The following is a 72,089-nucleotide window of genomic DNA, read 5'->3' on the forward strand; positions in this document are numbered from 1 at the left end:
TAGAAACATCTGTTTTGGGAGTGTTGCTTCTACATTACATCATGTCTTGTCACAACACATCTGCAACCAACTACAACAACTTGGAACCACGTTGGCTTCATTTACAGCAGCGTGCGTGAGAAGCAGTTTGATTAAAACAAGCAACATCCCAGCGAGAGGCCCAAACCGACAAAAGTTACATCCTGGACGGCAGTGTTTCCAGGTGTGCGCCGCGTGTTCAGGAGGAAGTAGGTCAAGTTCATATCGCAACATTAAATCCGGAAACAAAAGAGAAGGTAAGAATTTGATTCTGTGCAGCATGATTGCCCTGAGATAAGGCTTTCGCATTGTGCTCCAAGTTCACAAACAGTGCCGGTGAAGAAGTGCCAGACTTGTCCATCTCATTGGATCAGGTGGTAAACTGAAGTTGTTATGTAGGTCAGTCATTGTATGAGCGCTCTCTTCGTCAATATCAGTTGGGAATTTACAAATCTAAAATCCAACAAAGACACAGCAGAGAGTAAGAAACTTCAATGTAAATTATTTGATTAATCCTAAAATCTGATGAAACGGCACAACAGGACTATTAAAAACACATTTGGGTAAATCTGTGACCCGTTAATAAGGTGTAAGTAATGCTTGACTTTTATCAACCTTTAGTGGCAACCAGGGAATGGGAGCAATATCACTTCTGAAGTAGGCTACTGTGTAAAGTGGCTAATAGCTAATATAAATATGGATGAACACCAGCACACCAGCCGATGGCTCAGCTGATTCCCTGGTTGGAGTTCCCAAAAAGAGCGCTCTATTTAAACTATTTAAATCCTGCCACTGCTTCTCTCCCTGCTTACAGCTTTCCACGTATGCACGTGGAAGAGCGTGGAGGACCCAGAACAGAGCCATACCGCCAAATACGAATTGCAGATAAATAAAATCTATTTATTGACAAAGTGGTCCTGACTGAAAATGTCTTTTACATTTTCAAGCGTCTATTACTTTAAGTTTTTGAACTATCTAACACATAAGAATAACCAGTCGTTCTGTCTTTAATGGCTCAAACTAAAAACCAGAAATATGAAAATCGCTTAATTTCTGAGTCAGGATGACGGACCGCAGATCTTGGTTGAATTAGTTATTGCTGGAAGGAAAAGTACAAATAACATCCAAAGAGCTGATGAAGTGCAGATGATAACACACAGAGAAAAAGAGAGGAAAATGAAAATGTGCATCACATTTAATTCCATGCTAATGTTAATCCAATTGTGAAGATTCTGACCTTTTTCCTCCACGCCAGGAGCTGCTGTTCAATCTATGAAACTTGCACTAAATGACACTAATGTGTCATTTAACTATGAATATGCCCTTATATACTATAACTACATATCATATATTTTATGTTCATCTTATCCCAGGAGTCATTTTGTGCTGGAATGTTAATGTAATATATTGTACTCTGACTGGTTTCCCATACTTCCCAGAATGACTTTCGACAGCTCTCCAGAGAATGGGTGTGAACTTTGGTGCTCTCAGTCAATGGTGAGCACGTGAATGCATAAATATAGTGAAGCTATCCAACTTGTTTGTGAACACTGGGGTGTGTCTGTGGTCACGGCTAACATACGATAATCAAAACACAGTTTAACGTGTGGCTGCATTGCATTCTGATGCTTTGAGGTCTACTGGCAACGGATAAATGAAAAGTTTTACCACTGAAACTCTGACCATATTTTTGTACAATCAAACTCAATTGTAGCCGCCTGCCTTCTTGTTGCCTGGTTTTCCATGGAAATAATACAAATACATTTTTTTTTTTTCAGAGTTAGCATCCATTTTTGCTTTCAAACTGAAATGTAGCTCCACCTGTACTGGCCAATAGAGGTTTGTTAAATCAAAACCTGCTCATCTTACGCATTTTCACATAATACTTAATTCTAGTAATGTTATATTAAATTAAATTGTTCTGTAATACCATTTCTTAGGCCTTGCCATGTGAAACTATAGCTAAATGCATCCAACTTACTTTTTTCCATTTCATCTTTTTGTGTTTTTAATGTTATTTGATAAACATGCACTTACCTAACTTTTTTTTTTTTTAGAGGAAAATGTAAAAAGAAAAGAAAGCTATCCTTTTTAACCTGACTCCGCCAGATGGATTGCTTCGCATTTGCTCGGCATATCCATCTGGGAACTTTCCGTTGGAGAACTTTTGGGAAGGGGCGGAATACTTGTTATTTGATTGGATGAACCATCTGTCTATCACCTATGTTGGTGATGGACGGGCCAAATCAACCAATCAGATCCACGAAGCGTATGAAAATACAACCACAAGCCCGCCCCTGCTGCTGCAGGCAAAGCATAGCTCGTAAGCTCAGCATGCAAGCAACATCTCGGTAAAGGAGATTTGCCGTTTGTGTAACGAGAATTTAGGAATAAAAGACACCATTTCAGGTTCCCGGACCATATTCCAAAAGAAGGATCCAAGAGAAAAAAAAGCATTAGCGAGCGGCTAACAGAATTAGGGCTACCGCTGGCTGATAATACTGGTTAGCTGATTGGATAAACCATCGGTCTATCACCACCTAACCCACCTCAAAACCAACGCTGATTGGCCCGGTCGTTTGGCTAACGGCTCCAAATTTTCTCTGCCTCAAGATGCCAGACTGATCTGCGAGTGGAAATCTGGAGCTCGCGAGATCAGGACGGTCTCACGAGGCTATATCCTTTTATTGCCATAAGAAGTACGGCTTTTGTAATTGTATTCTCTCTAAATATAAACCCCCTTGGATAGAAAGAAAAATTTGCACAGTGTGCTGCAGTGAAACGCGGCCCCTCTCACTTCATAAATTGATTAACTGTAATACACTTGGATTGTGCTCTCAGCAGACTTGGACATATTTCATGCGCCGCTGAGGTAATGCGTTCCTGGAAAACCTCCAGCAATGCGGCCATCAGTGTGTGATGATTTTACTGTGTGTGATACAGACAATTACCGTGAAGTTACAGTCGGAATTCTCCTTCACACAAGACAGGTCAAAGGTCACTCGGAGAGCATTCCGGGACAGACAATACGGCTCCCCGGAGGTATGGATGAGCCTGCAGCTTCCCCTGGCTATCTGGTTCGACCTGCCCCCATTACTCTACAGCTTAAACTGACTCACACACAAAAGGAGTTACAGTATTTGGGTCCTGCCCTTTGTGCTTCTTAAGGTTTCCACTAGGCTTGCTGTTCAACTGAGAGCGATAATCTTGGTGCTGCATGAGGTAATATTTATAATTAAGTTGTTACTATAGCACTTTCATTACATGCTAAGTGACAAAGAGCTACATATTTTTTTTTTTTTTTTTTTTTTTTTTTTTTTAAATGGCATGCATCAGTGGTGGAAGAAGATCCTTTACTTCAGTAAAAGTAACAATCCCACCAACAATACCCCACTACAAGTAAAAGTCCTGTCTTAAAATGTAATTTAAGTAAAACTATCATTTGAATAAGTACTCAAAGTTTTACAATTAAAAGTACTCATCATGCAGCAGAACTGTAGTCTGGTGATTTAATATAAAACAATGTATCCTATTTTATAAGCTGATCATATGTTTTTTTGTATGTAATATAAATCTGCAAAGTAACTAGTGGAGTAGAAGCTGCCATATTTCCCTCTGAAGTGTAGTGAAGTAGAAGTAGAAGTATAAAGTAGCATAACTTACTAAACTAGTCAAATACTCACTAACCAAAATACTCATTCTACTACTACAGTAACTAAAATACTCATACGTACCTGTACAATACCTGTACTGAAATGAATAAAAAGGTCTTGAGGTTGTTTTTAAGTGGCAGTACAAGTACAAGTACCTCAGTATTGTACTTAAGTACAGTACTATGTGTTACTTGTAAATGTTAAAAAAGAAAAATTTTACAATTTAAAACGTTGGAAAAAGCAAAAAAAAACTGTGAAAAAAAGGCGTCAAAAACGTCGAAAAGTGTTTTTTTCACGGGAATGCAACACAAGGGTTAAAAGGTCCAGTGTGTAACATGTTTAGTTGTTCATTATCAAAAAAACACCACCATCAATTCCAAGTATTCCTTTTGGCTTGAAATTTTACATTTGCATTTGCATGAACTGCGGTAGACCATACCATAGACATATATATATATATATATATATATATATATATATATATATATATATATATATATATATATATATACACCTTACATGCATTTAACTTAAATTAAACTTAGACCCACAGTTTGTCTTGCGAAAAAATGTAAAAGGAAACCTTCAAGTATATTCAACAGTAAATATTCAACAATGATTAAATTAACAGTGATGTGACATTTTCAAAGGGTTTCAGACTCACTCACGATGCTGAACATGAACTAAATCACATTCTGTAAAAATGCCAAACCAAGAATATCTCCAATATCATTTTTAGATCCTTGCAGCAGGTCTCAACTCTATTCTTAAAATGTAACAACAGTATACAGTATAAGAATGGACCAACAGATCCCCCTGCTTTGGACGGAGACCAGTGAAGGATATTATTTTCCGGTGATGGCTGAGCGTTACTGCGCAGCCTCCAACTGAGCTCGAAGATGTAGATGTGACGTGAACAACCTGTCTGAAAGTTGTAATTCTTCTGGTAGCTGTGCCAAGAGAAATCTCAACCATTCCCAATCTTGCAGAGAAGGAGAGTGTAGGTATATGTAAGGAGATAACATAGGCACAGGCTAATTATTGCTAACTAAACAGCTATTAAACCTAAACAGCTCATGTAATTCAAAACTGCCTGCGAGCTTCTCCTGTACTATACAGTCATTCCTCTACTATGTGACACTATGTGTTAGCCAATTTTTACAAAAACGTCTGCTACGGAGCCATAACATGAGATACAAGGTAATGGAACCTTTTATACATTGTCGTGTTTCTTTAAAAATAAACAATGGACAAATAGAGTCTTTAAACACTTCAGATGTAAAGTTATTCGCTGTCAAAGTGACGTCAAAATGAATGGCAGTCAACGGAATGCTAACGGGAGGTGATCGTTTTGTAGCATCAAAATGGCGCCATAGGAGGTTGGAGTTCTGATGGACGCTATGCAGTTTTGGCCATTTCTTTACTGTTTTCTTGCTGTTTGCTCACAGGTTTCTCTATAGAGCTCCCCCTACAGCTTCGGAATAGCTATTTGGCATCTCTTATGTTTACTTGTGTCTGACTCCTCGCTCGGTTAGTCCGTTTCCTCTTTCTCCGTTCCTCAGACGATGCATTCCTAGCTTTCTGCTTCTTTTTAGCCGGCTCAGCCATGACGATAGTGTGAAAAACTCCACCGCTACCTTGTTAGCCGGTTCCTGAATGGGCGTATGTGTGCAGTGCCGTGAAGCAATTCGTTACATCGCGAGACCCGATATCACGCCATACTTCCTGACGCTGAGGCCGGCGGCTCGCCAGCCGAAAGTTGCAAGGGTGGTTTTTCCGCTGACAGACGCTAGGGGGAAGCGAGACGACCACCATTCAACTCGATAAAAGTCATATAACCATTCCAATGACTCCAAAGCTGTTCAGTTAAAGTAAATTAAGCTACAAAAAAAAACTGCATAGTTCCCCTTTAAACATGTAAAACAGAGAAAGAGAGCCGAATTCCAGTCTGATTTCAGGTTTGGTCAGTTCAGCAGGTTGGTTCAGGATCAGTTGTGCCGGATTCCTGGCATATTCCTCAGACAGTGACCCTCTGAACCAGGTGGCTTCCACTCTGCCCCCGCCCCCTTTTCATTGTAGGAACTATGCCACCTGACAATCATTCGGGTTGTCAGGGTAACCAGGTGGTGAGTTTGTTTTCTAGCATTGGCCGACATATTAAGCTAATGAAATGATGAATATAAACTGTACAATGGAGTATACAAGAAAATAGAAGCAAACTCCACAGTACTTACATAGGACTGTTCAACGCAATATTTTCCTTTAACCAGAACTAATTAATAGTTATACAGACTAATGGGAAATCTGTATAAACTGATAGAGAAGAGATCTATATCTTTTAGTGATGAAGAGGCACAGCCTTAATAAAAACGAGTCTTGGGTTTGAATATTTACTCAAAGTAAAATTTCACATAATTTCAATAAAGAGCTGATCCAGAGTAAACTATTCGGTAACACTTTACTTGAAGGTATCTACATAAGTGTGACATGACACTGTCATAACACATGAACCCTAACCCTAACCCTAACTTGTCATGACACTTACTAAAAGAAGCGTTATGTCATAAACGTTTATGACATGTCATGTCTTACGTAGATACCTTCAAGTAAAGTGTAACCAACTATTCTGTCACTGTGGAGCAAGATACATTCTTTTTAAGCTTAAAGCTAGTTCAGGGTAAATAAATGGGGAACACTGTATGTTAAGAAGTTAAGAATTGTTCACAGCTACTCCTCTTTATTGTATTTGCATGTTGTAGTGTTGCTCTGTTCAAAAGCACTGCAGTATGATTATGATGTAGTTGCTGTAGGAAACGGTGTGAACTAACTCTGTTTATCATCATGTAATCAATCTGGGCTGCAGATGTCTTTTTAAATTCAGATTGCATTTGTCAAGCAAAGGGACTGAAAGTGAATACTGTACTGAATATTTTCTTTTACGAATGGGACCGTGTCCAACCTCAGGGTCAAATCTCAACAACGATCAAAATCTTCCTGTATTTGCTTAGTTTATTAGTGAAAGCAGTGGACGTCATACACTTACAGTATGACATATAACTGACTGTCACTGTTACTTGTAACGCCAGCTTCCTTTATATCAGTTTACGCATTGTCTCTCTGTGGGTTTATAACACCTTTTTTAAAAATGCCCTTTTCAAACCCCATCAGTCAGATAATGTCAAACATGTATTCATGTATTTATTGACTAAAGTCAAAGTGGTTTTTTGTAGTTTCTGAACAGCTCACATTTAAAAAAAAACTACACATATTTAACCCATGAAGTTATTAAATTTGAACAGGAACGAAGGAAACCAATGCTACTGGTGTACAGCCAACGCTCCATATTGAATGTATTAAGCATGAAGTGCCTCTGCCAACATTATGTTCCAGTTTTATAATTTAGGGCGAGTTGTAGAGGTTACTCAAATTTGCTGTGCTGTCGGAGTCAAGGCGTTTTCATGGTGGTACTGTGTGTAGTGCCAAAGTGACAGGATGGAAGGCTGGATAGAAAAATAAATTAAAAGCCGTAGACACTTTTTGTGTATCTACATTTTGTTGCCAATTTAATTCATTCAATTTCACAAACTAGTCTGGGACAACATTTCACCCATCTCTCTCTCAAAAGGGCATTAAATATCTTCAGACAACGATATAATCACCTCAACGTATGATTTTTAAGTTTTTGGTGATTTCTTTTGAAATGTATAATGTAAGAAAAACCTCATTTACACAGCTGATCAGTACAACTAAAAACAAAAAGTATGCATGTCACCTAACCATCTCATTCACATTATAGTTCACACCCACAGGTGGTGTTATCGCTCCAGTATATTACAGTTAAATGACAAGTGTCTGTGGTCACAGCAGGACTTTCTTCCATAAATACCCTCAAAAATGACAATCGGGTACCTATTACCTAGCACAAAAAATAGATCTAAACTCTTAAAACTGTTACATACATTTGAAATAATGTGGACATATTTTTAAAAAAGTGCATTGTCGTAGCTTGTTTTAGCCGTCCGACTGAGGGCTATGCATAGACTGTAAAAAAATAACAATTATAGTCTAGGGGGCTATGCCAAGATCTCACCAGAAAAAAAAACAACCAAACATTTGGTTTAGTCCACTTGTCAGTCAGAATATGTTGAATATTATAACACACCTTAAATATCTTTACTATCTGTCTTTTCAAGTAATTAATGTGTTGAATTATCTCTTACCTTTCCATCATCCAACTCCAACTTCATCTCTAGTCTCCATCACCACTCCTTCACTTCATCAGTGTCACAAACAGCAGCTTCAACGGCAATCGGCTCACTATTTTAGGGTATGGAGGTTTTACACTTTTGTGTAGGTAAAGATGAAATGTCTGTGAGAGGGATAGGCTATGGTAGGCAATCATAATCTACAGTAAAATTTACTATAAATCCAGAAATAAATAGACAGACAGTCTGTTTGCATAGTCTGGAAGTGATCACTAAATCGGAAGTCATTCCGCGGAGGGGAAGGTCTGTAAGATGCCTGGACTCGGGTTTCTAAAGCTGGTCCTGGATATGTGCAGGTGGGCATCATCAGCTCAAACCATGAGAAGAGAAAACAGCCGCTAATCCAATGGGTCACAGCGGAGAGCAGTGGTTACCTGGACGAGAAGAAAGCGGCCAGGTTAGTGGACTCTCTGGATTAAATGGAGGGTAAATCAACAGTATTAACCTCCTCTTTTTTTAAATTTTTTTTCACCCTTGACACTGATTCCAGCACACACGCACACTCACACATACCAGGCCAAAGAGCTGCAAATTACCTTCAACTAAAAGCCTTCTATATTACAGCTGATGCATTTATTTATTTTGATGTAACAATATTAACCATTATTGTTCCTGTTAAATAACAATGTCATGAAATACAATCCATCATAAAACAATACAATATAACAAACGTGACTCTTCTTCTTACACAAAAGATAATTACAAATACAAGGACATGGAATGTTTGGTATTTGAATGTGTTTTTTTTCCTTTCTTTGTTTCACATAATTATAAAGTAGTGATGATGTGGCTGATGCAGCGTTACCTCTCTCTCAGGGGCAGATTTGGGTTACTGAGGAAGGACAGCTGCTGCTCCAGACTGCACACACGAAAGGCCAGGTAGCACGATGACAGGATGAGGAGAATAATTCTGATGACAAACGAGGAGACACACAGATGAATTGAATTACAAAAAAAGTTTCAGGATGGACGGTTATGGCATTAGACTCTGGAGTCCTCTGTCGATGTGGAGGAAGAGAGCTGTAATGCCTTTTGATGAACACTGGGAGGCAACGTTTGACTTTCTGTCAACATATCAGCACTTCACTGTCCTTGTACAACACAGTTTAAATCTGCCTTAAAGGACTAAAGCAGTGTTTGATATGATGCACATGTAACGATGTACATGTAACGGACAAGTAACGATGTAGCGTTTCAAACTTTTGAATGTGTCTACTTTCCAAGCAGCCACTGGTTTCCAGTCATTTCTGCACAGTAAAAATCAATAAGCTAAACAAACTAAGCTAAAAGTATTTTTCATTTTGAATGGCCATTGCATGGTTATTGTATCACCACACAATAATAGCTTTAAAAAGAAAACATGCAGGTGCAACATTTATTTCTCTTTTAATTCACTCAAGAGTTACTAAATATACATGTGTGGCTTGATTACATGAATTGTGTATTCTATTTTGAGCATGAATCTACAAAGATTTTTCCTTGTGATTTATATAGATTATAATCTGAGATATACCAGTGAGAAAATCTGTGCTCGACTCTGGGGTCAGAGGTCATCGTCAGCAATATGACAAATCTTCGGGACAGATAGGGATTTATTGCTCTCTCAAGGACACTAAAGCAGAGCGGCTTAACATCCTCTGGGTGAAGGACAGTCTCCCTGATCACTGTTACCCTCTGCTATGCTGGAGGCCAGGTGGAGTAAGGTTGAGCATGATGCTCACTAAGACAAATTATTTGATGCATTGTAATGAATCTTAATAATCAAGTTAAAGGAACACGCCGACTTATTGGGACTTTAGCCCATTCAACGTATCCCCCAGAGTTAGATAAGTCCATACATACCCTTCTCATCTCCGTGCGTGTCGTAACTCTGTCTGACGCACCCACCGCTAGCCTAGCTTAGCACAGATGTTTACATGTTATGATTTGTATAGTCACAGCGTGGCTTTGCCTTCTGAGAATATAGTTATAGTTATAGAAGATGGCTGTGTCTCATGTGACCTTCTTAATTGTACAAATCACAACATGTACTGTAAATAGGAAACTGTTGGCGTTATTTTGTCACTTATTGGGAGCAGTAGACTAGATGGAGCCAGTTACCTCCAGGATCTGTGCTAAGCTAGGCTAGCGGTGGGTGTGTCAGACAGAGTTACGACACGCACGGAGATGAGAAGGGTATGTATGGACTTATCTAACCCTGGGGGATACGCTGAATGAGCTAAAGTCCCAATAAGTCGGCGTGCTCAGGAGGCAACTTCTCTGTAGGAAAACTACAAACTAAAAATGTTTTAACATCTCTGATCCCGTGTGTTCAGTTTGACTGAGTGAATTGCCCACTATTTATATCTCCATGTTAACGCTCACAGTGTGTGTGTGTGTGTGTGTGTGTGTGTAGCTATGAGTCAGTTGTTGGAGGAGTTGAAGGTGATGTTGTTGGTGTCTTTGTGTCCCTCTGTATACTCACAGCAGGGTGAAGAACTTGAGCAGCTGGTACTCCATCTGGCCCAGCTCTGCCAGTGGCTCTGATAAAAGACCTCGGTCTGTTTGCAGAGCTCGCTCTGTAACACACAATAACAGAAAACCATTAACAGTACTTGGCTTGACTGTACTGCCTGTTTCACTTTAAATAGTGCTTGCCCACCTGTTAGTGTAATGGTGGGACAATATGCACTTTGGAGTTTGAAAAATAATTAAAGGTCCCATATTCTCATTTTCATGTTCAAACTTGTATTTTGGGGTTCTACTAGAACATGTTTACATGCTTTAATGTAAAGAAAAACACATTCTTTTTCTCAAACTGTCTTTCCGAATATACCTGTATGTTTTAGTGGCTGTCTCTTTAAGGCCCCCTCCCGAAAAATCCCAGTCTGCTCCGATTGGTCAGGGTTCATCACATGCACTGTAACTATATGGACTATATGGAAGTCCTGACGGATCATTGAAAGGCACGGTTTCTTAATACGGGCTGTGTGCATTTCTCTGTGGATTGAGTGTTTTGATATTTTCACAGTATTTATATAGCACCTCAATCTGCCTTTTTCATTAATAAAAGACATGACATCTCACTTTTTACAACATGGGACCTTTGGGTAGGCTAAATCTCATTTTTGTGGGGTGCAATTAAATTATATCAATTAACACTGTGTTGTCAGAGATCTCTAAAAATTAAAACCTGTGAAAAGTGATTAATTTAATTTATTAATTTGTACTTTCTATAAGATTATTTGCATTTTGTACTAAAATATAAGAAGACAATTCTTAGAAATTAAGAAATGGTGAAATCTGAAAACCCAGAAAAAACAGTGAACTCTACATTGTCTGAATCATATAAAACCATGAGCTGACTATTATACCCCAACGTCTTTACAATTTAGCTGATACAGTATGTATGCATTCCTTCTTTTTGCACTGCTTCTATATGTGCGTGTGTTTTGTGCTACTCTAATGCATGTGTTAACCCAAGTTATGTTATCTAGTAGACATAAATCTTTTAATTACATTATTTCCCATCTTTCCACTCCTCATGTGAGCTGTAAGGACAATGTACACAAAAGCTCACGCTCATCAAATATCAAATAGAGAACATTAATGTAAGTTAGCAGAAATGATCTGTCAGCATACAACCATTAGACTGTCCTCAGAAGATTTTGACAGCCGACATTGTTTGTGATAATCTCTACATCCGCCCAAAGCTTTTTAATACAAACCCCCACAGGATTTAATCTCCATTTGGAGCTTAATGTGTCGTTACATAAGAGGAATGTTACCTATAAAACTCTTCATGGATTCACACATCATTACTTGGCAGAACTGCGTATTTCCCATGTACACTTTTAGTTTGTATTACATATTGCAGGCTTGCAGTGTTCCTAAGATTAAAGGTGCAGTAGGTAAGATTTGTCTAACTGCGTATCAATCACTGCTCATGCACACACATTCATTCTCGCTTGTGGGGGGGGATGGGCTTAGGAGAACGTTTTGGGCTTTAGCAGAAAGGGGGGAGGGACTGAGAAGTTGTTGATGTTCACATTTTTTTTTTCGATTGTGATGCACGTTTTTCTCCTATCCCAGAATACTGTGTGGACTAGCCAGACCCTCCTCCGCAGCGCTGTGGAGGAAGGTCTGGCAAAGCGAGACTAACCACAAGCAAATCATCATTGTATGGATAGTTTTATCACCTTCCAGCGGCTGTTCCAATTTGAAGGGTGTGTCTACGGCGCTCAGGCTGCTGGGGGAGTTCCCCAGGAGGTCAGGAAGGGAGGATGACACAGACACCACTGAGGGTTTCCTTCTCCACTTTAACACTGATGGGAATTCGTCAACCACTGGGAACTCGTCTGGAACTGGGAACTCATCCTGTGGCACAGAGGAAAGAGTATTAGAAAGATGGTCATCCAACTGCAACAGATAATGGTCTAATCTGAACATCTCAGCTGCCAGCACACTAGTGGTTCATTAATCTAAACCAGAGTTCTCCTATCCTTATAATTCAGTGTTTTTTTTTTTTTTTTTTACATGGATTGTAAGGTCTTGCTTGGTCTGAAACCCCTGGTGAAATCAACGATTTTAAACCTTTAGCTATGTCTATTTTGCTTGTGACCCCTGAAAATAAAGTGATATCTACATATGAACTGCCTTAGTGCGGAGTTGTAAGCCATTCAACCAAAAAAACACATATATATATATATATATATATATATATATATATATATATATATATATATATATATATTTTTTTTTTTATGACTTAGAGGCCAGAAAAATGAAAATGTAAATGTTTTACTTTTTTTCCTTTCTTGAATTTAAACATTTTGTGATATTGTGACCCCTCCCTGAGACTGGGAACCACTGAGCTAAATCAACATCACAAACGTAATGCTATGGATCAGTTAAGAGCATTCACGAGAACAACTGTTGGTCTGCAGACTTACTGCATGCCACAAAAGTTTAATAAAGACAACATTTTGATAATACTTGGCTCTTTGTCAGGTATGTATAAATATGGTTGTCATTTCCATTTTTCAAACATTCTGACCTGACAAAGATCCAAGTAGGATTGAAATGTTGTCTTTATTAAATTTTTGTGGCACAGATTAAGCCATGCCACAAACATTTAACCCTCCTTCAACTATTGGGCTGCCAGGTTGTGAAAAATCTCTTTGGCTGGGGTTTATCCTTTCTATTTGGCAATGAAGCAATTATAAATGATAATTAGTTTATAATAAAAAAAAACACACATAGGGATTTGTTTTAAATAACCATTAATAAATGGTGCCTATCCATTTTAAACCCTATGGAAGCTACAATGTGAAGAGATATTCAGCAAGGGGCAAGAATATCCTTGAAATATTTCTGCATTTAAGTCTTAACATGATTGCAGACTGTAAATATAGATCAGGCATCTTTAGTGTTTGAGAGCAGCAAAGCTCTACGAAACCTTCCATTGAATATGCTGGCAACATGAACAAAAGCCTTTTTTTCTTTGAATACCTTCAGTCTAGATCAGAGCGTGATCAAGTACGAGCATGTTAACAGAACTTAATTATTACTTAATACAAAAGATGTTCTGTCGCACACGCACACAGACAAGGTGACTTCAGAGCACTCTTTGATAGCATCTTGCCAACTCGAGGGGGGGGGTAATTCAGTGCATGACTGCAGCTGCAACAGAATCATCTATTGATACTGTCTGTGTAAGAAAATACGTCAGGCTTCAGGTCAGAGGTAGTTGAAGGTGAGCGCTGCCAGAGGCTTTTTGACCAACATGAAACACAACTAGGAAACATTAAAGTAATCGTAATGCCTGTAGATTAGCAGATGTTGAAGGTTCACCCACTTTGATCTTTACAATTGTATGATTATCAAAGACATGCTGTCACTGACCAGAGATAAGGTTGGCTTCTCCATGAACTGCTTCAAGCTCAGACTCTTCCCATTGACCTGGAGAGGAAAAGGAAATCACCTCTTTAACTGACGTATACAGACGAAGTATGCGTGCGCGAGTGTGTGTGTGTGTGTGTGTGTGTGTGTGTGTGTGTGTGTGTGTCCGTGTCCTCTGACCTGTAGGTGAGTGCAGATCCTACGAAGGACATCATATACACTGTCTCTTGACAGCAGAGATACAAATACATACTAAGGAAGTAAAAAAGAAAAGAAAAACAGTCACTTAAAAATCCCGTTTATATATATATATTATACAATTCTTGTTAAAAATAAAAATGTCCCTTGAAACTATTCTGAATTTGTTACACATAACAGATATGTATGGTACATTTAAGCTCATTTAAACAAAGTGATTCTCTCCAATTTATATTCATACAGTTGTTGAAGAACAACATGGATAAGCTATATAGTCAGCTTTTCATTTCTCACCAACATTAGGATAGATGAGAGATGATATAAACTTTGATGAGCCCTGTTGGGGAAACTGAATAAAGAAATAGATCAAAAAGTCCCAGCCTGCCTTTGCAAATATCATAGACGTGTACATCTGAACCTAGGTCACTTTATCTGAAATATCAGCACTTAAGTTCTTCAGTGCCTTCCCAAAATTAAACTTGCATTATATATTATAACTCTTCACTTATGTTGTTAGAATACAATCAGTGCATTCAGGCATTTAAGGAGGTGCTTAAATAATTGTATTTGCAGCCATACAAAGCATTTAATATTACATTAACATTACTGGGAAAGAGTACAAATTTGCCATGAGTCACAAAAGCTCAAAAGCTTTAATCTAGGCACAAAGAGGATACTTTTGTAATCACATTTTTGTTCTGGTTTATTCTGTCATGAAAAACTATGAATGACAGGTCAGTAACAGCTTAGCTAAATATACATCTGACCTGGATACATATCACTGCTATCTAAAAAGCAATTTTGAATTTATTTATGAGCATTTGAAACACTCTGTTATTGTGTGTATCACTTTGTCAGTTGTTACAGGCACGAGCTGTGAGCTTTCTACCTCATAAACACAAGAACCAACCTCAGTCATCTTTAGCAGTATAGTGGTACTGTACAGAGCCATGTATGTGCCCATGGTTATGTTATGCATACTACACACTCACGCAGACATATATGGTATTTTCCCTTGGACAGTATGAGACATACCATCCATATGCTAAATATCTCACCTGCTTTGAGAAAGGTTGTTGCTTTAATCTGAGCTGCTGTGTGGCTCAGACTCTGCATTTTGGGTTGGGCTATGACTAAAGCTACACTACTTCGTTTTCCTTTTTGAGCGGCGTTTTGAGACAAAAACTATCTCTGTCCACAGTAGAGTTTTAGCTCCAGTTGCAAAAATGATCTTCGTCCATATTAACATGCCTGACAACGCATACCACATTACAATTCGCATACACTGTGCATGAGTGTGCCGGTGTAAACAAGAGGCAGATTGTCTGACATTACTCTGCGGTTGAAAATCATGGATGTAAAAGTTGAAAATACAGAACATAGTTTGGAGAAAGAACAACAATGGTGGAAAATAATACCATGGATTAATTAAGGAGGTGAAACTGTTACTGTACAATGCAACCCTGAAGTTTTCAAACCAAAACAGGGACAGAAGTGTTTCCAAATGTCTCCGTTTTAGGGGCTCGGAAATGGCAAAGTAGTGCGGACGCAAGGTGTAAACATAGCAAAAGACATTTGTTTTTAAACCAACGCGTAGTAGTGTAAATGTAGCCTATATTTTTGTAATATATCACCTCTGAGGGGATATATTTGCAAATTTTTAGTAACCTCAGACTAATTTAATAATAGTGTATTGCACAAATGAAAATGTAAACAACTATTTTATACTGGGGGGTTTTGTTGAGACCAGCTAACATGTAACTTTAAATAAAGAAAGATGAAGATGAAGACAGACATCATCTATTCTCCCATTGTCAGACCTTCCTCCACAGTGTTGCGGAGGAGGGTCTGGCTAGTCCACACAGCATTCCGGCATAGGAGAAAAACATGCTCTTATGGCATTTCTTTAAACCAATCACAATCGTCTTGGGCACCGGACACAGAAACGGTGCCTCTGCAAAATAGCCTTGGGAAGGAACTTGTTTTGGTGGAATGTGTGCACCTAGGGAGGCGAGCTCTGGAATTAAAATGGATGTCAAGTGTGTGATGAGAATTTTACTCCAAAAAAAGATAAATATAATTTGATTGTCGGAGGATAATTCCCGAATCGACAGGAGTTTAGAATGCCAACACAAAGAAAGCGGGAGGGGAGGGACATCTAGCCGAAAATTAGGGACATCCGGCGGAACCGTCGGTGGCACCGGAAAACAATCACATAAATGAAACGTTGTGGACATAGACTAGACATCATCTAAAGACGTCTGCTGAGACATTTTTCATTTATCTGATAATATTACTCTTACCTAATGCACACCTAATATACCTCAGTGTTGACAGTATGCTAACCCAAACCCATTGCATTTATCTGGAGAAAAATCAGCCCCACCACTCTAGTAATAATTAATAATTTGTGTAACGAATAAATGATGGACGAGGTCAAATATACATGTAGTACTGTGGTGTATGTATATATGAGTGTATTGTGGAGTAAATAAATGTCTGAGGAGCATTTAAAACATGTGCTATTTCTGAACTTTGTAACGACTGCCATAACTCTGAGTAGCCGGCTCTTCTGCGTGTGTGTGTGTGCACTGTGACAACAAAAATGTGTGTGCCACTACTAGAAACATGCAGAATATTCTGTTATCCATTTCCTTGTTTTAAGCAAAAAGATCAATGGGGAAAGCAAAAACAACTTGACAAACTTTCCTGACAAAAAAAAGAAAAGAGGTTCACACAGAAGAATCTTAATTCTTCTGCTTCTGTTCATTCTGCCAATACTTTAACTTTTACTTCAAATACCTGCAAAACTAATGGCATTCCCATCAACCTCAGCTGTGCTTTAATTTAGTGCTGATTAACAAATGTTAGCATGTTAACACGCTAGAGTAAGGTGGTGAACCTGGTAAATATGATCTGCTAAACATCATCTTCTTAGCATCCTGACATTAGCATTTAGCTCAAAATACCAATGCGCCTAGGTACCGCGTCACAGAGCCGCAAACATGGCTGCAAACTCTTTTCGATAAATAACTGGCATCAGTTAATTCTTTTTTGAACTCAACACACTAATTTAATTCCCTCAGTTTAGTCATTTGTATCCTCAAATGACCATTTTTGCATTCAAATTTACATTCATATTTTTTATATATATTTTTTTTAATGGTGCCTGGATAGCTCACCCGGTAGAGCGCGAGCCCATAAATAGAAATTTACTTCTCGACGCAGCGACCGCGGGTTCAATTCCAACCTGCGGCCCTTTGCTGCATGTCATTCCCCTTCTCTCTCCTCCTACATGCATTCAGCTGTTCTATAACAATAAAGGCCTAAAAGGCCCCTCTTGTGGAATGCACACTGCGAAATAACCAACTCGGCTAAAATTACATATAGTTTTGTGTATTTATAGGTTGTTATTTTGTTACTTGAAGATACAAAACCTGGTTGTTACCACATGCTAAAGTTAGCTTGCTGGCTATCATCATTCAAGGGCTGTGGGAGCCTGAACAGAAGCTGAAAAGTACATTATGCCTTTGAAAACACCAGTTGATTAAAGGCTGACAGAAAGTTAAGAAGCCTATCTGAGTGTTGCCGTAATGGCGGATAAACCCTTCAATCTCTTGTGCTACCAGGCTGAGACTCCACTCCGCTTCTATCTATAGCACGGTGTTGTTTTCCCATCGCACCTCTCCTGGAAAATACAGCCATGCTGCGCTAATCAGCATAAGACTTTTAAATCACAGCGACTTTCATGGTTAAGTGTTTACCTTCTGGCCGGTGTCCGTGGTTATAGCCAAGCCATTGGGCACAAGGCCCGCTGTTTTGTGCTTCTTCACCAACCTCACGGAAACAACAGGGATAGCCACCTAAAGAAGATGGAAAATAACATTTATAAGGGGGACACTCCTTTGATTTGAGGAGGCAAACCCAAAAGCAAAATGACACGAAAATTATAAGTAAGATTAAAAACACCAGGGTGATTTGAGTAAATGGTGGCAGGAAAAGCAGACATTGAAATAAACTCAGGAAAAGGCCCTGGAGTAAGTCAGTAGTGGACGTGAAACGTGTCTTATTTCAGTCAGAATGTGAAGAATGCAGTCTGAATAAGTAGCTCAGATGTCAGGAGAGGTTTGGTTTCAAGGAAATGAGGGAAAGGAACGATGCACAACATCAAAGAGAAAATCACATAACTGGCGAAGGTTAAAGGTTCAGTAAGTCTACATGTTCTTGGTACATGTTTTCACAGTGTAGACATAAAGAGAGAGAGAGAGAGAGAGAGAGAGAGAGAGAGAGAGAGAGAGAGAGAGAGAGAGAGACATGTTCTATATGGGAGAATTAAGTCTGCCAAACTGAAAATCTGCCCATAATCCTGAATGAATTCAGTCAAGTATATTGTCAAGTTGTCCAATCTGCTCGTCAGATTGTGACAGGGAGACACTTGGTCCATGTTTGTCAGTCAGTTTGGGTTTATTAAGCTGTCTGTCAGTCTTTCGTACCTTAATGTCTTTGCCAAAGAGGTTGGCATAGAAACACAGCCAATTTCTGGAAATATAGAGCCGGCCTTGTAGAAGAATATCTCTGAGAAGAGCACAGGAGTACACTGAGAACAGAAGAGACAAAAACACTTTTTTTTATCTTAAGGCCCTGACATACCATGCAGGCAGACAGCAAAGAACTAGTGGCGACGAAGCACGACTCTAGTGTCGCCTCAGGTCTCCTCAAGGTCTCTTCAAGTCGCCTGCGTCTTTGCCAAAAAGTTGCACTTGAACACACTGCAAAAATTACAGCAAAACTTTTTCTATAACTAACAATTTGTATATCCCGTTTCCCTTTCTGAATGACGAATAGATGACCGCCGCCTGCTGACACGGAGTTATTTCCTCTCACACAGATGCAGAACGTACCTGGCGGTCACGATGTGTTCAATTGTAACTTTTTGGCTAAGACACAAGCAAGGTTGAGACGTGAGGCGACGCCTCAGTCGGCCTTCGTCGCCACTAGTACTACTTCTTCTTGGTGTTTCAGCACCATTACATTGAAGCTTCCTACTGTCTCGCTTGCATTTTGAAAATCATCAATCTCTCCTTGTTCAACACAATGGTTATATTATAATAGGTTGCATTTCACTTCAAAGTTTATGGTTAACCAGGTTGTACAGAAGAGTTCGTACCGTGTTGGAGACGTTCTGAAAATGTTTCTGAGGTTAACCAGATGTCAGAACTGAAGCAAGAAGAATTAAAGCGGGACACAGTGCCAAGACAAGTACTTCAGTTAGCGACAATTCAGTGCAATTTTTTGCTTGTTTGTTATATAGGGCTTTTTGTATGAAAGTATAGATGCTATTGTTGATTAGGCATTACTAGCACAATAAAGCTGCTGATCACTTCTAGTATTTTGTACAATTACTGAAAAATTATTAGATATTTTAATGCACAATCTTGCATATTTTCCACCACAGTCTGAGAAGTCATCCTCTTCGTCTCTCACAAAGTCCGCCATGTTCATCGCCATTCACTGTCTACTGTATCGTCTAGTTTAGTCTTAATCTGCATTGCTATTTGTACTCGCTGTGAATACGTAGGCCACAAGAAGTAATTAGGTTTTGTTTTTGTTGTTGTTGGGGGGTCACTTTTACTCACGACATGCTAACCGGCAACATAGAATTCCATTCACTACGCTAAGCTAAGCTAGCGGAGGCACTGCCGGACAAAGACAATGCATGCACTGAGACAAAAATGCATTTGCCCACCTATATAAATATAGAGGAGACGGTGAATAACCCTATTTCAACAAACGGTGGCGTATTCCTTTAATAAAAGGCAAGAAAGGATTATAAATATAAAAAACAAATACAAAACAGGCAAATTATACACACACATACATACATATATATATATATATATATATATATATATATACACACACACACATATATATATATATATATATATATATATATATATATATATATATATACACACATATATATATATACATATATACTGTATATATATATACACATATATATATATATATATATATATATATACACATACATACATACATACACACATGTACACACATATATATATATACATACACATATATATATATATATATATATATATATATATATATATATATATATATATACATACATATATATATATATATATATATATATATATATATATATATATATATATATATATATATATATATATATATATATATATATATATATATATATATATATATATATATATATATATATATATATATATATATATATATATGAAGCTGCAGCATGACATGTCCAAGAATATTAACAAGTTGATTAATAAAACAGATGTTGCAGTACAAAAGAAGTACCTTTCATGAGGATCTCATCCTTGGGCACACACTGGAACAGTTTGTGGTACTGCGAGTTGTACTTGCTGACAGTCTGTGCAGAGGGACAGGGCAGAGTCATGAGCATCTCCTTAGCAGACCGGTCTGCCTGCACAGCACCACCGGCGCAACCCGCCACTCCGCCACCACCGGCCACTCTGGCTCCACTCGCCGCAGACACCACCCTCTCCCTCAAAGGTCGCGAGCTCTGCACCAGGCTCAGCACGTTGGCACCGTACACACACACACACTCGCGCACATCCAAGGCCTGGAGCAAGCCGCTGCAAGACACACACTGTTCCCCCGGCGCCGGTCAGTACTGGGACGAGATGGAGGAGGACTGTCTACCTCTAGTCTACTTGCACCTACAAACACATACCAGGCTCTAATGTGTACACCTACCTACACACACACACACACACACACACACACATACTACTACAGAGTAGTACAGCAGCAACGCCTCAGTTTACAGCCACTGAGCTCTTTCTCAGAAACTACAAGGCTCTCTTTCTCTGTCTCAAATACACCTCCAGTGACTCTACACTTTGCAGCACCTAGCTGACACCCTCCTTCTGCCTCCTTCACGTACACATGCTCTGCCCTTCCTTATTCGGAGCAGGAAAAAAACAACACACACAGGTACTCCTCCCCCTGCTCACTTTCTTTCTCTGCCTCTCCTTCCCTCTATCTGTCAGATCTTCTGTAGTGACAGTCTGTGACACCTTGAAGTCCTCACTTTTCAGAGAAAATCATACATTTCCCTCCCATCTGAACACACACGAGGTCTCATTCACTCCCCGCTCTCCTTCCCCACAGCTCAAACTCACCTTCAGCTCTAGATATCTCTGCCACCAGATAATCTTTCCCTAGTTTTCAGCCCTGTCCTGTATCTCGTCTATCTTTCCTTCCACTCGCATCAGCTCCGTTTGCTGTTGTCTGCTGCCCCTGTTTTTGTCTTTCTATTAATAGCTCATGCTGGAGCAGCTCCTGTCCTCAGGAATATGGCACTTAACAGTAGGTTACAGTAATGCAGACGGCTCCATCACCACTGGGGGAAAGCCCAGGGTTAATGTTACTGTTAATGTGCAGTATAATCATTTGCTGACTGTATTCATGGTGAACTGTCTGGAGGACATTGGCCAGGATTGCAGCAAGTCTAAGTGATAGTGATTTGATTATATAGCACTGCTGAGCTTGTCAACGAACATATAATTTGTTCTCTGTTCAGTTTTATATGTTAAGTCTAAAATCTTTTAATAATAATTGAGCCTGAGAAATATCACATTGGTTGGGGGTAAGCAGGAAAAATAGGATAATTTCTCACAAATTTATAATGGCAGCATGTTATTTTTTCTTTTTTAGCATGTTAGCATGTCATAATCTTTTATGACTCAGAAAAGATAAATACATGAATACAATATACATCAGATTAGATTTTGTTATATGGATAGAAGCCTTTTGTCAGCTTCTGCATCCAATCGTCAGGACACAGATCTGACTGCAGTACAAAAGTGAGAGAAATGCCTTTGAGTCAAGGAATCATAAAATAAAATCTCCTCAGAGGGAAGATTTTAACAGGGGCTGCTGCTTTTATTATACGTTAAACATATAGGTTAAAATGAATACAACTGGTTGGACGTGTTCCAATCAAAGACACAGTAACAATTAGGATTCTAAGAGAGACCAGACTCACCGAGCCCCGGTAACATTTCTTCACATCTTCATAGGACAGGTCTTCGATCAGCTGAAACCTGTTAGGAAAGGAAAACTACACTTAGAAATAAAGTGACGCTTCATATGCATTTTTACCTCTCAATTATGATAACTCTACTGTACACAAAATAAGCGTATTTTTTCAATGTATTGCAATGGATAAAAAATATATATTAAATATAGCACATTTGAAGGCAAATTAATGCATTATCTGGCCTGAAGACAACATGACAAATGGTTGTTAGAATGTGTGTGTGTGCGTGCGTGCGCGTGTGTATATATGTGTACATTGCATGAAAATCCCAGCTGGGTCAAAGCTACCACATGACAAGTTAATCATCGGTGTGTGTGCATAACTGCAGGGAGACGAAGGCTGTCACAAAACATTGAATAAAAGATAAATATTTAGTTGTTTGAACACAAATAGTCACCTTGCCAGGAGATTAGCTTTTTTATAGTCACAATACATTAACACACACACACACACACACACACACACACACACACACACAGGCATTAAGCTCTCCTCAAGAATAGTAGCAATGCAGCAGATGTCACAGCATGATACTCGTCATATCTCTTGCTAATGCAGACAGAACCACCCAGCAAATAAAATACAGTATAATCAGTCCTTTTAGGAAAATGTCAATGAAATTAACTGCTGTCACAGTGAAGACGCCTTAAAGAAGAAGACATGGATGCAACAATAAATTCTGAAAAGCCAGCTGTTTTTGAGGGATTACTTTGCCGACAGAGACTTCCCTTTCTTCCTGTATCTTGCTGTGAGTGCTAGGTGATTGACAGCGAGCAGAGCACGACGTCAACGCAATGCTGATATGAAAACACTCTGCTCAAGGAGATACTGATAAAACAGAAGCTCTGGCCAAACCAAATTGCAGCTTCATGTTCACTGTGAAGGATTATCTCACTCTGTGGAAGCCATTTTCATACAGTGGCACAGAGAAAGGCTTAAAATGAAGGGAGGAAAGTGAGCCTTGATATCTTCAACCCTCCAGAGTCCAACGGGAACAAGGGGAAGGACACATCGATTAGTCCTCAGGCTTTAAGCCTTTTCTCTTATGCAGTTTGAAAATACGAACAAGAATGTAAGCAGCCGAGGTTATGTTAATAAATAAATAAAGGCCAGGTACATCTTTCTTTATCATACTTATAATCACAGATGGACTGTAGAGACTGTCTTCACACAAAAAAACGCCCCTTTAGTCGTTTGTTCAAGCAGCAATTACGACTCATATTTACGTTTATAGAGGCGTTGACCTCAGTTGCCTCCTGTATTTATCATGGGAGCAAAGCAGGAAGTAAGGTGATAAAGGCGAAGTCCCTCCACCTTCCGGTGGACCCTATGGGACCTTATTTCGGAAAAAATATTTATGGTAGTGAACGGGAAGAGACAAATCATTTTTTGATCCTGTTTGAATTGAGCCATGAATTACACATATGTTTGTCACTTTAAAAGATAATTTTGCAAGTGAAGAAAGTCAGTCAGTTTGTCATAGGTTTGTCATAGTACCATTTAGTTTAGTTTGAAACCGCTCAGTGAACTACATATCTCATCTCACACAATTTGCGTCACCCTGCTTGATGCTTGGCTTGCTCACTAGCTAGCTAGCTTAGCTATTTTCCACAACACATGTAACGTTATCTACCAGATTATTTGAATTATGGTCTCGTTGACTTTAAAATCGTCGATAAAGCAGGGGGTGTTTTAGGGCGTGGCTATGATGTGAAAGTGTGTAACGTAACGTAGAGTGTAAGGGCTCCTCCCTCACTCCTCCTTCTTGTCTAAAATCGTCACATCCGCAACCAGGATGGCTGCGCCTGTAACGGCAAACTCGACGACGGATAGCAGATCTCCGCAAACCAATGGGTGACATCACATATGCTCTGTCGATTAATATTAACAGTCTATGGCCGAGAAGCGAAAGATCGAGTAAGATCTGTTTGCTTGTGTGAGTAACGTTACATCCCAGTACAAAACGCACATGTAACCACCCATAGAAATAAACAATTTCATTCCTATGAACCCGGTACACGTGTCGATGTCTACACGAGCGTACTGCACAGGCGTCATCACTTATGGCTTAATTTCGACCTCACTTGTTCCTCCAGAATAATGTTACATATCTCTCAACGTGGCTGCACTATGATTCAGCAGGGAATTTATAACATCATACCATAACAGCACCACATTTGTATTCTCCTTGAATAGTGTCCTTAACTGTATACAGAAAGGTGGCATTATGTTAAAATACCCCATCCTGTTGCCTTAATAGCAGCAGGACTGTCCTTGTCCCTGCTCTGATGAGAGACTCTCCTCTGGGTAAGAAGATAGCGTAACCTCTGTCCCCAAACAACCCTCCCTGACTCTGCTGCCTCTTTCCATGTCGCTGACTGTGCCACTCATGGTGAAGCACAGTGGAGATGAGAGAGGTAAACTCTGCACCGCCGGGGCATCGGTCATGATGACACTGAGATAATGATGTCGTGGAAATGCTAATTTCTACCTCGGAGTTCACAGTGAAATGACCAGCGCAAAGAGTGGAAAATCATTGTCGTCATCATCAGAAATTGTATTAGTCATCAGTTGTCACGGTGGGGAATCTGTTGTCGCGCAAGCTCGGTCGTCGTCGTGATTTAATCCCTTATAACCTTTAGGACTTCTTGTCTGTTTTAGCCAAAAGTTAAGGGTGAGGAGTCCTCAAAGGGGCTACAAGTGAAAACAGCTACTGAGCTTACATCTCAACAAATCTTCAACCCCATGACAACTGAGCAAACTCCAATCACCCGATGAAAACTGGGAAATAGGGTTTAAACCTGAACCCCCCCCCCCCCTGAACAAGCTAGCATGTGGACCTGAAATTGAGATTGTATTTCACATACAGCTGGTTAACCTACTAGCAGTGAAGATTATAAGCTTCACATTAAAGACACGATTCCAGGTGTGTTGTATTGGACTGTAATATATTATTGTGTCCACCCACTGTGTGTGCACAGAGTACAATGAAATACTGGAGGCTTCATTGTGTCTAGGTGTAATATGACTCTATTTGTCTTCAAGCATTGGGTCATTCATTGTTATGTCCATTATTACTCTACTATATATATATATATATATATATATATATATATATATATATATATATATATATATATATATATATATATATATATATATATATATATATATATATATATGATATCTCCTTCATATAGAGAATCAGAGGGTGAATTAGAGACAGAGATCCACAACACATGCTGGACAAAGACCAAAGCAGGGTTAAAAGTGTCAACAAGCAGAGGGGGTTGACAGATGCTATAGCTGCCTGCTCCTGCTGTGTGTGTGTGTGTGTGTGTGTGTGTGTGTGTGTGTGTGTGTGTGTGTGTGTGTGTGTGTGTGTGTGTGTGTGTGTGTGTGTGTGTGTGTTTGCGTGTGTGTGCGTGCATGTGTGTGCGCTTGTGTAAGAGCAGGATTAAAGCTGTTTACAGCAGTACAGCTGTAATAGCGCTGCCTCCTCTCAAGCTGGATCTACTGCACACCTTACAGAAACTTAAAGTGATGCATTCGCTCACTTTACATGATATATTTATCGGTATGATTGCATGTGACAAAAGAAAATGGATTGATTGAGCTTCAAAACAGCAGTGAGAAAATCCACCACGCACCAATCCAAGAAAGACCCCAAAAATGGTAAAATAGTCTCTTGTGAAAAGTTAAATTATTCTTTATGTTACTGTAACTGTTTCACTAGAACATCATATTGTGAGTTATGTGCTCACAAAAATGTACATGTGCTGTGCATTAAGTATTGTCCAAAATACATGAGATGTATACCTTTAAATGACAAAATTCCAAAATAATTTCAATGGAGTTAACATGACTTTAGAAAACAGGATATCTAATAAGTTATCCATGACCAAACTAAATTACAGCAGGTCATTACCACCTTTCTAACACTGAATTATTTTATGCAGCGTGTCCTAGCTGTGCAAATTCAACTTTTACCTCATTAAAACCACCCTCTTAGACGAGACATTATCTTGTGACCATGTCACATGCAATAGTGCATGTGTGCTGCTCTTCCTGCCTGCTGGTTGCCGCCTAAATATAGGCACCACAGCGGCTCTGCACTCCCAGGTGGAGAGAAGAGAGTGATTATTAAAAAACACGGCCAGCTCTGTGGGGACTAACCGGCTCTACAGTCCTCCCTCTCCCTCTCCATCTGTCTCTAGCTTTGACACAAGATCCAGGTCTTAATCAATACTGCTAGTACATCTAGATGCTAGGTGAGTGTAAGAAGAATATTGCTTCAGGCAATTCCCATCACAGCGTTATGTAGGAGAGCTGTGAATGTGGTGTGTCGAGTAAAGGTTTTTTTTTTTTTTTTTTTTTTAACTAAGGTTATAAACAAGGTCATGCTGGGATAAAGTTGGGAAATGATGGACAGTTGTCCATGAATCTTATTTTTACAGTCTATGCCATAGATACAAGATATAGATACAATTATAGTTATTTATTTTGGACATTATTCAGAGGGTTTGAAATGAATTTGAAAGGAAGGTTCTTGTAAGGGTTTTACACAGCAGCAGCAGCAGCAGCAGCAGCAGCAGCAAAATAAGCTGGTTTTCCAGGCGCCAGGAGGCTCAGTGGACGATGGATCACATCGTGTACATGAAGTAAACCTGTTTGAGTCCTGCACATAAGCTATAAGGAATAATGATCCATAAATTGATCTCAACCATCATTTCAGAAGCTGTAGTTTGGAAATGAAACTTAAACCTGTGTATCAGCTTATACCCGTGCGAGCAAAGCAAAATGTTGCTTTCTGCAAGTGTGTTTGCGTCTGTGTGTGTGCATGTGCGCACGCATGCATGCGCCCATGTCAGTGTATCTCATTGCCCTTGGCTGTGAGACTGACTAGTGAAACTAATTACAAGCTCAAAGAATCCTAAATTGAATCCTAAATTAGAAAGCGAACACCTCCCATCGGTGGCCGGTGTAAGAGTGGACTCCCAGTCAATAATGTAGCTTGAGGAGAAGAAATTGGAACTGAGAGAAGTGACTCACTATGAGACTTCAAAAGTATCTACGAAAAAAAAAGAGGAATAATGTGAGAAGTAAATGGAACGTTCAAATAGTCTCCTGAGTTTAAAATCAAAGTATCTGATTCATAGATCAGAGTGCTCATTTGAAACAAGACTTTACTTTAAAGCAGTTCATACAGATGGGAAAATTAAGTCAGTCAATTATCACATCAATGTAATCGCTAAGGAAATCATACAATGTTTATCTTATCTTTTATCAAAGCATTATCCAAGACAAGTGTTTCATAATACTGATAATTCTGATAATTTCCTAATTGGTGACTCGTAAACAGTAAGTGCAACCCAAACATTGTTAGTGAGGAAATTACAGAAAATTCTAGTGCACACTTTTGTTATGTTGCATGAGGTGTTTGGAGGATCTTGATGGATATTTTAAAGATTTTCCATTTTTAGGAAATGGAACAAGAAAAGGCCACATGTCCGAGGACACTTTGTGTGTTTGTTTTATTTTAAAATGTCATATAAAAATCACTGAAAAAAAACTTAACTGGGCAATAATTTGGATTCTTTTGAACTTTAGAAAGATATGTTTATGTCAAATATCCTGCAAACATTACCCTGGGTATTTAATAGCAATGATTTACAAATACTCATACTAGTATTTATAATATTCTAATATCATAGAGAATACTTTCAAATTCAACAATATTGTATTCATATTCTGTGTCAATCACGTTTTGTTTGTTAGTCTTCAAAAGTGCATCCAATAAGAATGTTTGTATGAATGATGAATCAAATGTGAAAGGGGTTGCTTGATGTGACAGACCCACAGTAAACTATCAGCTATAGCTAGCTTTTTAGCCTATTCCAGCTCATAGTTTTGGTTTTACAACACATTCAGTTGATGCTCGAGTCTAAGCTACTCACAATAACATCCATAGGAAGCCATGTCTAATAAACCTACTGTATGCTACCTGCCCAGCACCAAGTGACAAGCTGGTGAACATAATGGAGCATCAGACAGTCAAAGAGCTAAATGCTAAATGTAAGTTGGTGGAGACCAAAACAGAACTGAAAGGAGAGGGAATATGAGATCAGTTTGCCAAAGTGGGACATGATTCAAAATGAATATTGATATTGCTTTGTGTGTCCTGGATGTCTAAATAGTTGTAATAATATTGTTAGCTAACTCATCAGCCATAACAATGTTATAAGCCAGTGATATGTGGTGGTTGTCAGCTTGTTTTAGCAATTAATGCAGCTTTAAACATTTATGTAAACAAATATTTACAATCTGTAATAATGCATGCGGCAACAGAGGAGTGTTGAGGTGAGTTAGGCGCAGGGAGTGGATAAAAGATTCACACACTGCTTTCTGAGTGCTGCAAGTTTAAGACTGACAAGTGCATAAAGTCCCTCCCATTCACTGAGTCTACTAACACACACTATGCTTCAGAGCTAAATCTCATCCCAGAACAGATTCCCCAGGATTACACCGCTCCTGCCTCAAATCCTTATATAACACACACATTCTGTCTGCACACACACCATTGACATTGTGCATATGAATACTTGCACAAAAATATGTTTAAATGGACTAAAAACATTTAGTATAACTACAGCAATTTACATTATCTTAACACATACGTATATCTTCTCTCCAGGCCTTTTGGGGGGGGAAGAAAAAAAATATCCTTTGTAAATCTCCATGTGCGGTCTCTTTGTGTACATGTATGTGCACGTTTGAACATTGTTTGACATCAAATGCAGCTGAAATAAAAGCACAAAATTAGTGCTGTGAAAATAAATCTCCTGGGGATGTAACCCATGACCATGCACAGGATACAGATGGTGTGTGTGGGGGAAAATACACCAAGTGTTGCAGAGCTGTGTGTGTGTGTTTGTGTGTGTGTGTGTTTTGCCTGAAGTGGCCGTGTGTGTCTTCGTCCTTGGAGTGGTCCAGGTCCTGTGTTGAGAGCAGGCCTGTTTCTTCGCTCTGCTCCGGCTGATCAGTCATGCTCCTGGCCCTAAGTACACAAACACACAGCTCTGTGTTAACAGCAGGCACCTCTCCACTGGAACCTCATGTACACTTGTAAAAAATGATGTTTGTTTTTACCTCCAACTTTGGTTTCAAAGAGAACTCTCTTACCCCAAAAAAAAAGGTTTATGGGGCAAACAAGTGGACTCTGTATTCAAAATCAACAGAGCTGTGATGCAATTTTCAAAGTCTGATTCTGCTGGTTTACATTCAATTAATAATCTCGACTCAGCTAAATAAAGCTGTGTTCTTGGGATTGTGTAAATGGGGCCAGTGTCTGCTCTCGCCCAGATGTCTACAAACAAAAGAGCACCTCAGAGGTTGTGCAGATGGCTGACCTGATGTGCTGCTGCGAGCTGACTCAAACATTTGTTTCAAATACACTTTGAAACTTTTTAGCAACGAATGTCTCTTGAAATGAACTATTACTGATGCCAACAGAAGAAGAAGAAACCAAGGATTTGACCATAAGGTGAGATGTCTTTAAACAAAGATTAACATTTCTTCTTATGGGTAGTGATTAACAATAGAACAAACACACACTAACATGAAAACACTTATACCCCTTTCACGCCGAGTGCTCAACCAGGGTTGATTTTGTGTTTAAAAGACAAGACAAAGCACTTTTTAACCTTCTCTTCCTTCTATACAAACTCATAAAAGCAACTGGAGAAGTAAATTCCCACCAACACCAAAGAGATCCACAAATAATACTTTTTTTCAGGTAGGCAACATGACACATTCACAGAATCCTTCCTGGTTTAAAGGAGATCAACTGAATATGATGCAAAATATCAAGGAAGTGCCACTCAATTAAAGTCCGTAACAAATAAATAAATGTGTGAATAACACAATCAGTCCAACTGACCACCTGCTGCTTCCCCATGATCAGCCCAGAACCTTGTAAACACAACACTATCCGAATGTGAGGAAAGAGCAGCATTCTTCTGCAAACTGAACTCGGCTGCATATGAGTGTAAACCACCATGTGAGGTCACTGGTATTAGAGCTGTCAATCTTCCTCTATAATACTTTTTGAATTTAATTAGTTAATTTTTTAAATATTCAAATTATATTTGAATATTTAATGCTCAAATGCAGCTTGTTATTAATATGTACTACACTTCTTAGGCTTATGCATTGTCAATGGCACTATAAGCATGTGGTTGTTGTAACACGTTCTGTCCAATAGAGGGACTTTAACCTGGCCTCGAACGGGACCTACGTCACGGCGCATTGCATTTCCGACACGCCGCTCTCTGTTTACTGTCATTTCCACCACTAGCACACAGAGACAAACACAAATCAACAGAGAACTCTCTAATGAAACATTAGGCTCGTTCGAGATGAACTGCGCCTCGCCTGTAAAGTAGACGAGAGTAGGCGGCAGCAGCGGGGGGCGGTGACAAAAGTCCGCTCTCAAGTCGGACACAAATCTAACCGGCATGCATTGGGCGGCGATCGCTGGTGATCGATTCTGCGCAGATCTGGCTCATCTCGAACGAGCCTAATATGTAACACGTGTATTGAAGCGGCTCTGTTGTAAAGGCTAACGGTGCTCGGTTAGCACAATGACATCATGTGAGAAAGCACAGCCGAAACGATTTGTCATAAACTAACAAAAGTGTTAGCCACGATGCTAACGGCATTGATAACTAAGCAAAACCGTGCTGTCACTACTATTTTAGTGATTCATAAGTAACCTGTTTGTTGCAGATTGTAACGTTACTGAGAATACAGATATTAGAGGGTTTACTGTCGCAGCTACTCTGACAGCTGTAGGGCAGCTAACATTAACTTTAGCTGTCTCCATGAAGCTCCCAGCTAAGATAACGTTATTAAATTTATAACTCGTGACGCAGTAAGGAAAACAAGAACGAGCTAACTAACGATAACATAAGCATTTTGGCTCGGTGGATGTCGATTTTCAGCCTGTCACTAACGTTACGTGCTCCATGATGTTAAGACCTCACAATGCCTTGTGTTTCTCACTCCCACTAACGTATTAGTCAACAGACGTGACATGACAAAGGCTTTTCGTTTTCACATGCGGGTAGGCCAAGGTGAGAAGAGGGAGATTAGCTAACGTTAGCCAACATATTTATAAATAAAAAAATCACATTCTAATAGTGATTTCGGCATTCGAATAGTATTGATTTTTTTACTATTCGAATTATATTCGACTTTCGGAATTTGTTCCAACAGCCCTAATTGGTATTGCTCCCAGGTTGTGACCCAGCTCGTATCTGAATCGCCATGACCAGGGATCAACCCTTGTTGACTGGCTTGGTTTGAGTTGACAAAAGAAGGGTTGAGAATGGGTCAGATAACCCTGGGCCGTAACAGAGGTATAAGGTACAATTCAACCGACACTTTGAGGGAACCAAATCACAGCTTCATGTTTACTGTGATGGATTATGTAGCTTAGGTTATTTAAAGGGCTTAAGTTGTTTTGCATGCGTTGAAATGGACGGGGCAGCAAATGGCTTGAGTGAAAATAAGCCTTGTAGTCTCCATATGCAATGATACCACAAAAGCAATGGAAATTTGGATCACTCGACTAGTCTAAATAACCTTTTTTTTATCTGACATACCCCCACAGTCCCATGGGTAGAGCTCAAGTATACCCCTTAACACCACCCATCATGTGTTCCACTAAAGCTGGGGCAGGCTGTTTTCTGGAAAAGGCTAAACAAACGCCTGGAGCTAGTGCTACTTTCATTGGAAAAGAGTTGGCAATATAGCAGTTTTCGTTGCAAACTTGTGGGCCTGTAAAGCCGTTTGAGATGACATACTGTGATTCAAGTTCATGTTTATGAATAAAACAGGTGTCTGTACCGGAAAAAGCATTTCAGAGATGGAGATAAACTGTTGCTAATATTTTAGCCTTCTGCTAACCGCAGCCATGAGCTTTCACCACAGCCGTGAGCCTTTGGCTACGGTTAGCAGAAGGCTAAACTATTGGAGAGATGGAGAGAAAATGTTCATTAACTTTATCTATTAATGTTCACTATTCATTACTTTTAGCTAACTACTGTGTTCACTTGATAACCATTTTTCACAATGTGGTGTTTATGTTTAACAACTGTCTCATATTGATGTAAGTAGCCTACTTTGTAGTCTGGTAGCTTACTAGTTATTGTAAATACACCAAAATCAGCATCAAACCAATGTGTAATCCCATGTTGAACACAAAAATGTAGATATTTTTTTTAATCAAATCCTAATTTATTTTTAGTAGTGCAATCTTCCAGGTACCCCCCTGGAAACTACCATTGGGGTACATATGCACCCATGGTTGGGAATCACTGATCTAGATGATAACTTGGAAGATAAAAGCTGGTATTATCCTTCAAAAGCTTTGCGGTTTTGTCCTAAAACAGCACAAAACCTTTAAACAATCTATTATGTTTCTTCCTCTCATCTGCACATCATCACTCACCTGCCCCCGCCCATGCCATATTTTCCTCTGGGAGAGAGGGAGTCGTTAGCACCTGCCTTTGTATAATTAAAGGTGCTGATGGAAATAGGCTCCTGCATGCAGTTTCCAGTGCATTATCTCTAATTGGCCAAAAGCTTAACGTCAGCCATTGACCTGTTCAAACAACAAGGGCTTCCTGGTCCTAGAGGTTTTACATCTGACTGGTAATCTGTGATGGTTGAATGGGAGGCGAAGGGCCTGTTGTAAGCGATAAGGAGAGGGTTTGTGGGGCCTTTTCAACTTAAGCCTGAGGTTAAGGGATTCAGGAAGGGTATATGATCCCAGATGTGGGCCTTAAGGGCAAAATGGAGCCTTGTGGCTCAGTTCACTTAGAAACAATGTTCAAAGGGGATGCTTGTACTACTTGTTACTACTCGTTGGGCTCAGCAATTCTTTACAAAGAAATGGTCTTTTATTAAGTTTCCCCAAATCAGTAGCTGAGGGCATTGAGAATATTTAGGCAAAGATTTTCTAAGAAGATACCAATTTGCACAAAATCATTCAGAGGCATTCTTTCATATTTTTCAAAATAATTCCATAAAGCTGGTTAACTGTTTCAAATTAAAACATTCTTAACAACAGTGAATGTTGGTGAACTAAGTAGGGTTGGATTTACTTTGTAAAAGGTTATTCTTGAGCAGGGGCGTCGGACTGGGGGTAATAAGGGGACTGAGTACCCAGGGCCCTCATGTGAGGAGGGCCCAAAAAGATGCTAGAATTAATAGCTGTGGATGCGGGGAGGGGCCCATAGAAAATGCCTTTCTACAGGGCCCAGAATTTGGAGCTACGCCCCTGTTTGTGAGTATTAAATCGACAATTTCTGAAGTGAAATCTGAAGCCTCAACACCTTTTTTACACAAGTCCTTGTTACACATGGGAATTGACACTAGCATTGCATGTTTCAGAGCATAGATATATAACTGCAAGTCACATACTGTATTTTTACATAACTGCTTCCCCTTTTTGAGATGAATTTCCTGCCTCCCAGACAGCTATTAATTAATTTTCATATGAAAGCCAGCGTGCAGACATGTGAATCATGACATGTTAGTTAGTAGTTAGTCACCTTATATTTAGTTTAGGTGGAGAGAAAACAGAACTTATGACTTTATGACAGCTGAGAATGTTTTGACAAAACCCACTGTGTCTGACAGCACAGGAAACAGACTTTGGATGGCTATTTAGTGTCCCCATTCACAAAATGTTTGCTTGCAGTCCAAAAACCTTATGAAACACATACCAGCACTGGACGCACAGTTATTGTCACCAATTGTTCCAATTTTTGTTTCAGTCACAGTATTAATGGACAAACAACGTCATTTGCAGATCGACCCTATTTGATACAGAATCTGTTAACTTTGCGAATTGTTCAGCACAAAACACTGCTCCCTGATTGGAAATTTCATCTGAATGTTACAAATGTAACCGTGGTTCTCTGAGGGTAGAGATCAGATCCAACCCTATGGCCAGACCTAAACATCAGTATTGGAGGATTCTTCAAAATCCTGGATTACATTCAGTGCCAATGTTTGTTAAAGTCTTGCTAGTTAGACAGTCCTAATAAAATAGAGAATGGCAAGTTAGCTACACATAATCCATTCCGATCATTTAGAAAACCAGGGTGAAAAGAATCCTTTATTTTGCCCTATGATGGGATCTACATTACACTGCAATACATTCATTTGGCAGACACTTTTGTCCAAAGCAATATTTGTTGTTGTTTGTTTAGTTCACAAAATGAGGCATCGGTAATTGCTAGCATAGGGTTTCTAAGTGTAATCTGAACAAGTAAAGGTTAAAATGAGCTGCTGGGCCAGTGGTAAACCCAGATTCCTCAGTATCTGTTTCCTTTTCACGTTGTTTTTGGAATAGTAGGCTCTATGGCAACAAGTGTGCTGTGTGGTAATTTCATCACTCACAAATGAAGGTTAGAGATTGAAGGTTACTAGATTTTGACACAGGATCCTAGCCTGACAAGCCAGACCCACATCAAGATGTTGGGTCTGGGAACTCACCGTTGGCAGGGCTCAATGGGCGGGATAAACGGTTGTCTTTCAAATTCCCTCTGCACTCATAGCCAACCAGAGCAACACTAGTTGATAGATTCAACTTTTGCCGTATCCGGTCGGCAACAAAAAATCTTCCTTTTTTTAAGAATGACTTAAGTGCTTAACTCCAAGTCTTCCAGAGTTGCGGCCAAAGCTGATTCCAAAGAGCACTGTTCGCCAGCAGCAGCCATCTTCTTTGTTTTCAAGTAGCAGGGAATTAACGTCCTTATGTTAAGCCCGCCCACCGACTCTATACACGATGTGATTGGCCTGACCAGAATTTGGTTTTTCCAGCTCGCAAGCCAACGTAGAGTTGCTAGACTGGCTGCAAATTACATTTGCTGCCGCTAGGGTGCATCTAGATTTCTAGGCTAACAGGATCCACCTTAAAGCCAGGATCTAAACATAAGGTATTAAAGGCTCCTATCATGTCAGTTAATGTTGTGTTTAGTGGTGCATATCCCCATATACCACAAACCAATTGCCCCAAAATAAACCTGGAGTTTTTGAGAGCCCTAGGGCTTGTAGGATGGCCAGCTGATACAGGGAGCCACTGTAGCAGTGGAGTGGTGTAGAAAAAACTTACAGCCTTACTCTAAATAAACAGGAATGTTACTTTTCAGCAGCAGGAGCAGCTCATCGAAACATTCCTAACATGCTTCGGACGCGGGTTTTATATTGGCCTTATAGAAACACTGCCTTTTCTCCAAGGCAATACACACGTATTTATGACACACCATGTAAGCACTGTCATTGTTTTACACAACAAACAAGTAAACGATAACTTTACATTAGAAGATGGAGGTCAGTATGTGTTAAAATAGAAATGAACTGTCCTAATGGCCCTTCCAACCTCCCTCCTGCTCTTTCGCTGGATCTTTTTAACATGAACGTTAATTGAAAGGCCGTCACCTCTCCGACCTCTCCTCCCTGTCCTTTTTTTCTGCTGTCACAAGACTTCCTCCAATCCAATAAACTTTAATCTTGTTAGGGTTGCTAGCCACTGGGATTGTTGCTTAAGAATCACTGCACTCTCTCTGCCTCTAGTCGCCCATTTCCATGGAGCCGTGTGCCAATACGTTGTTGTCAGCCAATGGCTTTTCAAAGATTTGCCAAGTACTGCAGGGGTGTTTCTAGGATTTGAGGACATTTGGGGCTTAGCAAGGACCTCTGTCACAGGAGATAAGATCTGGGGGATCCTTCCCTGTCACTTATTTTTGATAAACAAAATGGCGTGGCAGCAGGGGCTGCCAGTAGACAATAACCTGGGGCTGGGCGATATGGAGAAAATCAAATATCACAATATTTTTGACCAAATACCTCAATATCGATACCGCAACGATATTGTAGTGTTGACTATTGGTGCTTTCACAAAATATTTACACAATAAGATTTTTGATAAATAATCATCAGTAATGTGGATATAATGACTAAGTGGGTAAAGGCAAATAATAGAACAGTTACAACAGTCTGGTAAGTTCAGAAAATGACATCACTTTACTGTAATGCAGTCTTTTAAACCAGGAAAAGACAACATTTATGCCATATTACGATATCCAAAATCTAAGACAATATCTAGTCTCATATCACGATATCGATATAATATCGATATATTGCTCAGCTCTACAATAACCATATACATTTTGGTACATACCCTATGTAGGATATTACTACAGGCATTCCTGTAATCTTACGTTGCAACCAGGGTACAAAATTAGCACCATCCACCAGCCAACCAGGAACTTTTGCTGGTTAGATACTTAAGTGGCGGGTAGATTTGCTTAATTTCACTTCACGTTATAGTTATCGTTCTTGGTGTGGATGGCCCTTGAGACTTACATACAGCGTGCATAGAAAATAAAGAGATACAAAATAAATGCAAAAATGGAAAAGAAGACTATGCTTAAGACTTTTTACCAGAGCTATGTCACATCACGTGGCATCATTATGATTGCCAGCTGTCCCTGGACCTTTATTTTATTTTTTTTAACTTAGTGTAGTACATTAGCTTAATTTGGTCTGGAAAAAAAGTCTATGAAACTGCAACAGAAGCAGAGCCTTTGGACTCTGCACTGCTTGAGACCTCCTGAAATAACCTCCCCATTGTGCAAGCCCCTCAAAACAGCCTTTGATGACAGAAGTGTGTTTTTAAGACGGCACAAGGCTCCAAATGTACACACAATAATAACTTTAGCGTGAAGGGAATTTAATGGATTAGTTTTGTAAAGAGCCAATTTTAGTGTTTATATTGTCTCATTAAGAGACCAAACTAAAAGTAATTAGTAACAAAAGTAACAAAAAGTAACCTATAACACTTCTAGTTTAAGTAACATTACAGACTGATGTAGGCCTAGTTTAAACTTACTGTCAAAAAGCAATACTGGACAAAATTCATCACATTTAACTTACATTTTCCACTTTAAATAGCCTGTGACTCATACACATTTTATTTCTGAAATGTATATGCACTATAGCATTTTGCTTTTTGAATAAAGTGCCTGTTATCAAAAGCAGAAACGCTTGTCAAACCTGTCAAGAGAAGCCAGGTTAAAATGTGGAACAGAAGCGATTTTTCGGAATAAAAGCGGGAAATGGTTAATTTATGGAATAAATATATTCTACAGGGCATATATTAATATATGATGACTAATGTGAGTAATGTTAAATCATAATCACGAAATCATAATGAAATGGTTAACAGGAGAAATTTCACACTTCTGGAAGGTAAAAGGAATAATTGGAAAATATCCTATTATACAGCATTCCCTGCGTTTATGACTTTCAGTTATCAACCCAAAGCATGCTAACGTCGCCTATCATCCAGCTATTGGTCACTTGTGCTTTTATTTTTGAAATATTTACCGGAAAGCCCGCTCCTCCGCTCGCTAGCTTAACGTCGCTTAACGGCTCCTACCTGTAGCTTCACAAGCCACTGCGACCTTTTCCGCCGTGTTGCTGCCTTGTAGCTCCACGAAACTCCTCCGGTCTGTTCCCCATTTCTCGGTCAAATCATTTTATGTCCTTTATCCATAAAAATTACTTAAGAACTCCAATTTGGGCACAAAAAAGCCCTTGAAAGATAAAGCCGAGAGTTGAGTCGCGTTGAGTCGCGTAGCTGTGACCTCTTACATGTCCTGTGTGAGGTGGGTTGAGCTTACCTTCAGCCAGTGTGGGCTGGTAGCACTACCAGGGGATTAAACGGCGGCTATTTTCTTCCCACAGACGCCTAGAATAATTTGTTAACGACTTGTCATTAAATACATCTGCGAGACTAACAGAAAAATGACAGCAAGGGCGTCTGTAGTTTATTTTTTATTTTTTTAACGAAGTCCTAAAGGAAATTATTCTCCCATTAGGACTTGTTTTACAAAAGTATTAACAGTGAATGGAAGAAGTACTCAGATCTGTTACTTAAAGGCACAGTTAACCCAGAATCAATTTGTCCTCTTATACCTGTAACGTTAGTGCTGTGTAGTGTTATCAGTCTAGATTGGTTTGGTGTGGTTTAATGTAAAAAAAACAACTAAGTATCAAATAAATGTTTAGTGGAGTAAAAAGTACATTTTACTCTGGAATGTGGAGGAGTAGAAGTAAAAAGTAGCATAAGATGGAAATACTTAAAAACTTATAGTAGTTGAGTAAATTTACTTAATTACATTCGACCACTGACCAAAAGTACTAATTTCAGAATAATTTATATCATATTATTATTGGTTTATAATTATTGATGCATTCATGTGTAAGGGTGGGGCAGGCTACTTTCAACTACTTTCTATACTGCTGGGTAGCTTGTGAATTCCCCGCCAGGGTTCAAAAAAGTCTTATTTTATCTTAACTAATAATAATTGGTTGATTAATTAGTATTATTAATCTGAGTCTGCAAAGTACCTAGTAACTAAAGCTGTAATATAAATTTAGTGAAGTTAAAAGGAGAAGGACAAGTATAAAGTAGCAGAAAATGGAAATACTCAAGTACCTCAAAACTGCACTTAGTAGCCTACATGAGTAAACATGTTACATTCCACCACTGGTGGTATGTATCCATATTTTTTTCAACAGGTCATATACACTTCTAGTCGGGGAATTTGTGAATTATTTATCTCTAAAAGTGTATACAAATAAGAACTTAAAGGTACAATATGTAACATTTCTGCATTAAAATGTCTAAAAACGACCATACCTGTGTTATATATTTTTTTGAGTTGTGTTACACTATCCCAAATGTTTCCACCAAATGTCAAACCCAGAGAAATCTGTTATTTTATTTCTGACACGGGACGTTTCCTTTAGTCGCCTGTCAGTGGCGTCATATAACCTTTCACCCTCTAGTTACTTCTTAACTTCCGTCAAAACACGGGCACCCAGATGATGTGTTTGAAAGTACAGTGTCACAGAAAAAAATACTCGTAACAGTAATACTGCTTTTTCTTGCCACAAGGCATCATTTTGTGATTAATTACATACCACTTTGCAACACAGTTATACAGCAGAGATCTTATTTATGGTGTTAATGGTCAATTTATCCATATGAGTTATCGACTGATGAATGTTGGTGACACAATTAAATGACAAACACATTTTTTTAAACATTTTAAACTGTGTTATGTGGTTTAATTTAAGAGAATGCGTCATATATTTACTGATCATATGTTTAACATGTAAAAGCTTGACCTACCTAACGTTCTAGCTGCAGTCCTCTCTCAACAGTATGAGTACTATGAGTCCGTCCCCTCTCAGTACACAGCTACAAACATTCATGCATTCATAAATCAGTGGAGCCACTTTCCAACCAGTCATGTTAAAGAGAGTTCTGGCTCTCAGGTTAAAAAACAGAGGCACTTTTCAAGAAGGTTGTTATACTCAGTACGAGTTTAAGTATGTACATGCTGCTGGAATAATATTCTGACCCCCCTCCCCGCCCCCTTAAAGAGTATAAACTGTTATGCAACTTCATTTCAATCCAAAATGTTACATACCTGTAAATTATATATTATATTTATAGTTTAGATTAGACACTGTTTTTAACATGTAAATATTATCAGTGTCACATAAAAATGTAAATACACTGTATACCGTACCACCTCGAGTATATGTACTTACCAACCGGTAACATTAACCGTTTCGTGTTTATTTCAGCACCCTTTGCACTCTGTACTATTGTCTTGTTTACAAATTAGAAATTTCTTTGTGTTGTTGTTTTCTATATATATACTTTTTTAAATGTATATTTATAACTGTACATAATAGTCAAATGTTTATGTTTACCTAACCTTTACCTATGTTCAGCTTTGTTGTCCTTGTTTTTAGCTGTATGTCTATTTCTGTGCAAGTACATTGAGAGCAACCAAAGAAGTCAAATTCCCTCAATGTTCACACATACTTGGCCAATAAAGCGGATTCTTTGTTCTAATCATGGGTGAATCATGTCCAAACTGCAGGTGTAACAAACTGCACAAATATTTATGTCAAAGAGAAGAAGTCTGGAAAATCATGATCACATGTCACTGCTGACAAAGAAGAAAAGATGCAAATGCAGCTAGCTGGCATGCTTGCCCCAAAAATGACCAACCGTTGCAATGATTTAATCCCTTCACTTTTTCATTTGTCATTCATCCTGAATGCATGTACCTTATGTACATTATATCACATTCATTTAGTTAGTTCTTCAGAGTGAAATATCTACTTGTAATATTTCATTCTTATATATATATATATATATATATATATATATATATATATATATATATATATATATATATTGTAATATATATTTTAATTTATTCCTCATTTTTTAAATTGTAAGTTTTTCCGCAGAGATATACGCTGAATGTAAAAAAACATATCATGAGGGACATTTCCCTAATGATAAAGTTTCTTTTCCATCCACATCCCGTGTAGCGCAGTTCAAAACTTCCTCTCATTCTCCCCATATCCTCCTCTGTGATTGGTCGAGATGGAACAAGAGCCATTAACTAAGCACCAAATGCTTTTACCTGGATTCACCTTGTCAGTGTAACTCATGACAAGCATGCCAAACATTCAGTGTACTTCCTGTGTGGTGATGACTGACCTGGCTCTGCCGGCTGCTATCCTCTGACCGCAGTTACCATGAGGGTGGCGGAGGTGGGGGAGCTGGTAGTATCTGTCCAGGCCTGGGGCCTCGTCGGCGGGCAGGGCCTTAGGGCTGGCAGCGTAGATAGTGCATCCCATGAACACCTCCTGGAAGTCACCCCCTCAGTGTCCTACAGCAAGCGAAGAGGAGCCGAGGTATCTTTCCTCCGAGCGGCCTGTCCTGATGCCAGCCAGCTGCTCTGCGCAAAAGCCATTGGCTCAGCACATTGCTATCTTAACCCCTCCTTCCCTCTGAATGTCTCCTCCAGCCAGCCTCGTTCTCTCTCTCTACCCTCCTCCCTCCGCCCGAGCTGAGAGCATCAGGGATAATCAGATTCCCCATTTACACTCAACAAAATCATCCCTAGCGTAATCGCTCCCTGTCACTGATGTTGCATTATGCTAATGCACACAGCGCGCCGTCAGTGCAGGAGCATTAGGGGCAGTTAAAAATACCCAAACTGACTGATTGATAGGAGTGAATGCTGCAGCAGATGCAGATACAGTTTCTACAGTGTGTATGTTAACATGATGTACTGAAGGGTGTTGTAGTTGCAGTTTGACGCCTAGTTAAATACAACTAGGTTTTGCAACTACCAGTTGTTTTATTTTTCTATCAATCCAAAGATATTCAATTTAAAATTATGCATAGAGCAGAGCTATTGGCTGAAAGATCCCCCCCAGGAATGTTTCAAGACATTAAAATACTTTCCCCCATCCACACACACATGGTTAAACTCTGATTTAAGGGTACCCCATGCCAAGATATACACTATGCTGCAGCAGCAGGGAAGAAGCAGACTGCAAGCTAGTAAACAAGGATGTAAACTGCCGGATTTTGTTTCAGGATTAAATACCGAATCAAACTGAAACCTTAAAACATCTGAGAAATTGTACAAAGGATGCAGTGAAGTGTTTCCTGAACGGCATGTGTATCAAATCAAATGGCCTATATTGTGTTAAACCAAACCGGCTCAGGTAGCAGTAAAACTCCCCAAAACAGGCTGAATCTGATTCAGCTGAGACCGCTTTAGAGACACTGCTCTCCTGTGGCCAAATGCCACAGTGCAATTTCCTTTTAATGCCATTTTTAATACCTTCTCAATATTTTTTAAAACCAATAAGCCATTGAGTTGCAGATTTGTACGGCAACATGTTGAGATTAATAGACCTTTATCACGGCAGACATGTTGACATGTCATAGTAGGAAAAGCACAGGTGTATCCAAAACCATTAATGGTGGCTGCATTCCACTTAGGAGAGGCCCTGGTATTGTTCATGCTGACTCACTGAAATAGCTTACTGGGACACTTGATGGAATTGAGCCATCGTTAAGGTTATCAATCCAGCTGTGCTTTTCGACAAGTCAACATGTCTACTGTGAAAAAGGTCCATTAAACGTTGGTTTGGACGGTGGCTCTGGTTTGCGGTGGTGTAGGCCCGACGGTAGCAGCAGCACGGAAACTGGAGATTGATAACTGTTCTCCAGTTCTTCCAGATTTATCGCTGGTACATTGCATATTCGACCGAAGAGCGTTAACCCCCCATCCAAGTTATACTGTTTTTTGTTTTTTGTTTTACAAAAGCCTGCCGGTCTTTCCTGTCTACAAGCCTGGCTCTTTAAAGGTCCCATGACATGGTGCTCTTTGGATGCTTTTTTATAGGCCTTAGTGGTCCCCTAATACTGTATCTGAAGTCTCTTTTATATAGACCTTAGTGGTCCCCTAATACTGTATCTGAAGTCTCTTTTATATAGACCTTAGTGGTCCCCTAATACTGTATCTGAAGTCTCTTTTATATAGACCTTAGTGGTCCCCTAATACTGTATCTGAAGTCTCTTTTATATAGACCTTAGTGGTCCCCTAATACTGTATCTGAAGTCTCTTTTATATAGACCTTAGTGGTCCCCTAATACTGTATCTGAAGTCTCTTTTATATAGACCTTAGTGGTCCCCTAATACTGTATCTGAAGTCCCTTTTATATAGACCTTAGTGGAGGGGGGGTGGGGGGGTGTGGCCTTGACCAACTGCCACTTTGCTCGTTTGAAAGCCATGATGTCTCTCTCTCATGGTCGGGCAAAGCAGAGAAAGGGGAGGTAACCTTGCTCCTTATGACCTCATAAGGAGAAGATTCCAGATCGGTCCATCTGAGCTTTCATTTTCTCAAAGGTAGAGCAGGATACCCAGGGCTCGGTTTACACCTATCGCCATTTCTAGCCACTGGGGGACCATAGGCAGGCTGGGGGAACGCACATTAATGTTAAAAAACCTCATAAAGTGACATTTTCATGCCATGGGACCTTTAAACGCCGGGTCCTCTAGCCATTTATTAGAAAACGTGCCCTTGGCCGCGTTTGTGTAGGTAGCCTAGCTGTCCGAGCGGTTAAGCAGCTTGACGTTCAGCGGCCACTAGTCCTCCAGGTCAGCGCGCAAAATGTTTCATCCGCATTCCCGTGAAACGTTTGACGTCGACTTCAGGATCATAGGATATCACCTGACGTGGGATAGGATATAATATCATACAAACTTTACAATATCAATTTAAATAGACATAATAAAACAAATGGACAACTCACAGTTTGCAACAACAAAAAATAATTCAAAAAGTGAATACCTCGTAAAAATGGCGATTAACACCTTTTAATGGCCTTCATTTTTACCAATTTGATTTAGTACCTTTTAATACTTTTTAAAACCCAGCGGGCACCCTGCAGGTTAATGTCCACGACTCACTCATAGATGAACCTGTGCGGAAAACCGTTCATTCTTAATTAAAACTCTTAATTTATACGTAAAATAAAACCGTCTGTAAAATTTTACTTTGAAGGTTAACACCTGCACAAAGAAGTTGCAACTGGCATCGTTTTAACAGCGTTATCTCCATTCCACAGCATCCACAGAGCAGAAGCCATTCAACAGTTCCCAGGACAGATTGTCTCATAAAAAGATTTATTTTTTTCCAGCCCAAATTTACAAAGGCAAGTTACAGAGTATTGTATAAAAAAGAACCATGGCAATGTACACTTTACACAAACTCCTGAAGGGAGGGAGAAAGGAGGTGAGGGTGAAGCGTTCTGAATTTCTCACGCAAAAGAAAAATGAAGACATTGTAAACATCCTTGCAAGCACCAGGGAACTGGTACTCTGGGGGGAGGGGAGAGGGGGGGAGGGGGGGGGTGTGTGTGACAGCAGGTGGGTTTGGGGAAAAAAAAAAAAAAAAGGACAGAACGAGCAAGTGTCTCTGTGTTTTCACAGAAGAATGTTCAACTAGGCACCAATTGAGACAACTGCTGGCCAATAAATATACTCTTCACCATGAAACAAATACAGCCTTGCAAAATAACAAGAGCCGAGCACTTTCCAATATGTTGATAGCAAACATTACTTTTCTGGCTTTTTCATACATTTCAGTATATATGACTTTTCACTGGGCTTTGCTTACTACTGAGATAACATTACTACTCTCAGAGAGAGAACAAATGCACTTGTCACAACCATTGTCTGATAAAAACTATACGTACTGTATGCAGTCTGCTGGTACTAAAACCCACCGACTTTAATGACAACATCACAGCTGCCTAGATTACCCTTACAGATTAAGTACAAGTCAAACACCACCACATTCAGCTTTTTTTTTTCCATGTCAGCCATTCTTCTCTTTAAAATGCGCAAAAAAAAAAAAAAAAAAAAAAAAAGTCAAAAAAAGGACAAACCATCTTGCAAACCTTCCCGTGGGACAAGAAACTGGCAACTTATTTACTGGGAATGTCCGCGAACCTCAAAATGAATTGCTGCAGTTTCACAATCATGAGCAAGCAGTGTCTCAACAAACAGCCAACATCCAACTTCAGAGGGTATTAGACATCACATACAGTATTTAATGAGAACAGAACAAGAAAAACAACAACGATGGGAACATTAAAGTAAATGTTAAATGTGTAAAAACCAGAGTCGATAAAAACTGAACGACATGGTCAATATTCTACTCCGATTAGAATGCATCAGAGGGACGTGAAGACCGTTCGCAACCCGCGACAGCACGGTGTGGCGGAAATCCTTTTAACAAGTCCCAATCCTGAGCCAATTTGTCATTTATGAATGAAACCACTGCAACACAACGCCCAGCTCAGAGCAGAGAATGTGCTCCCCCCACCCACCCACCCCCCCAACACCCATAAACAGAAGACCTCTCAAATCGATGCAAAGAGCATCTGGATAGAATTTCACTTACGACCCCTGAGGCACAAGAGAACTGTAATTTAAAGCCACCATGGCCCTTCTGCTAGAACAGAACCATGTTGACTGTTTTGTTTTTTTTCTGTGGATTTAAAGTGAATTTACAGAGTGGTGCCACCCGTCTGAGATCCAAAAGGCGAGCCTAGAGCAACAGGCTTCTTCTCAGCTGATCTTTGAGCCTGCTTACTTCTGTCACATGTGCGTGATCAAGGTTCCATTTCACTTGTTTCAAACCACGTTAGCTTTTGCTCTCCCTTGTTTTTTTTTTTTTTATTTCAGTTCATTGTCTGCATCCGATTGGCTCGTGTTTGTTCTTGTTAACAGCTGAAAGATTTTTTTTTTGTTTTTGGGATCATGACCTAAACTGCACAGGCAGCAACTGAACAGAGAAAAGCCGGCGTCTGAGGTATCAGACTAATTGGCCCAGTTAAATCCAAAGCTAGCCGCCGGTTGGGAACCCAAGCTAGCTGTCCCGAGGTGAACGTGTGTTACGGTGAAGCCACACAAGCAAGCGAAGCACCCAGAGACATTTCTGCCCCTTTTTGTCAACGAACGACAGCCTGAAAATCAGTCCGCTTTACCGTTTAGTTTTCGCTTAATCTGCCAGTTTAGAGTTGCCACTGAATCACTGAAGAAAAAAAAGATCTGAGATGTGGACAGTGATTCGGAGGTCTGGCTCCAGTCTAATTGCACACTGCATGTTGGGATTAATGCGACCGTAGCTTGATGATTAAAAAAAAAAAAAAAAAAAAAATGAACAAGTGCAGCAAGACAACCAAAGCAGGGGGGAAACAAGCAGCACAGCAAGATGTCTAGGGAAACAACGATCCGAGCACATGATGTTAAACGCTGCGAAGGCTGAAAGCTATTTAATAGTGACAGGTTTTTTTTTTTTAATTAAACAGTTGCGTGCGGGGATAAATATAAACATTTATGCACATAAAAAGTAGGCCAAAAGTCTATATTACAGCAGAAAAAACACAAAAGTTGAGTGAAATTTCACATCTTTTACAGAAAAAAAAAAAAAAAAAAAATCAAAATGCGACGAGCTGGATGAAGCACAATCTTACAGTATAAACCTAAAACCCCCAGCGAGTGGCAAAAATGCAGCGATGGCAACTCTTCCCCCCACCACCACCCCACCCAGCGAATTAACCGCTCGCTAATGTGGCTTCACCGTTTTGAGTGCAACGACAGATGTGACGTTTTCATCGTGAGGAAAACAGGACTCCTACCAGCATCAGACACATTCAAGGATGAACACAACGATACGGAGTACAAGTGAAGTATTAACTGAGAAAAAAAATATGAAAACATGAATAGTGTTTATTCTCCATTGAGGTGTGTGCGGTCCCTTCGCCAAAAAAAAATAAAAAAAAATAAAAAAAAACCACAACGATGTCTTCATCCCTGAAACAAGAACTGAGGGTTCAAAGAGGATGGATATTGACAATGATGATGATGGAAAACGAAAAAAAACAAACAAAGAAAAACTTCAGCCTCAGGCTCTCAAGTCTCTGAAGAAAGCAGCTGTTGCCATATTCCCTCTCCCCCCCACAAAATATAGCCAAACGTGTGTCAAGTTAAGGATGTACTGTTGTTTCACGGCATACGATAAGCCGAAAGACGTAGAGTTGAAATCATTTCAATATGATTCACTTTTTCTTTTCAGTCTTTAATTTAGTTTGACTCCCCCCTTTTCCCCATCAGCCACCCAACTCATCCAAAAAAAAAACAATTTCAATTTCTTTCTGCATGTGACCAAAAAAACAACAACAACAACAACAACAATGCAGTCAAAGAAAGAAAAGAACAACAACAACAAAAAAGCTGTTCTGGCAGTCCAATAGTCTCTTTTTGCATTGTATTTGTTGACAGTGCAAAGACTAGATGATCAGCGGGTTGGTGTTAGCTCTGCGTGGTGAGGCCGAGCGATGGCTTTGAACCTGGCTTATTATCAGTTCTGTTCCAGTCCGAGGACTAATTTGGGGTCATCTACGAGAGGGGGAGAAAAAAAAAAAAAAAAAAAAAAAAAAAAACTCAACGACAATCTGCCTACCCTCGTGGCAGACGAACTAAAAAATATAGATTGAAACACCATTCAACTGATGTGTTAAAAAAAGGTAACGCCCGGGAGACTTTCTTCTCATGTGAGCCAGTCACATGAATCTTTGCAGGGTTGAGGTGTGACGGTCAGGTTTCCCTGCGACAGAAACAAAGGAAAGGCTTGTTTATTACCAGAGGACTTTATCATACACATACAATACACAAACTCAAAGAACAGGGTGTTGTTTATGCGTCTGTGACTCTTCTCTGTGAGGCAGGCAGTGTAGTGACAGAAGTATTTGTACTTTTAGGCTACTTCATTCTTCTGCTTCACTACATTTCAGGGGGAATAATTGTACTTATAACTCCATTACATTTATTTGAGAGCCATATTTACTAGAAAAAAGTATATAGATTAAGATTTTACAATACGATCATCTTAAAAAAAAAAAAAAAAAAAAAATGACGATGCAAACCTATATGAACACAACTGTATGTAAACACTCTGACCAACCGCAACATTAAAACGATGTTTACACATTAATGCATACATAATAATAGTAATACAATAATTTATTTTTGTCCCATTATTTTTTTCTCATTTTAATGCTCTTATCAACGTGGAAAAGTGGATCGGCTTGCTTTGTGCTTTAGTCGCCTGGCTTTGACGAGGGGGGGTGTCTAGCTAGATCCGGTGTGGTGTTGTAGTTTTTCTACCGTTACTAATTGTTGCAACAGCATGTGAAAAAAACTACACAGTTTGCTAGGCCAAAAAGAACGTTGATCTCGCGATAAAAAAAATGTACACCGTAATAACGTGTTTAACTGACAGCACTAACAATAATATAATATATATAGTAATGGAGCACTCTGGAAGAGGCCATTATGCATAATGAGTACTCTTACGGTTGATACTTAAAAGGAACACGCCGACTTATTGGGAATTTAGCTTATTCACCGTAACCCCCAGAGTAAGACAAGTCGATACATACCCTTCTCATCTCCGTGCGTGCTGTAACGCTGTCTGACGGCTCCAGCATTAGCTTAGCCTAGCACAGATCCTGCAGGTAACTGGTTCCAACTAGCCTACTGCTCCCAATTGTGACAAAATAACGCCAACATGTTCCTATTTACATGTTGTGATTTGTATAGTCACAGCGTGTACACAAAACAACGTAACATGAGACACAGCCATCTTCTAACAGTAAACAAACCGGGAACTATATTCTCAGACAGGCTTGCTGCGAGCATATCACTCCGCCCAAGTACTATATTCTTCCGCCTGAGAATATAGTTCCCGGTTTGTTTACAGTTAGAAGACGGCTGTGTCTCATGTTACGTTGTTTTTTGTACACGCTGTGACTCTATAAATCACAACATGTAAATAGGAACATGTTGGCGTTATTTTGTCACTTATTCGGAGCAGTAGGATTACTGGAACCATTCCCCTGCATGTTCTGTGCTGGCCTGATGCCGCTGGAGCCGTCAGACAGCGTTACAGCACGCACAGAGATGAGAAGGGTATGTATCGACTTGTCTAACTCTGGGGGTTACGGTGAATAAGCTAAATTCCCAATGAGTCGGCGTGTTCCTTTAAAAGGTGCAGTAGATAAAACTTATAAAACTAACTTTCTGTCATATTTGCTGAAACTGACCCAATGTTCCAGTAGAACTACATGAAGCAGGTCATTTAAAAAAATAAATAAAAATAAAAAATAAAATCTGTCTCCTCTGGCACCACCTACAGCCTGTAGGGCGATTTGCAGAAACCCATCGCTTCCTGTTCAGATGCACCAATCAGGAACAGAGGGGGTGGGTGTCTAACTGCGTGTCAATCACTGCTCATGCACACGCATTCATTCTCCCTTGTGGGGGGAGGGCCTTAGAAGACCGTTTGGGCTTTAGCAGAAAAGGGGGGGAGGGAGGGACTGAGAAGTAGTCAATGTTTTGGCTAAGTCCTGGATCTTCCCAATCCTACCTACGGCACCTTTAAGGAAGAGTGGAGGACTTTTACTTGTAATGCAGTATTTTTGGTGGTATTTCTAAGTAAAGGTATGAATACTTTCACCACTGGGGGGGCTATTCATTTAATAGACCTGCAGCCTACACTTAGTTGCCAGTTTATTAGGTACACCTAGCTGAACCTAATGCAGTCTAATACAACAATCCTACAACACATCCTACCTTCATCAAGGTTATAATGCATTGATCCAACTTTGTGATTATTTCGGAGGACGTTGTAGTTTGTGGTGCTTTTTAATGATTTTATTTTTTGCACAATACGGACAGGCGTTTCTATTATTTTGTCCTCCCCGTTCACATCAATGAAGGTAGTCTAAATAATAGAATCCACCTCTCTGTTGAGTGCAATACAGTGCAAAAGCACCACAAAACTGCATCCTCCAAAATGACCATAAAGTTGAATCAACAGCCATGCATTTATTTATCAAATGACTCAGTAGTCCTTTCAAAGAGCTGCCACTAGAGGGCAGTGCAGGCTGCTCTGGCTCAGTGTCTTGGAGGGCTGATTCCACATCTCTATTATCAACACTATGATCCATTTGTCCTCAGAGGACCTACTTAGGATGGATGAGCTGAGGGGCTAAACGCTGCGCTGCATATTGTACTAGATTGCCACAGAGTATTGAGGGCTTTGTTTGGCCAGGATCCGTTTGCTTCTTTTTTTTTTTTTTTTTTTTTTTTTTTTTTTTTTTACAGTTTGCCACCTGAGTCTGCAACATTAATGTTGTGAGGAAAGAGTAGTGAGCAGGGTGTTTTTTTTTTTTATCATCTGCCAATACTCATTACCTAAATATTCCAGCTAACTAGAGTTGTGCGTGAAGCACGTAGTCTGCCACCTGCATTTGTCGAGTTCGCAAACGCTGCTATCCGTTTGTGTCTCAGTGGGGTTGTGTTTGGTTTTACGGTCAGCCTTTTGAGTGTCTCTCCAAGTAAGGGGGAGGGTTTGGGGGGGTCTTACCGTTCTCACCTCCGTGGTGGCGGGTAGAGGGAGGGGGTTGCTGCTTGTTGGCTGGCAACAATAGCTGATGAGGAGAGACCTACGGCGAGTCGGAAAATGTATGGCTATCAGTGATATTTCCTATTTAGGTTCTGAATTTAGATTGCTGATTGGTCATTTGAAAAAAACAGTCTGCATTTACTTACAGTAAATATTCTGAATTGTGGGCCTTTTTTTTATTTAAATGTAGGTAACAGGCATTAATATACTATGCATGTATAGTACCTTATTAAGTATGTATATAACATTTAGTGCGGTGAATCTATAATCAAACAGCGAGATAGAACGACTGACTGACCTGTGGCGTAGGACAGGTCGTATTGCCCTGAGAGCAGGGGGTATCCCAGGTGGTGGTGCGAGGGCATGATGCGCTGGGAGGGTGAGGAGCGTGGTCGGTCCATGTCTCTTTCTCTTTCCCTCTCACGCTCCCGCTCCCTTTCCCGATCTCTGTCTCCGCCAGCTCCTCTGTCCTGCTCCCTTTCCCTCTCATGAGGTGGCTTGTCACCCACTGTGGGGGATTTACTCTTGTATTGGCTGGCGTGCTGATGCAGGATATCCAGGGCTTTGGAGTCCGCTGCCGTTTTGGTGACAGTGGGGCTAGCGCGGGATTTGTCACCGCCTTCCTCAGCTCCGGCCATTTTATTACCATATGGAGAAAACGGATAGCCTCCAGGAAGGTACGAACCTAAGAGTGATGAAGAATATTGATGGTTCAAAATGAGGTTAATGTGGAATAAAAACGTGTCAATTGATGATTGACTACTCTTCATTAATGCGTACGTCAATCAAGCTGAATAGTCAACATAATGGATTTCTGGTCACCAACCGGTCCATTTTGACTTCCGGACAATATGTCACAGCATCTACTTAATAAAGTTGTATCCAGGTACTGACGGTTTAACGCAGGGGTGTCAAACTCAACTTCACTAAGGGCCACACTGGAAAAGGAGAATGTATTATTCCATGTCTAAATTAGTCTTCTCACTTACACTTTGGTCCGCATAAAGCCCTAAAAAAGGAAGCAAATACTTCCTTAGAAATCTTAGAATTTAACAAATCAAACAAAACAAAGATTACATTTTAAAAGTTGACTCGCAGCAACCTGTTTCCCAGCTTTCAAAAACTCTCTGCTTCTGTGGGAATTTCTGGGAGTCTCAAAGTCGGCAAATCTACCAAATTCTGCTGCAAGTGTCACGTAGTTGCCGTTTGAAAAACTCTTTTTGTTTTGGTGCACAACTAGGTGGGCCAACATTTATTGTGAACCTAAATTGATATGCGAGCCGGATCAAAACCTGCCAGGGGCCTTGAGTTTGACACATGTGGTTTAACAGAATAGTACCCGCATATTTTCTCTACATGGGATCATTTCTGTTCACACTGTAAATATTGCAATGTGGCAAACCACACTGAGCCCAATGGGGTGTTTTTATTTGATTTACAGAAGTTGGCTTAAGACCAGCATTTTTCTCTGTGTAAGCTATCAACAGTACGGTTGCCTCTTCATCTGGTGGTGAATCACAAGCCATGTTGGTGTGATTAAAAACCTAAGCATTTATTTCTCTCACATTTAGTACACATATTAGGGCTGTTAGAACAAATTCCAAAAGTCAAATATAATTCGAATTGTAAAAAAAGCAATACTATCCAAATGCTGAAATTACTATTCAAATGTGATAAATAGGTTGGCTAACGTTAGCTAATCTTCCTCTTGTCATGTCTGATGAACAATAACTTACAGGAGTGAGAAACACAAGGCATTGTGAGCTAACGTTATGTACCGAGTAACGTTGGTACAGGGGGGAGTGACAGGCTGCGGCAGGGAAATAGTTTTAACATGACTTTAAAATCGACATCCACCGAGCCAAAATGCTTATGTTATCAGTAGTTAGCTCGCTCGTTCTGGTTTCCTAACTGCTATAGTTATAGTAATGTTAGCTTAGCTGGGAGCTTCATGGAGACAGCTAAAGTTAATGTTAGCTGCCCTACAGCTGTCAGAGTTAGCTTCAACTTCATATATTACTGTATATAGCTGTATTCTCAGTAACGTGACAATCTGCAAGAAACAGGTTGCTAATATATCACTAAAATAGTAGTGGCAGCACAGTTTGGCTTAGTCATCAATGCCGTTAGCATCGTGGCTAACACTTTTGTTAGTTTATGACACATCGTTTCGGCTGTGCTTTCTAACATGAGGTCATCGTGCTAAACGAGCAACGTTAGCCTTTACAACAGAGCTTACATGTGTATAGTGGCATTGACAATGCATAAGCCTAAGTAGTGTAGTACATATTTATAACAGGCTGCATTTGAGCATTTAATATGCAAATATTATTTGAATATTTTAAAAAAAAAAATGCAATTTTGAATGGTATTCTAGAGGAAGACTGAGCTCTAACACATATACTATATTATTTGGGTTACATACTGTATACTGTATCAGACCATTTCAGGAATGTGTTTTCCCAACTCCTTCAGTATTTCTGCAACAAAACTTAAGAATGGAAGGATGCCTCTATTTTTTTTTCTAGTATAGGTTATGTATAATTTTCCACATATAATCATCATATTTAGAACCACACAGAACCAGAAAATGACTTGACCTATCTAACTACATTACTCCCATGCAGTGTTTTGCCCCCAAGCGCCATCAAACGATTACAATTATTTCACGCTGCTTTACTATTTTCAAGCATAACTGCAATTTCTAGTGAAACAACACAATCATTGCTGCAAATGGAGTTTTTGTGCAGAAAAGTCAGCCAGTTGTGAATGAAATGATCACAAACACACTCGGAGATCCTACTGAGACTGGTACAACATGGACAATCTAAAACTGTACTTACAAATCCTTAGAGCCATTGTGTTTTCCAAACAAACAAACTATTAAAGCCACATTGACTATGTTGCCTTTCCATCGAATTTAAAAGCCATAGTACACAGGTAGGGTCAACAGCTTAAAACACCATTCTAAATCAGTGCTCATTTTAGTCCGGCATGTGTTTGACCTGAAGAAACCATAGAAACTACTGAGGACTTGTACCAAATGAATAATTAAACCCAATAGCCAAAAGATTACAAACTGGCTGACTTTAGCTTACAAACGTCACCAAATCAAACATAAAAAATGTAAGAATGATTCATATTTACACATATTTGGCGTTAATGAAATGTCATACCTGGGTAATTCGGCATCATAACTGCGGGCATGCCCCTGTATCCAGGGTGATTGGGGTCATAGCCTTGTCCATAGGGGTAACCATGCATGTAGGGCATGTAGCCTTGGTGCTGTGCTAGTGGCGATGAGAACTGCATGTGTGGATTAGAACGAGAGTCTTTGCTCATGACCCGGTGGTCCTCAGAAGTGATTCTGGGATCACTACCCTCTTTGCCGTCCTCCTTGGGCCCGCTTTGACTGTCCTTGGGCCGGGGCCTGTCATCCTTTAATTTACGATCCCGTTCCCGTTCTCTGTCCCTTTCATCTTTCCATCGAGGTTGTTGCTGCTGGTGTTCGTCTTCTGCTTGAGGCTTCTGGCTCTCGGGGTACTGCTGAACACGGGAGACAAGGACAGCGCAAATCAGCATCTACATATCGACATAACGCTCACAACAGATTCACAAGCATGTATTCTAAGACTGTTGTTCTAGATTGGGGTTTACCTGTCTGTACCACATGGCCTGCTCCATCCCTGCTTGACCTCTGGACTCCAGTGCTTGCTTGGAGTCTTCTTTTCCATGGTGGCCCCCTTCAGTCAGCTTCATCTTTAGGCCCTCCGCTTGCTGGGACTTTGGGTCCTCCCCCTTTATGCTTCCAAGGGATTTGGAGGAGGGCTCAGAGGGCGACTCCCTGGATTTGCTTGGGGGCTGCGGCGTCTTTCCGAGGTCCGACTGACTTGGGGCTTTGGAGAGGCTCGGCGGCATCGGGCTCTTTTGTTTCCACTCCTCTTTCATGGAGGCTTCTCGTTCTTTTAGGGCGATGTCTGACTTCTTCTCGGCGCGGTGCTGTTCAGAAGCCATCTGTCGCTGACGCTCCTCGTACTGTTGCCGGTAGGCTGGGTTGGTGTTCATTAAGTGGTTATGGTAGGCTTGATCGGGATGGTATGCATACGGGGGGACATAAGCATACTGGTTGTAGTAAAGAGGTTGCATGTACATGTTGGATCGCTGTTGGATGACTGAGGGTTGCTGCTGCTGTTGCTGCTGCTGTTGTTGTTGCTGTTGTTGTTGTTGCTGCTGTTGTTGTTGTTGTTGTTGTTGTTGTTGTTGTTGTTGTTGTTGTTGCTGCTGTTGTTGCTGCTGCTGCTGTTGTTGTTGCTGCTGCTGCTGCTGCTGCTGCTGTTGTTGCTGCTGTTGCTGTTGTTGCTGTTGTTGCTGTTGTTGTTGTTGCTGCTGCTGCTGTTGTTGTTGTTGTTGTTGCTGCTGCTGCTGCTGCTGCTGCTGCTGCTGCTGCTGCTGCTGCTGCTGGCCAGGAGCAATGATGTCAGGTTTGCGGTCTTCATGAACCTCAACCTTGACTTTTTCCTCAACTTGATCCTGGTCCTCTTCCCTTTTGATCTTAACCTGACCTTCAGCCACTGGCGTTCCTGGATTGGGCCCGCCAGGACTGGGGTTTACGTAATTGGGCGAGTAGTACGTCTCGTAGCCGGGATAGTACGGGGAATCTTTGTTGGGTGTCTGGTTTGGAAAGAGCGCTTTCTTGACACTTTCCCTGATGCCTTGGTCCTCTGTCCTGACTTTCACGCCTTCTATTTTCCCTTCACCATCCTCACCAGCATCTGAAATGTCTGAATAGGCTGGGCTGTTGGTTTTGACTGAGGAGTTGTCCGCGCCATTCTGGTTCACTACGTGAAGTGGCGTGAGAGGCTGTGGCATCCCACTGCCGTCTATCCGACTGGCTACACCAATGGATGGGCTAGGGGCATTGTCAGAAAAGCTGTAAATTTTGTCAGCCTCGGCCTTGATACTGGCCAAACGACTCTGATGAGGATCTGAGGAACCATTGAGGAGTCCTTCCCCCTTGTTGCCTTGATCAGAAGGCTCAGAGTAGGTCAGCTTTCCGTCCTCCTGTTTCCCTCCCTTTCCCGGAGGCTTGGGGCTGTCAGCCTCCTTCCCACCATCTTTTTTCTTCTTGTCTTTCTTTTTCTTGTCTTTGGAGCTACTTGAGGCAGACTCTCCAATGACAGTGGGTTTAGGCTGTGTGCCCTTCATTTGGGGACTCTTGGGAATCCCTTGTATGATTGGGGTAAGCCCCGGGGAACAATTTGGGTTTCCAGGAGGAAAAGGGTACATCTGCTGGGATGCTATCGAGCCAGGGCCAACGGACCGTGGTGACTTCATGTTTTTCTGGGGCATTTTATCAGCCTTTGTGCCAGCCTTTTTAGATTTGTCTGATCCTCTCTTATCATCTATGCCATCATTACTGGCCTCATCAGTAAGGCATGGCCCATCTTCACAGCCGTCTGTCGGAGTACCTCCCACCTCTGGATCTGCCTCAGCAATTTTCTTTTTACTCTGCTTTGAACCAAACTTGCCAGGAGATGGTGAAGGACTCTGTGCATCAAAGTTCCTGCCTTTTGGAGTAATTGAACGTGCTGGAGACAAACATCCTTTCTGAGAGATAGAGGCTCCATTACAGTTCCCTGGTTCAGGGTGGAGAGTTGAGTCCTCTCCATATTCACTCTCTCCATCCATTTCCAACTTGATGTCATCATCATTGTGAGCGCGGGCTTGGTGGTACTTGAGACCATTGATGTGCTTGTACTTTTTGTTGCAGTTAGGGTGTGGGCAGTCAATAAGAACTGGAGAGGGGCAGCTGCGATCGAGGGGAGGGGGAAGTGGCTCAGTCTTAATGGAAGGAATAGGGAGACCTGTTGGTCCCACCCCTCCACTGTTGGAATTTGTACGCATACGTTTGTTGCCTTTGGTGTCCTCGGAGCTGGAATTGGGTTCCATGTCCGAGGCTGGTTTGGTCTTGCGTTTTCCAGCTGAGGAGGGACTGGCCTTGATATCCTCGGTGTTGTTGTTAGGCGGGGTACGGCGCTCTGATGGCGTCTGGCTGCCCCGTCGGCCCTTGCTGTTAGAGGCAGCACGCGTCTTGTTGTTGTTGGTGCCCTTGTTGTCGGAGGAGTTACTGTTCTCGGTGATAGGGGTGTTGCTGTTCGGTCTCATTCGCTTGCCTCGACCACGGCCATTTCTCATCTCTAGATCGCTTGTAGGGGATTCGCAAAACCTGCAGTAGTGGCAAAAATCACGTTTAAAAATTAGTGGTGGTCGATTTCAAAACAAGATGTGTGTAAACTTGATCTTAATACTACAAAGATAAAAGTAAAATTTGTATTTTCTTTACTCCTTTAATATCACACACCTACATTGTCATTGGTGCACTGAACTGTTTTAAGTGTAATGGAGAGTACACCTATGTATTAAGATGTGACAAGTGATATAGTATAGAAATAATGGTTACCTTCATTATTTGCTAGATAACCACACCAAAGAAAAACATTCGACTGTCAAGGTAAAAAAGAAAAAACAGGTCCCTTTTTGGCAACTCTAATGCTCTTGAAAGGCCTTCATAGCTAAGCGTTTGAAGACATTATTGCTAATACTTATGCTGCTGTCTGAATGCTACAACCACAGTCCAGCAGTACACATATATTACATTATTCTCTGTGCTTAAAAACTGGATAAAGAAAGCCACTGAATTTGTCTATAACGTTACATGTGACAACACGGACAGATTTTTTTGAGTTTGGTATACCATACATTGCTACTGTAGAATTAAACCCTCCGAACCTAAGTCTAGGGTTTTGTTTGGATTTTGAAAGGTTATTTTTAAAATGAAGTAATCATATTACAAGCCAAACCCGCATTTTTTTTATGTTGAAATTAAGTGTGTTTATTGCGATATTGTAATATACAATACGTACAATGAGGAATTCAAGTAGATACAAAACACTAGTACAGCTGAACTGGAGTATGTGACAACTTTGCTGTCCACTGAATATGACGTGTAACCCACTCCCCCCCCGCCCATTTCCAACACCTGAGCTAATTGGTATGCATTGCTCCCGGGTTATGACCCTGGTCTTATCTAAATTGTCATCAACCTGTGTTGACTGGCTTGGTTTGAATTGACAAAGAAGGGTTAAACACGGGTCAGATAAACCTGGTCCCCCACCCTGGTCATTGTAGTGAAAGAGGTATAACTAAAGCCACGTGACAACTCAAAAGCATGTATACATCATTTGAAAAGACAGCAGTGAACATTGTAGCTGCTCTGTAATCAAAACATAGAGTCCATTTTAATTCTACGATAGTCATTCAAATACTTAAAATAGCAGTTTGGCCTTATCTCTACGTAACAGTAATGTAATTATCTTTCTGCACAGCACTGAAGGTTAGCAATCTGTGACAAAGAGAGACACCGGGCTGGTATGACTCACAGCTTCCTCTACAAGCCTCTCCAAACAATTTCAACCCCAGCAGGGGATGTGAATACATCCGTAAGTCTGGCAGTGGTAGAGGAATTTAGACTCATTACAAGCCCAAGTTTATATTCAGTCCGTTGAAAGCTTTCTGAATTATTCATGGTGTGTCCCTAATGTAGTCGTGCAGCAAACTACTATTATAAACAGACTATTTTGGTGCAAATACAACTCAGCAACTTACAGTGCAAACTGCACTTAGTGAACATTATTGTGATACACTGTGATACATTAGTGTTCTACAACCCCTCCTTGTTTTTTATTAGCGCTGCTTTAATCTCGATTTTTTTTCTTTTTTCTATTGCACTTAACCATGCATTACAAATATAGATTTATATTAACATTTAGATTTGGTGCAGGTGCTCTGAATCAAAGCAAGTGCACGGCAATGCATTTTACACAACCTGTGTATTTTGCATAACAAAGGCAAATACAGAGAAATTACAAACACCTTAAGCTACCGCGCACATATTATGATCTAAGAAATGGCAGTCTTTGCGATAGAGAATGTTATACAGTGTTGAGGAAAAGCTATTAGTCCAATGATTGGATTGTGCAAGCTGGCTTGTTAGAGTAGCTTTCTATTTCCACTTCTTCAGCCATCAGCCATTTGACAATGAATCTTTTTTCCTCCACACTCCGGATAAAGGCTACAACGTATTTGGAAGGTCCAGCTGCACAAGCATGTTAGTGCATGATGCCGTATATCCTTGAGCTAAATGCTACTACAGCAGATTCATATCACACAGAATATGAAAAGGTTAAGAGGCCAAGTGCAGCTTGGATAGAGAGACTGCATCAACGATTGATGGAACCAGGAGGTTTTTTTTTTTTTCTTTCTACCTTGACATTTACAACTACCATGTGTGACAGTAAATTCTTAATTGCAGACACAATGCAAAATCAGTGCGTGTAGCTTTAGTTTAAAACACCAGACAATGATGTAACATTAATAGAACAAGGGCAGATTAGATGATGCATATTTAAATATCACTATGCCCCTCCCCCCCACACCCTGCTTTCTCCAGTTAAAATAAAAACCAAACAGGGAAGCGTTTCCTACCTGGGGGGAGCCCAGTCATGCCGTGTACAGTCCAACAAGGTGCCCACGTATGTCTTGTTTCTCCAAGTAACATTTACCACCAGCATACCTGTGGGATGAGAAAACAGAGGGCATTATTTTGTGTTAACTGTGACAATAATGCAAATTACACAGAAAAAAAATAAGAGTATGTTTTACAGTGAGATTAATATATTATATACTGCCTGTACTATGCGAGCAAAAAGTGCATCGTTGCTGCTACACCAACGCGTTAATCTTTGCTGAAGGGTGTCGCATGTAAGACAGTATACAAGTCAAAGGACCTTTTTAATCTTCACACAGTAGAGCCGTAGGGCTAAGACTGACGGATATCTTCTAATTGACTCGAACAGACTTGACTGCAGTCAGTATTGTAGAACCTGTATTAAGATACTGGCGGAAGGTCTCACTATGTATGATCACACTGAGGTTATCGGGGAATGCACGCTGAACACCCTTTCCGTTTGAATAAGCCATCTCACAGTGCAGAAGATTTTTTTTTTTTGCAGTCCTCTAGCTCACTTTGCAGCGCAAGAAATGTACTACTTTGGGGAGAATATGGATCTACTATAGCTTCGTAAAAACAAACAAGCTCCTGGGTTAAACCAATTCAACATGAACGGTTCAGTTTGACAGACTGTAACTGAGCGCACAAGAGAAGCTCCTTGACTTCACCGGTATTGCTGCAATCTGTCACACTTAAGACGCTTCTGCGTTGCAATTTGGCTCGTGTGAATTTGGAAGCATGCGGCGTGAGCTACACATTCCGACCTGCAGCGCGATACCTGACCTCCCATTTAAAATCTAAAATTTGTTCCAGAAGATCACATGACTCTATGTAGGTTTCTCCTCAAGAAACCAAACACTGTTTGTCTGGCGACATTAAAATGTATTGTATGTATGCATATTTGTACAAGAGCACTAAACTAAAATCCTGCACTTTATTTTTTTTTATTTATTTTTTTTTTTTTTTTTTTTTTTTACACATTTAACTGCAGTAAACTCATGTTAGTGCAAAAATCGTAGCACAGAGGTAGAGGCAGACGAATACTAATTTGCAATTTATGCATGTAGATTCAAAAGTAAATCATCAACCAAACAGCTTCAGAGGATTAGGAGCAAAGACCGTGCACAAAAACATTCTGAATTTATTGCCCCCACCATCCCCCCCTCACTCCCTGGTGGTGACCTCAGCTTGCCACTTCAGCACTGCAGAGAAACTGGAGGCTGCAGTGAGCCAACTTATCTAATGGCACAGGAATGCTGGCTGGCAGCTTCCGTCCCTCCGAACATTTTATTAGCTTAGGAAACTGCTCTTGCTCACCCCGTTTTCCCTCTCTCCTTCACCCTCATTTCCTCTTTTCAATGGTATAACCATCCCCAGCTTACAATCTTTTTCCCCCTCCCACACACAAGTCACAGTTCAGACCTCATTTTTCTCTTGCTGCCGCTGGCATAAAGCAGCGAGTGTATAAGGCATTTATATATGTTTACAGGAACCTGCTGACACTTGGCCACAAGTCTCTTCCTTCACTCTACGGCCTGAAAACACGAGTGCTCGGTTCAAGGCTAGAGTCAACTGCAAATGTCGTTGAGGAGAGGTTCTCGAGTTCAGAGTTCTGTCACATTAAAAGAACACAGACCTTTTCTAAAAAACGCCTTCAACAGCCCGCCCCCTTTAGCTCTCCAAACACAAAATGGCTCTGGCAGCTGGTTGTGGCAGGATGTAAATCAAGGCAGGGCAAATGAATGAGTCGTCTTTCATGGTGTGCAGGGGTCTTCCCTGCTTTCTCTTGCGAGGGGGGTTTAGAAATTATACCGTGAGTTGTTAAAAGCCTTAATGATTTTAAAGTAGACTCCTCGCTTTCAGTAGCTGTGACAACGAATAGGCATGCATGGAATTTTAGTGTTTATGGTGCCAGTACTAATCCGAGTTTCTTAAAGAGATAGTTCAACATTTTGAGAAATCGCCTTATTTGCTTTTCAGATGAGAATATTTACCTCGCCATACCATTTGGCTGTTGGATACAGATCACTGTCCTGTTGGAACATAAATCTTTGTCTCGGGTTGTACTTCCCCTCAACTACAACTCTCAGGTGTCTGCCGGTTGCAAACAGTTTGCTTCGTAAAATGTGAACGTGGTGAGAAGATGTGCAGTGATCAATCTTATTCAGCATTTACACTCCAAATAAGTTGTTATAATAAAATAATAATAATTTGTGTTATCAACGGCAAAAGGTGAGTAAACACCTTAATCATTAAGCAGCGTATAAAATGTAACTACTACTGTATATTTGGATATTAAACCATGCTGGAAATGTACCAGCACATGGATAGGGCAGCAATGGGAATACACATCCACCATCACTGACAAATAGGCTACAGAAAACATTATAGGCCAATAGCTCAATTTTCACTTCATTAATTTCTTCACTTCTTTATTCGTTGACATGCCTTTTTTCTAGACTCTATGCACATGTTTTTTGTGTGGTGTCCTCCTGGCCCCCCCTCCCGTGTTGAAACCAAAGAGCTCTGTAATCCAGTCAGAGTGGTTCTTGGCTTCTGGGTCACCTCAGATCTCTGCCTCTGCAATACTTTCTGTGAATGCTAATAAAGTAGTTCCTTCAACGTTATGTGGGACATCTCGAGGATATTCAAAGAAGTGGGTATGCTTATTAACTCAAACGGGAATGTTGGTAAAAAACGAGTTTATATGCTGTATAGTTTACAGAAACTGGAAACGATGGACCAAGTTATCATATCATATTCCTCATCTCTGGCTTAAGGGGAAAGGGGTTTTCACTGCTGGCATTACATTTCCAAACCACATAGTTTAATTTTAAAAAGTCTGAGGAAACCACCTGGATTATTCTAAACTAGAAGAAATAATGGCAGAAATTTGTTTTTACATCATTATTGCAATACTGTCAATTCTACTTGACTCTTCATATGGTACTGATTATTTACTGGAGATAATTCTTTCTAGTACAACAACCAGTTCTTCCCTCCTACATACAAAAGTAGACATATTTTCTTATATATAATTGTAACTTGTTCGTCATTAAGCAACTTCTTAATCATTGGGACGATAGGGACTTCTTAAACAATGAACTGATATGTTGATTGCACATCCATTAGGCGGTTTCCATGCAGAATCTACTTTAGACTCACACTGTGGTATTTCACATAATTTACAACACATTGTTTTCACTGGACTACTTAATAAAGTCCCTTGACCGGGGGGTGTTAATTCATGGAATTTCTTGGCAATATCAAAGAACTATTTTCAAGGGTATGCAAAAAAAGATTAAGTTTCAATGCTGAAAGCCATTTAAAATGTATCCGCACACTTTCATCCTTGGAATAATTTTCAAGCTGTCGGGACAAAGATGTCAACGCCTGTCTAAACATGGAAAGCCCTTGACAAAACAACTCAAACTAATTTCCCTGTGGCAGAAAGCAAATTACACAAGAAACTGAGAAGACTTCCCATGCATGATTATTTGTTTACACGCAAGGAAGTTACATTTCAGCGTTTGTGTGAGCCACGATCTCCCGCTTTACTCATTGCATTTGTTTCTGGGGAAGAAACGGACAGATTCTGAGCAATCCCAGTTGCCCACTCACCCACCCCGTGTCAGCCTTATTAGGGTCACTCATGACAGCTGAGTGAAGCCCACATTACGGAGAGGAATTGGCCTGTAATTTTACCAGTCATTTCCTTTCAATGCTGTCGAACAACAAATGGCAGCCTGCCTTATGCACCAAACTCCACCGCGCACTTGTATAGAATTACTTGAACAAGAGGGGACAAATTAAGTCAGGAGTAGGTTTGTCTGCTGCATGGGTGACTTACCACCCCCCCACCCACCCACCCACCCACCTCCCCCTTAACACATTTCATTAGGTTGCAGTGGGGCCAGAATATCAGGTCCTCTGCTGGTGAGGGCCAGTTCACTGGCTGACCTCTGCTCTGCTTAAACTCAACAGGAATTCAGGGGGTTAATGGCATTTTCACTGACTGACCTAGTCAAAATGCCTTTGTTATCTTTGAAAATGGAAGATCACTTCTGTGTAATGACTGGGCTTGACCGTTCCAGCGAATATCACAGTAAAAGGTTTCCATTTGTCTTGTAAATGTGTCTGATTAAACCAAGGCAAGTCATGATTAAAGAAAACGCTCATGTGAACAATTAACAGCACTTGCAATTAACACCTCTTGTACACCTTCAGACACTAAAGTAATTATTGACAGGTGTTACTTTGTATGCTGCTAGAAAACAGCTCTTTTCATATCCCCATTTTCGCTGCACTAAGGCACCACCCATATCAAGGTTGCATGTAGACGAGAAAGTGAGAATAATGAGAAAAATAGTGTCAGTATTCATTACGGAGAGAAGATAAAAGATAGCCGGGTGCTGCCATGAGCAATAACTATAACATTGATAAATGAAGCGTTTGAGCATTCAACTGTCTCCCGCTGTCTGAGCATGTTCCCAACAGTCCATTTTAAGAGAGTTTCTGCACTCGTGGTGCAGAAAACGAAGCCAAGCTTGTCCGTTTAGGTCAGTGTCAGAATACAAAGTCCTAAACCTGACCTTATCCTGGGCAGACAATAATTTAGGACAAAATGTTATGAGTCACTTTTAGCAACGGAGATACTGGTGAAATAGAGAAATGTAGTGCTTGCAGTATTTTAGTATTATGTTAATTTGCAAGTTAAAGTGAAAGTTACATTGCAAAGATAAAATGATTTGTCCATTTATTTGATTAGTTGATCGACGCAAGATTAATCAGCAACTATTTTGATTTCAAATTCAGTTGCCAAAGTTCAGGTTTGATATTTAACTAAATATATCGACTGTTGGTTGTAATGAAACAAATACCAGTTGGTTTCAGTTGAACATGATGTTGCTATAGCAACTCCTACTGGCCAGTTCCACTACATTGTCAAATTTAAAACATTTATTAACAACATAATCTAACAATAACTTATATCTCTAACCTGCCATCTAGTTTCTCTTTTGTAACTACAGTCTTCTAGCCTAAAAATCTTTGAACTCTTGTGAACTCCATGTATATGCTTTAGTGCTGTCACGATTCTCCAAATCCTCGATTCAATTACATTTTCAATTCTAAGGTCACGGTTTTAACATTTTTTTGTTCTTTTTTAAAGCACAGGTTGCTATGCCTTTTTTAGACTAGACGTTTATGCAATATAATACCTTTGTTCGTAATGTACCACACTACATTGTCAAATTTAAAAATTTATTAAGGCATTTAACAATAACTTATAGGCTAACCTGCCATCTAGTTTCTCTTTTGACTACAGTCTTCTAGCCTAAAAAAAACCAAACCCAAATTTAAGTCAGGCCAATCAGGCACTCTCCGTTGACTTAGCTGGAAAAACCAAACCCTAGTCAGGTCGTGTATAGAGTCGGTGGGCGGGCTTATGGCTGCTGCTGCTGGGAACAGCGGTCTTCTGGAAGACTTGGAGTTAAGCTTTTCTTTGAGAAAAGAACAAAGAACGGCACTGAAGTCATTCTTAAAAAAAGGAAGATGTGTTTGGAGTTTTGCTGACCGGATACGGCCAAAGTTTAATCTATCAACTGGCTTTGCTACCTTCTTCGTTGCTCTGCCTGGTTGTAGCGCTATCCTATTGAGTGCAGAGGGAATTTGAAAGACAACCGTTTATCCCGCCCCTTGGATTGAGCCCTGCCAATGGTGAGGTCCCAGACCCAACATCTTGATGTGGGTCTGGCTTGTCAGGATAGCAGTCTTCTTCAGAGAAGATGACATTCAAGTTTCCAACAAAACAAACAAAAAACAATAAAACAGCCATGTCCATAGTCTTCTCTGAACAATTAAGTGTCTTAAACTTTTTCCGAACAATTGAACATATACCACACATATTAACAGCCATGTTAGTCGTGCTGCCAGTGGAAGAACATGGTACATGCACATAGCAGAGCTTGCAAACTGTGGCTTTTTTGTCGACAACGCGAACGTTGTCAACATAACTCCCTGGAAATCCAAAATACTTCCACACCGGCGACTTCAGTGAAAGAGGAGGGGGGTTCAAGTTCTGTCCATGGGTCTCCTGCATCTGCAGATGCCATGCTATCTTTTGACTGGCTGTAGCTAAGTTAGAGAAGGTTGACTGACTCACAGCACTTCAACACAAGTAGTGTCACTGAACCGGGAGAATGAACAGACTCACTCCTGTTTTTTTTTTTTACCTCATTCGTGCTGGCAGCGCTTCGCTCAAGCTGAGTGCGATCGGCGTATGCTCCGTTTTGTGTGTGTGTGTGTGTGTGTGTGTGTGTGTGTGTGTGTGTGTGTGTGTGTGTGTGTGTGTGTAGCTGGTCTTCTTCTGCTACTGTGTGTGTAGTAATCTAGCTCATTAGCGCCTCCACTGGAGTGGTGGAATCAATCAGGAAATGGACTACCTCGAGCAGGCTACACGTGTGTGTTTTTTTCTATGTTGTTTTTTTTCCCGCTTGGCAAGCCGAGTGGACGTGACACGGGGGCGTGGCAGCATCGACGATTCCATTTTTTTATTCAAAATTCAAGATTATAACTTAATTTCGGTGACACCCTTAATATGCTTACTAGATTCATTCCTGGGTTGTACTCCTTAAGGTGCCCTCATGTCGCATGAGGACCAATGTAACTCCCTCGACAGTTTGTATATACTTTCGTAAATCAAGTTCTCTCGTTACCGTTACTGTTCATTTCTGTAATACTTTTGGTCCAACTCTCGGCATCTCATCGCCAACTGTTGTCTTTAACCTTTAAGCTGTGTGCAGTGAGGGCAGAAATGAGAAACTGCGATATATATATATATATATATATATATATATATATATTATTTTCTGACAAACGATTAATCAATTAATCTAGAATATAATTGGCAGATGAATAGGTAATACAATATATACTTTGTTAGTTGCTTAGTGTTTGATTTCAATTCAAACCATGTTTTTTTTTTAGTTTACAGGGTATAATTCCAATTTTGTTTCATATTTATTCCCATTACTATCTACCTACTGTAAGATCACCCAGTCACATGGTCAGTGTTTTGGTTCATTTTGTTAAAAAGAAAATATGTTTAAGGATATATTAAGTACACAGGTTAAAATTAAACGCCAAAATATGGTTTACATTTTGTACTACCTTGTCATTTGCAAGTGTTTTTATCGTTTCAACAGTTAATTGTGAAAATAACTACACCTTATGTCACTTTTCAAAGAAAAAGTATTACAAAGAAAAAAGCCAAGAAATAAAACACTGATACCATAAAAAGTTCACATCTTGGTAATAAAGTAAAAGGTTTGCCAGTGACAAGGAAATGAAACTACAGTATGGTTGATGGTTTTCTTTTGAATCTTAGAGCATTCAAGTGAGCACCGTCTGAAAAGTTCAGGCTGCATTCCGGTTCATAAGAGGTAAAAGTGCAAAGTCACTCTCCCTGACAAGAATAACAGCCTGTGAGAAGGTCAATTCTCTCATACCACTGAGAGGCAAAAGGAAGGGAGCATTAGTATGCTGTCCACACCGGAGTAGAATTATCAGCCGCATGCAGCAGTTTCGCCCCGGTGGGAGTAGACCACAACACAGCAGCCGTGTCGCATCTCTACCTACTTCACGTGCATTTATTACTGTAAATTATTTGTAGTGAGGCAAAGAGCAGTTTCCTTAAATGTCATCTGGGTAAATCTATAATCTCTCTGTCAAAACAAATCCTCTGGTGTTTTTCCTTATAGGAGATGTTGCTCCGATTAAGAGACAGCTCTGCCAAAGGCACATTACTCAAGCTCTTGTTGACGTGTATATAGCAAACATGACATCTTATGACAACCACTGGCAAAGCCCACAATTCCTCCAGGCATATGATTTATGTTTGGAGACCATTTAACTGCTTGCAGTTTTGAGCCAATATGAACTAGAAATCAAGTCGTTCTAAAGAGATTTGAGTTCACTCAGGCGCCATCTTGGTAACTCCACTTGGAGACCAAATTTTTGACTAACAAGTCTCCTCCCTCAAATAATGTGAGCCATTGATATCTTAAGTTGCTTGCAGAGTATTATTCCAACCACATATTTAGGAACACTGGTGAATTCTTTACAACATGGGAGTGTTCATTTTCCCTCCGTGGAAATTGGCCACTTCCACTCTTGCATAGTGAACACTTATGAGGGTAAAGATTGGCTTGGTAGGTTGGAAAGTAAACATGGCTAAGCAGCTGGCAAATGAAAACCTACAGAGTGGGCCAGAGAAAGGAAAGAGGAGTTTCACTTTTGTTCTTTCCTTTTCAGTATATCCTCTACGGTTAACAGAAGTTTGTGATTGATTTCCCACTGTATCTTCTTCTTGCTCATTGACCTGGCAGAGGGCTACAGGCTTCCTGAGAATGCTCACTCTTATTTCAAGGAAGAGTTCACAGAGAGCAGCCACCGCTCGCCTTTGTAAAAACATTTCAATGAGGCCACTGACAGGTGGTCTTCAAAAGAGCAAGGAAGCATAGCTGGCAAGTGAGCTACACAGCCAAGTGCTCCTTTAATACTGTATTCCCCTTCTCAACTCTCTGACAGGGTTAAAAAAATAGAGCAAAAAAAAAAAAAAAAAAAATACTCAAATGTTTATACAGTAATATCCGTTTCACACTGCCAAGCCAATGCTTGCAATGTTACAATGATGTAATGTGTGTTGCATAAATAATAATCCATGACACAAACATTTACACCAAACAGCCTGTATTATTTATCTATTAGGGAGCTTAAGAAGCTGTGGGACCTGCTTGGGGAATAGCCTGCTGTGTTCTGGTGGGTTGGGGTTTGTGAGATGGGGGTGCACTGGCAATGGATGCGGTGTCTGGCCAAAAGGGGCCCCCCCTCTGTGTTCCCTCTGCCCTGGAGCAGGAGCCAAGGCGTTCTGGGCTGCGTTTCAAGAGCAATAAACTTCTCCAGCATTTTAGAGATGACATTTGGAGGTATCAGCACGCTAAGCCTGGGAGGGGGGGTTGGCCCATCTCTCTGCTGACACGACCCTGGGAGCTGCCACTGCCTTGTCTGCGCTCAGGGGATTTGTTGGGCCTTAAAATACCACGGGTTCTGCAACCCACCCCCACCCCCTGTCTACGCTTCACTCGACCCCAGACTGACTGAATGAAACCGACTCCCTTTCACTCACCTCATATTATCCATTCATTCTCCTACACAGGACTAAACCCATCAAATTAACTGTTTATGAAAGTTATTGTTTTTTTCCCATTCATCAGCAATCCACATACACATTCAGTCTAGCCGGTATCCACATTTGACTGAAAGGGCTGCTACATCTATCCTCAAATTACACAGGATGAGAAATGTATTCGGCCTCATCAGACAAGATACTCGTCCGCTCTGACCAAAGGTGTGGCTTACGTGATCGCAGTTGGTTAGGTGTCGCTTGCTTCCTCTTCGTCTGTTTCTTTCTCCGGCACTCGGTGAGCCGGGTGAGGCACAGACAATTACTGGGAGAACTGTTGTTCATTTACTCCCACAAGGCCGAAAGGCGGAGGTGATGAAGCAGCTGTTGCTTGGCATGCTAAATGAAACTCGCACACACACACACACACACACACACACACACACACAGTGCTTGCCTAAACAGCTCTGTATGAGACTTGTCATGCAGAGAAGTGGGGGGGGGGGGCAGTGCTCAACTTCACTGCTAATCAGGATGCCTCTGCTATGTCTTTGGGGCCTCTGTTTGTTGCTCTTCCCTGGTACTCTGCCTGGATTTGCTTGATTTCCTCATTTGGTTCTCATTTGCTCATTTGCAACACAATGACAGAAGTCTGCTTTCATAGGTCTCTTAGGGTAAAACAGCAGAATGGCAGTGCAGTTTGAAGTAAGCAGCATCTGGGTCTCTTTCATTTTAAAACTAGCCAGTGGGTTGTTAGGGCCTCGTGCCATTAAAATGATGTAAAATGAACACACATCTTTGTGTTGTTTAATGTAGTGTGCAAAATGCAATACAATGGAGGCTATAGAGAAATGCCTCCTTAGAATTTTTTTTAGCACAGATTACATTTTAAGAGCACCGACTACACTGATGTCCGTTTATGACAGGTAAAACTGACAATTTCCTATCTAATTTCTTAACAGCACACATTTTAGCTGCAACAGATTCCGTTAACACACAAAACTGTAGCCGATTTTGTCGACAATGAAAAAGCTGTGGTGTCTCAAACACAAAACCACATGGGAACATAGTGTGTATCTCAACATGGAAGAAACATATTACAGACAACTGAGCGCCACAACATAGTTGTCGTTCTCAAAACATATCTCTTCATCTTCTATCTCGTGATTTTCTACCATGTGTAGTTTGAGATAAAAAAAAAAAAAAAAAAAAAAAAAAACAGGCTTCAAAGAAAGGGAAGTGGGTTAGCTTCTGGAAACCCTACTCGTCTCAACAGCTCTGACGGCCATAACAACCTGTGTGCTACATATGCAGAGTGCTACACATGCAGAGAAACACACACACACACACACACCCACACACACACACCTTCCTCCCTTCAACACTATGGCTGAATCTCATTTCTCTGTCTTACCCATTACCCTTAGTTTTGCGCGTTCAGGTGAGAGTAAGGGCTATCCCAATTCTCGTTTTGATGAGGGGTAGGGCTAAGGGGGAGATGTAGATACCCCTAAAAATTACGACTCTCTTGTTGAAAATTACAACACAGTCCTGGACATATATATTTGCAACCATGTTCTTAATTGAAACGTGTTTTTTAATTGTTAGTTTGCTACGCTAACGTTACATTGCTTATTTGCACAACAGTCCCGCATTTCTCTGCCTTGAATGGACTCCATGCATGTCTACAGTGTTAACTAAACTCCATTAGCAGCGAATTTCGTTTGATATCGTTGCATAACACTGCTTGCTTTGGAGACATCGATATGTGCTTTACATATACCGTCCTGTAACACACAGGGACGCTGGAGGAAGTTTCTCAAATCAAAATATGCTGCAAAGCAACTATGGGAGTGAGTCATGCGTTCATGTTGCAGCCATTCATTATTGTACTGTTGTATTATTGTAATAATTTGTAACTCATTCCTGTCCATGCATGTACATTGTTGTTGGTTATGATACAGGACACTAATGAAAGAAATGGGGTTGGAGGGAAAGGTTACTGGCCAACAGGCATCAAAGACTGTGGTCTGGAATTTCAGAATAGCTGTAGTTTGTTTCTGGTCTTGTGTGTCTTTTTGGAGTTGTATACATTTGAGTGCCTTTTTTTATGTGTGTGACATGTAAGTTATGGTTCAAATTAGTGCTGTCAGTTAAACGCATTAACGGCGTTAACGCAAACCCATTTTAACGGCGTACATTTTTTTTAATCGCGAAATTAACGTTCTTTTTGGCCCAGCAAACTTTGTAGTTTTTTCACATGCTGTTGCAACAACTAGTAACGTTAGAAAAACTACAACACCACACCGGATCTAGCTAGACCGGAAAACAAAACAACATGCACGCTGCACACACTTGTTTGCACTTTCTTGCGAGCCGGCCAAGTAGTACATACCTGCAAACTAGTCGCTTTTCGACAAAGATCTGCGTTTTGAATGTGGTCCGAGACCCGGTGCTAATACGGCACCGGTGCCTTAACGACCGTTCTCTACAGTACCAAATAGCAACGCGGATTTCGGTGCCTTATTTAGGTGCCTCTTAGATGCCTGCGCTTCGGTCTGATGCTCCGAAAACGGACGTTAGAGGGAACTGAAACATTGCCGCAGAGGAGGCCAGTCAACACTACACTTAGCAGCAGGTAACGTTAGTCTACCGTTAGCTAGCAGCTGGATTAAACACGGTTAAAATGTTTACAGCTAAACGGTGTAAAGTGTGTCTGTATTTCACTGGAGAGGACTCCAACACTGGACTGTAGCTGCAGTTGTCTATAAAAAAAAGTCATGTTATGTTGCTCGCCTCGCCAGCCTCGTGGTGCATTCACTGTAATTGTAAAATACCCTTTTCCCATCCAGTGGTTGTTTTCACCGTTTTGTGCTCCTTTTTTTTTTAGATCAACTTTTTATTGTTTTATATTTTTGAACATACAGAACAGACAAATACAACTGAATAAGGTGCTCCTTTTTTAAATATATATATCTTTCGGTTTAGGCACCGTTTTAAAAGTATCGTATCATGTTGATAAGAGCATTAAAATGAGAAAAAAAAATAATGGGACAAAAGGAAATCAAGGGACATTTAAAATAGATCAAAATGTGCGATTAATTGCGAGTTAACTATGACATTAATGTGATTAATCGCGATTAAATATTTTAATTGTTTGACAGCGCTAGTTATAATAGTTGATAATGGTTCTGTAATATATATTTTAATATCATGTTTTTGCCCGTTAGGTTTACTTTATTGGGTAATAAAGACAGATCTTTGTCAACAAAGTGTTTCTGAACATCAATGACATTCAAAACGGTGCTAACTGAAACAGATATACAACACACCATGCAGTGTGTATACAAATATGTATTGCAAACAGACCTAAGTAGTACACCGACAAGAACACCTGCATCTGCACCACCACCAAAGTGAAGAGAAAAGAACTATAAATTACATATATGCATATGACACGGTTGTCAAAACCCACGCAAATCGACGTACACTCACTCGCAGACGGCATCTTGGAAGTTTGTGATCAATGCTCGTCGCCTCTGGTGACGTAGCAGCCAGCCAGCGGCGCTGTATGATGACGTAACCGAGTGGTGTCTCATTTCATAGGGGTAGGTTTTCACCCCTAGCCCTTGTCCCTCGAAACAGAGCGGTAAGGGCTAGGGGTGAAAACATAAGACGAAGGGGTAGGGTAAAGGGTATGACAGAGAAATGAGATTCCCCCCACCTCCCACCACCATACCACCTTTAAAACCACTCAAAAACTCCCACCAGCCCCCCACTGAGCCAGAGTAGAAGGAAGAAAACACAGCCCCATCAGGCCAAACCACAACCTCTTTCAGCCAAAATAGCAGCTCTGAGAGAGTGAGTGCAGGCAAAGGACAGACTTGGACGGGGAAAGGAAAGGGGGGCAGGGCGATGGGGGGGGGGAGGGTCAATCACTCTGTGGGAGGCAGAGAATGAGGGAGCACAAACATAGTACTGGTGTTGGCCCTGAGCCATGTTTGTGTCACTAACAGAAGTAGCCTTGTCTATCTCCCCCCAACACCCTGCCTTGCACTCACTCTCTCCCAGTTTGCTTGGAAACAGAGTCAAGGGGTGACTGGCTGGATGCTTGAAAAAAAGGGTTGCAATAGAGAGGAGAACAGGGGTGAATCTGACACAGCCCAGGGTTGG

General features: G+C 40.4%; 2 protein-coding genes across 2 annotated transcripts in view; both read right to left on the minus strand.

Moving 5' to 3' along the window:
* Window positions 1-7,243: 7,243 nt before the first annotated feature.
* Window positions 7,244-40,961, minus strand: gramd2aa (GRAM domain containing 2Aa). Its single transcript, XM_028599145.1, has 12 exons — window positions 40,822-40,961; window positions 29,104-29,208; window positions 22,098-22,155; window positions 20,384-20,456; window positions 18,508-18,611; window positions 17,779-17,877; window positions 13,997-14,068; window positions 13,820-13,876; window positions 12,115-12,292; window positions 10,401-10,494; window positions 8,742-8,846; window positions 7,244-8,310 (listed from the first exon to the last, which is right to left on the minus strand). Exons 1-12 carry the CDS (start codon window positions 40,959-40,961, stop codon window positions 8,307-8,309), a joined length of 1,089 nt encoding a protein of 362 aa, XP_028454946.1. The 3' UTR covers window positions 7,244-8,306.
* A 5,896-nt stretch (window positions 40,962-46,857) lies between these two features.
* The window catches only part of znf609b (zinc finger protein 609b), an 86,837-nt gene continuing 61,605 nt past the window's right edge, over window positions 46,858-72,089 (minus strand). The window contains exons 4-10 of the mRNA XM_028586532.1: window positions 58,708-58,795; window positions 54,634-56,389; window positions 53,821-54,363; window positions 53,340-53,706; window positions 50,462-50,848; window positions 50,125-50,203; window positions 46,858-47,301 (exon numbers count right to left, since the gene is read on the minus strand). Coding sequence (XP_028442333.1) covers window positions 50,130-50,203; window positions 50,462-50,848; window positions 53,340-53,706; window positions 53,821-54,363; window positions 54,634-56,389; window positions 58,708-58,795 — 3,215 coding nt within the window. The 3' untranslated portion in view covers window positions 46,858-47,301; window positions 50,125-50,129. The remainder of the gene's footprint in view (window positions 47,302-50,124; window positions 50,204-50,461; window positions 50,849-53,339; window positions 53,707-53,820; window positions 54,364-54,633; window positions 56,390-58,707; window positions 58,796-72,089) is intronic.

This window comes from Perca flavescens, chromosome 1 (assembly GCF_004354835.1).
Source record: "Perca flavescens isolate YP-PL-M2 chromosome 1, PFLA_1.0, whole genome shotgun sequence".
Classification (NCBI taxonomy): domain Eukaryota; kingdom Metazoa; phylum Chordata; class Actinopteri; order Perciformes; family Percidae; genus Perca; species Perca flavescens.

Coding starts and splice junctions, on each gene's coding strand:
- gramd2aa (XM_028599145.1), bottom strand. CDS start 40,961: ATGGGATGCACTATCTACGCTGCCAGCCCTAAGGCCCTGCCCGCCGAC. Junction 20,457..22,097: donor AGAAATGTTACCGGGGCTCG/GTGAGTCTGGTC, acceptor CCCTCTGCACAG/ACTGTCAGCAAGTACAACTC. Junction 12,293..13,819: donor AGAAGCCAACCTTATCTCTG/GTCAGTGACAGC, acceptor TCTGTGCCACAG/GATGAGTTCCCAGTTCCAGA.